The 63,474-nt window shown below is 46.5% G+C and overlaps 3 protein-coding genes and 1 long non-coding RNA gene across 4 annotated transcripts; 2 read left to right on the forward strand and 2 right to left on the reverse strand.

The window, feature by feature from the left end:
• Positions 1 to 8,801: 8,801 nt before the first annotated feature.
• Positions 8,802 to 14,125, reverse strand: LOC133900482 (uncharacterized). Its single transcript, XM_062341642.1, has 5 exons — positions 13,684 to 14,125; positions 11,390 to 12,583; positions 11,080 to 11,229; positions 10,780 to 10,960; positions 8,802 to 9,304 (listed from the first exon to the last, which is right to left on the reverse strand). The coding sequence occupies exons 1-5, from the start codon at positions 13,918 to 13,920 to the stop codon at positions 9,099 to 9,101; spliced, it is 1,968 nt and encodes a 655-aa protein (XP_062197626.1). The 5' UTR covers positions 13,921 to 14,125; the 3' UTR covers positions 8,802 to 9,098.
• A 7,078-nt stretch (positions 14,126 to 21,203) lies between these two features.
• Positions 21,204 to 25,096, forward strand: LOC133900064 (uncharacterized). The gene is made up of 5 exons (XR_009906496.1): positions 21,204 to 21,262; positions 21,355 to 21,409; positions 21,542 to 21,620; positions 21,975 to 22,054; positions 24,382 to 25,096. It is a non-coding gene; the product is annotated as an uncharacterized LOC133900064 (long non-coding RNA).
• Positions 25,097 to 31,496: 6,400 nt separating this feature from the next.
• On the reverse strand, positions 31,497 to 33,412 carry LOC133899881 (two pore potassium channel b-like). Its single transcript, XM_062340913.1, has one exon. The coding sequence runs from the start codon at positions 33,006 to 33,008 to the stop codon at positions 31,923 to 31,925; it is 1,086 nt and encodes a 361-aa protein (XP_062196897.1). The 5' UTR covers positions 33,009 to 33,412; the 3' UTR covers positions 31,497 to 31,922.
• A 7,445-nt stretch (positions 33,413 to 40,857) lies between these two features.
• LOC133900181 (uncharacterized) lies at positions 40,858 to 41,454 on the forward strand. Its single transcript, XM_062341309.1, has one exon. It carries the CDS (start codon positions 40,858 to 40,860, stop codon positions 41,452 to 41,454), a length of 597 nt encoding a protein of 198 aa, XP_062197293.1.
• Positions 41,455 to 63,474: the final 22,020 nt, after the last annotated feature.

Below are 63,474 nucleotides of genomic sequence, written 5' to 3' on the forward strand. Positions count from 1 at the left end.
CGTGGATATTGGTAGCCTTGGAGCAGTCATCGCGGCCCCTGGCTTCGGGAAGTAGCAATCCCGTGCGAAATGCCCGACTCGCCCACAATTGTAGCAAGGGCCATTGGGGCCACCTGTCACACTTGCTTGAGATCCTGCAGGTCGTGGAGGCTGTCCTTGCAAAGAGGAAAAAGATGGATGTCGCACCACCCACATTGATTGTGGGGCAGCCAAAGTCGCCGCATGAGATGGAGGAGATTGGCTCCCCGTGTGTATGTTGAGAACTCCCACCCACGGAAGGTGACGGAGCCCTCTTGCGCTTCTTCTCCTCCTGGTGATTCTTCATCTTGAACTCAACCGTGAGGGAGGTGCTCACCAACTTGTTGAAGTCGGTGAACTTGTGCGTCGACAACCGATCTTGCATCTTGGCGGAGAGGCCATTCACAAACCGATATTACTTCTTCTCGTCGATGTTGACCTCATCCGACTCATACTGTGCAAGGTGGTTGAACACCTGCACGTACTCCATTACAGGCTTGCCTCCCTATTTGAGGTGTAGGAACTCCCACCTTTTGATCTCCATTAGCCCCTTGGGAATATGGAAGTCACGGAAGGCTTGGCGGAACTCCGCCCAAGTGACGCGGTGATTAGCGGTGTGCATGGCCAAGTAGTTGGTCCACCATGCACCAACTGCGCCTTGGGGTTGATGGGCAGCGAAGAGGGCCTTCTCATGATCCTCACACCAAATGAGAGCAAGCTTTTGCTTGATGGTGCGAAGCCAATGATCCATATAGAGCAAGTCCTCAACATGCGTGAACGTGGGTGGCTGAGTCCGAAGAAAATCAGCAAAATTGTCTCGGTACACAGCCCCACCTCCTCCATGAGGGGCCGTGTTGTGCACGAGGGCCTTAAGGAGAGTTGTCTGCGCTTGACGGTTTTGCTCAATCTGCAGGAGCACATCTACCATACTCAGCAGTGGAGGCAGCACAGGGTTATTTTCATTGGACCCCTCAGGAAGATTACTACCGTGAGTCCTCATCCTATGGTGACGATAAGATGAAAAGAGGTACAAGTCAAACTCCAACATAGGTGAAAGATCGAACTCCAACTAATGCTACTTTGCTATGTCGGACATCTCCTGCTTGAATCCATATACTATATATTGATGAAAATGCATGTTCGAAGGCATGGTGCAGAATGAGCAACGGAAAATGAAAGTTTGTTCAATCCTCATTTACTCGTTTCTTTCTCGAGTGCATCTCTCCCCAACAAGCATCACAATCACATTCATCACCCTACGCACAAAAAGAAAAGGTATTCGCGCGAATGGTGTGAGTTGCACAAACACCATTTCATACGTTGTTGCCAACGTATTCACTTCCCGTACCATCGCCTTACGGGACACCCCATCTAATCGCCAAATAGGTAGACGACTATAACTACCATCGTATGATGGATGTTCATACGTTGTTGCCAACGTATTCACTTCCCGTACCATCGCCTTACGGGACACCCCATGTAATCGCCAAATAGGTAGACGACCATAACTACCATCGTATGATGGATGTTCATACGTTATTGCTAACATATTTACTTTTCATACCGTCGCCGTACGGAACATATCAGGCCCCTACCTTGCACTGATTGAGCCCCCGATATTTGCCGCTATCGGGATGCACCGATGCAACATGATTAACAAATGCATCATGATGAGGTACAACCCAATGCAGAAATAAACTACTTAAACACAACAACCAAGCACACGTTACACTTAGAGGCATAGTATAGCAAGTTCATACATATTAGCAAGAGGAGGTACTTTCGCGAGTTGCTTTAGTGAGTTTGACAAACTTTGCTAACCTACGTCCTAATCATATTTAGGTTACTTCATTAAACCAACCTCTGATGCCATGCTGTGAGGAACCATCCAAATAATATTATAATTAATCATTAAGTTGATCATTTACATAATCACGACTTCAACAATTAACCAGAATATCATCCCGGTAATCCCGGCACGTGTTTTGTGCCCAAGATTTGAACGCATGTCTTACCAACATTTAACATCACAATACAGCTTAATAAAGAGCGAGTAATTAAGCTTATATTATAAGTTCTTAAGTATTTACAAATTCTCACAATTTACAGCAAAAGAGCTAGGAGGATACTAAAACTATTCAACCCCTAGACAAATAGAAACTATGCAGTAGAAGCTAAAGCTATAAACAACAAAAGGAGGATGGAGCCATATACCATTAGGCTCCATCACAAAAGCATGATCTCCGAGTAGTTGCCTACTCATGCCCGCCACCCATATCGGCGGGCGTGAAATAGCCAAAGACCAACTCCTCTACGCCGGTAGCACCTAAAAGAGCAGCGTGTGTACGAAGGTACTCGCAAGACTTAATCCATAATGGGTACTTATAGATAACCCAACTCCAAGGATTATGCATTTGGATGTTAGCAAAAAATGGCCACATGATTAAGTAGATTCATATGCAAAATCAGTTTGACATAAACATGTGAGCAACTATACTATACTATACTATACTAAAAGTACCATTCTACCATGTAACCAACATCATAAACATATAAGTAATTTGAACCATATTAGAATAACTGAACAAAACCACCTCAACCACACCAACCCACAATCGTGACTCTACGACTGATGCGGATGGACAAAAGCATGCTCATGACCGAGAGCGCGGCAATTTGAATTGATTTTTTTCACCGTACAGGGGGATACTCCTTTATCCACATGCCCCGGGTCCATCCTCTTGGCCTCCGAGGCAACCTTTATCATACCCAGAACTACCCACTCGCATATGCCTCTATGGCACCGGGGTTACCGCGAGCGTGTCCCGGACACCTCCGGCTCCCCGCCACCTTGCTTCTCCTCATTCTTTTTCATACGTGTCATAGGGCCATAAGGCGAGTGTCAGCACAGCGTATGGTACTAGGCTTACCTTACCATTAGATCAGCATGTGGTGAGTACGGGAAGTGCTAAAGCCAACGGCACCGACAGACGGTGTTTAACCGATGTAAGCGGTCTATGGCGTACGGGTTCCTTTCCCGACCTACCCCTAGCACCGCCTACATCTCGCCTGGTCCTCACACTCAAACATCCCAGCATCTTAGTCATATCCTTTGTGAACAAGTAAGTAAGCCCTAAGCTCGCGAACGGGGATTGAACCACTACTCGACTTCTTCTGAAAGATCTATGCATTTTTAAGCATTTCGAGCCACTCTTAAATTAGACACCAACAATATTATCAAGGTTACAAGGTATAGGTTACCAACAATACAAGGGAAAGATAATGCATCAACATAGGTTCTACCCATCAACCCAACACTCGACTCATTCCCATGCAAACATACATAAAGCATAGTTTATCATAATAGACACATATTGATCCAAAGTACTGGGAAGAGTATGCTTAGATGCTTGCCTTGCTGCTCTAGTGACTGCCTAATGCTACCCACACAACACTCGTAGAATTCTGGTAGATTGGCGTCGCCTTCACCCACGCTCGCGTCACGCTCCAGTTCTTCGTTCACTAAAGAAGAACGCATGCAATGATGAGAATGATTGAGGTGCAACAATGTATGCTACAATATGCATAACAATAAGATAAGAGTGCAAGATATGCGAAAGAATAACAAACTTTGCGATCTAAACAATGCTGGAAAACTAACAGGAGGCCAGAGATTCCAGGTTGAACTCAGAACATCTGGGTTCTGGAACCTCCGGGGTGTACTCCGGACAAGGGTTCTTAGTTAGCCATTTTGGGATTAACTCGGAAGTTCTGGGCTGAGTCCGGAACCTCCGGGTTAGGCTGGAATGTCCGGGTGAGGCTTCGAGCGAGGGTTCTCTTCTAAATCTAAATTGAATTAACCCGGAACCTCCAGGCTATACCTAGAATCTCCAGGCTGGGCGGATTATCTGGGTGAGGCTCCGAGAGAGGGTGCTCAGTTAAAATCTCTTGATTTAACTCAGAACCTCCGGGTTCCAGCCGAGTTGAGCTCTAGTGTGTTTTCCTTGGCCGATTCAACTTGCATACCAAATCCATCCCACCTAAACATGGATAAGCACTAAGGGTTCTAGACTCAAATTGCACCCTAAACCATCATGGTTTTTAAAAACAATTCAATGGGGTTTTTCCCCGTGCTACCCGGAACCTCCGGGTGAAATCTGGATTATCTGGGTTGCTGCAGAGAGTAATTTCTACAGGGAGGATTTGACCGATTTGATTTGCGAGCCTCTCCAATTAAAAAGGAAACATGTTTGAGATAGTTAATATAGCCTAGACCTCAGTTACCAACCTAGCAACACGATTCCTAACTCAAATCCCACCTAAATCCTCCAAATCACTCCCGAGCTCAAGAACTTGAGACATTTTCAACCGTAGCTCCAAATTCGAAATCGACTAACCAATTCATGCATTCTTGCTGAGGGAAGCCTAAGGGACTTACCCACGGTGCTTGTGGAGATTGGTGACCGTTGGGTGATGATGGGAATAGAGGAATCGCTCGGGAAGAGGAAGAACTCCGCAGCTTCTCGCGCTTCAATCAATAACACCAAGAAACATCTAGTACGGCTCGAATCCTTCAGAAAAACAAAAATAAATTGGATGGATGAGGAACTTAGGAGCTAAGGAACACGTGAGTACCACATGCATACCTTGATTTGGCTTCTTGAAGGTGGATTCGAGGAAGAGAGAGAGAGAGAGTGCTTGACGGGAGGGAGAGGGGAGCTGCTCCCTTGCCTTGGCCAGTTGGAGAGAGCGTGGGGGAGTGAGGGAGAGAGAGGGAGCAGGTGGGGCTGCTGCCCAAGGGAGAGAGGGAGTGGTTGGCCACCCATATGGGCCCCACATGCTAGAGAAAGAAGCTCATTTTAACTGCGAATTCTATTCTTTTCTCTCCCGGATTACTTTTTCTCAATCGATTGACTCTAAACGAAATGCTCTAGCGTTCCAAAACAAAAATTACACAAAATTAAACATAATTCTTATGAAGCATGATTATGCTTAATTACGTGATTACATTTTTGGGATGTGACAAAAGGATCTTCAACATGCACGTCCCATCGTTTGTGGGAGGGAGATCGAGGGTTACAACCTTTGAGACAAGCTATATCATAGTATTCGATCAGCGTGATGACTTTGTGACTGTGATCATGAACTCGTTGATAGGGAGACCTTCGAGCTATCGTGACTCCAAGAGTGGGCCCGAAGCAAACTCCCGAAGGGTTTCTTCGTGCGCCCAAAAATAGAGGCTGAAGCAGGCACCTTCATCGTCATCTATGCAAAGTGGGACTGCTACCTCAAGAAGGGAGAATGCTTCATGGAGGCATCGTGGTGGCGCATTGGCAGCACAAACGACTGGGTTTCGGGACCGACAAAAGATTTCTGGGTGAAGGTATGGCCCGAAGGCGGAGAGGACATGTCTGTCATTCAGGCTAGGGGCCATGTGCTTCTCCTTCGCGCTGATAAGCTATGGATTCCCTGTCCTGAGATCACCCGATGGGTCCCGCCTCCACAAGCACCATACAATTGCGCGAATTGTTTTTTTCTTAACAACTTTGTAGCGTTCGAAGGTTGGAACCAGGACTGCGAGCTTCATGTCAAGATCATCATGTAGAGTTGGGACAACACTTGGTATGTGCTCCCCGGAGATAAAGACTTCACAGACCATCGCAAGGACTGCATTCACTTCCTCAGCTGGCATGGTTGCCACGATGGGCCCGAGTACTACATGTGGTGATGGGACATCATGGCAAATGCTCCGACCATCATCAAGAGTGTTCCTGTAACATCCCAGTGGGTACCGGGCACTTGGTTTGTGCCAACAGTCAAGTAGTTCACCTCGCAACAGGGTGACATAACTTGGTATAGAAGTCGCGAATAGCTATTTTGTATAGGTCACACAAAGAGCCTGTTTTGCGCCACCTAGTGATAACCGCGTAGGTAGCTTTATCATGCGAAGGGTGTATTTTGTTCTCACCATATGATAAACGGAAGAGGATATTCTGATTTAATGTGTATACATTTTTTCTTTTGAATCACAAATTCATTACTTTGGGGGTTGACTTTGGCTAGCCGAACCGGGGGGGGGGGACTAGGAGAAGGGTACCATCCCATTGTTTACAGATTCTTAGCTTTGGCCCCCCCAAGTCAGGACCAAAACCACGAAAGGGCCACTATTGAGTGAGTGATACCATGTTGGCCCCACTAGTTGACTTTGGCCATATCAGCCAATGCCAAAAGGCAAAGTAGCAAGGCTAACATCAAGATAAACGTTTTCCATATGCTTTGCAGAGATTACGGTGAAGGGCATACAACGAAGGACTGGAGGTCTGAGGATGCAAGTGATAATACCGAAGGGCGCGCATGAAGAAGGGAATGCCAAAGGGTGGAAGTGCAGCAAACCCGGATGCGAGGACCAAAAGAGGAAGGGATGAGACGAAGCCCCACCCATCGCGACCTTGAATTCTGTAAGTAGGTGCGCACGTAGGACCACCCCCTTGTGGCAACCGTCCTCCTCCCCACCTCTACCCTCCCCCACCACCTCCGTGTAGGACGGTGGAGGTGGAATGGGAGCAGGTGGTGGCACTGGTAGGGCTAGGTCGGCACCGTAAGGGTTAGGTGGGTTCGAAGCCAGCGCCAGGGCCGTCCACAACGGGCTGTTGAGCCACTCTGGCACTGCTCGCGCCTTCTTCCACAACCCCTCTCCTTTCCTCCCTAATGGATCCGTAGAAGCCGTCTCGCCTCGCGCACGTGGAGATGGCTCCACTGGCCGTGTGGGCGAAAGGGCCTGGAAGAATAGGTGGGGAGGGGAACTGCATAAAGGGGACATGGGTGTAGATCTCGAACTTGCAAGTGGCGAGTAGCAACGCTTCTGCTGTTAATGTAGAGAGAGATAAAGGGGGGGAGCACTGGTGGGGTCGAGTGGTCAGGGACCATGTTAACATGGGAGGGTGGCATGGCAGGCGCCTCTCTCTGCTCTTGGATGTAGGTCAAATGTCACCTGCGTGAGGGGAGGACATGCCTTATGCTCCACTTGGCTGGTGGTCTTAGATGGCTCAGATGCTATTGAAGAAGCTGATACGCGCGCCACAGCACCCGAGGCATGACAGGGAATGACCGGATATGTACGGGAACAAGGGGTTTGTTGGGGAGTGGTACATGTTGGCCCCCGCTCGTTGACTTCAGCCAACATCAAAGGCAAAGTAGCAAGACTAACGTCGAGACATGTTTTCTCTATGCTCTGCAGAGATTAGGCCGAAGGGCGTACATTGAAGGACTGGAGGTTCGAGGATGCAAGTGATGATTCCAAAGGAAGCACATGAAGATGGGAATGCTGAAGGGCGGAAGCGGGGTGAAGCTCGGACGTGAGGACCGAAGGACGAAGGGATGCAACGAAGCCCGGATGACAAAGGGTACAACAAAACCCTGAGGATGAAGGGGTGTGACGCAAGAACCTTCAACAAGAGAACAAAATCCTACCCTAAGAGGAACATGCGGGCTAACAAGAATCTGCCAACAGTATACCTGTTCAAAGGTCGGGCCAGGTCGGGCTTCAGGCCGGGCTTTGAAAAGCCCGATAGGAAAATTGTAAGCCCGAGCTCAACCCAAGCCCAACCCTACAACGGGTTTTTGGGGACAGGCTCGGGTTTTTTGGGGTTTTCTTGGGCTTTTTCGGGTTTCAAATCTATTTTTGAAGCTTGAGCCTGGCCCGAAAAAATCTACGGGCTAGGAAGTTAAGCCCGAGCCCGGCCCTGTGCACTGGTCGGGCCAGGCTGGGTCGGGCCAAGCTATCCATGAGCAGGCCTAGCCAGTAGCCCCGAAGGGGGACCTGATGCGAGCCCCTTGGGACACGTGTCGGGTCCAGTTAGGGTAAAGCTCTGTAAATGTACATTGACAAGAATATTTTCTAGTGTTAAAAGAAATATTTCTATAGATAAAGGATACAAATATAATAATGATTAGGGTGGTTGAGGTATGGCTATAAATACCCTCATCTGGCCGCTGTAATAACGAGAAAAAATAATTATTACACTCACTGTTACGAGTCCACTATTCATTGTATTGCGATCAAGATCCCAACAGGGCTCTGTTTGGCTGCAGGCTATTGGTCATGGCCAAAATCGGAGCAATATTAAAATTTGGTCAAAAAAAGTCATTTAATTTGTGATCAAGCCAAAAGTTGGTAGCCCGGTTAAAACGCGAGCGTCCAATCGGCCGCTCAAAACTCACTCCCGCTGCTCAGACAACCAAATTTTAGCTTCCAACCAAACACTAGCCAAATCAATACTACCCAAAATTTGGTCAGCCTTGCTGGTATCGCAATCCAAACAGGCCCCAAAGGCCACTGTGGTGTAGAGCGTGGGACTGGGGGTAACGGTGTCGCTGCCTAGGAAGGCGCGGGGAGCAAGTGAGAGGAGGCGGCGCCCCCGTTTTGCATTGATGGGCAGCGATGAGCCGACTAAAAGAAACAGAGCACGCCGTGAAACAGAGGTGCAGGGGGGTTTCTAAAAAAACAAGCCACCCGTGCAACCTTAGTCCATGTCATCAGGTGACAAGGTGCCACCGTGCGCAGATTTGAACCTAAGTTTTTAAGTTCTTGGACAAATCCGCACCCACCTCTCAAGTTGTTGGACCTCTCATGCAGTTAACTCTTGTTACCACTGTTACAACATTATGCGTTTCAGAACCTCAAGCGCAGATGCCGCAGTACGAGGTAGTCAGCACAACTTCAGAAATGCGTACTGGAACCCTAAAAACTGTTGCAAATAGAATTTGGATATAAGACAATAGAGTAGAGAGTGAATTCGTTGTCCACTTCATTGATCCGGTGTTTGATTTATACATAATGAAGAGTCGCTTGCTGTTGGGAAGACACCCCTTCCTAACGGACAAGCAACCTCCGACGGTTAGAATTGATCCTGGTTCGTAAAAAAACAAAAACATGTACCTTGTGCAATCAGGGGGCAGCTTCTTTCAAGAATCCAGGATGGCACAAGAACACCTGGATGCAACCAAATTTACAGGCACTAAATACGCTCATATGCTACAAAAAGATGGTACATTCTACCACTGTGGCTCCAAAGTAGAAACTAGCCCAAAATTCTTGACAGCAATGTTAGTTCTGAACTGTTGTTTGACAAATAGTGAAACACAACAGCCGCTACTGCAACAAATACAACCTTGAGTAGCAGCTTCTTCGACCCGGGTGGTTCAGGTGAAGACCCTGACTCTGATGGATCGATCTTCTGCCCCCTTAGCTTAGCTAGCAACAGAGAAATGAGCCCACGCCTTGTGGCTGTGATAGAATTGAGACCAGTTAGAAGCTGGTTACTTTTTTCTTAAAAATAATAATCCTGACCACAATATTGGTGAAACAAAAATTCAGAAGGCAACACAATCACAATAATGGTGAAATAAGAAGTGAACAACAATACGAAATGTGTGATGTAGTTTGCAGACAAATATGCAATGGTCAGTTCACAAACTACAAGAGATTCGACACTGAAGCTAATGGTGCGGCATGTAACCTTCTCATGCCAGTACTAGAAGCAACTATCGGATGGTTTGATGACAAAATATAAATACAGAAAATCATAAAATTGGTTAAGGAAACTATCATTAGAACTATGTTCATGTTTTGGTGGTACATGAGGTAACAAGGCAGTTAACTCTACAGACCAACAGAGCCTAAAGTAAACAAGCAAATTAAGATTAAACCTACATTGTCTACAGTTTATTTTAAAAAAGTTCTGCTCCTAACAACCAAATCTAAAAAAATTAAACCGAGCTTATTTTCTCTTCACATAGAGCAAGGCAACCCTGAGTCCATATGTAGCACCCCAGAGGAAACAAAATGTTTAACATCCAACTATATAACAAAATATAAATTCGATTCATTTCTATGTTATCATTCACCCTTGCTGCGGGAGGTAAAAAAATGTCATTTATAGTCTTTAGTAGCATACTGTAATAACGATCAAACAGTCAAACTTCTATCTTAGAGACCTTGTAATAATATCCAAAACAGCACATTTATAAACAGACTGTACAGGCCCCAAACAACAAAATGTTATCTTCAAACTAGGTATTGTCCACTTTTGGTTACATCTTTTTTTAGAATAATTCATCAAGAAATTCCTATTATGGATGCTTGCTAAGCAGTCACCAATTTTTTAGTATAACTATGCTGTAGCATAACAGAACAGCCTGAATCCATTATTCAGCTAAATCTACAGTAAGAAAAGGGCACAATGTGTTCTCGTAATGTGGTTAGGGTTGTAAATTTTTGTTTGGAGGTTGGGCTATCCATTTGACATCTCAAAGCCACATTCCATTTTTCATTAAATTTTGAAGAATTCTTTTTTTTATTTTCTCTTGAAGAGCAGGCATGGATGACAGCATAAGGAAAATAAAGTTTCCCCTATATTGCTAGCACTGAATGTAGTTGTTATATGACTATGATTCTTTTCCCTACAGTTTAGGGCACAAGCTGTGTAGTACCACACACAACAACCAATACTAACTCATACAAATTTAATATTTTAATGGCCCTAGTAGAAAACTAATTCTAAATTTTAGATTCAAAAGAAAGCATAACATCAACCATCCCCTGATGTTTACTTTAATTTGTTCTGGAGTGCTAACTTTACATTTCAGGTCAAAGGAACGAATATATTGGCCAAATCATCATCTGAAGACTGAAGGAATCACTATTCTGTAACACAAGGCATCAGAAAACAGAAACCATGTAACATAAATATTTGTGCTTACCTGATTTCTTCAATTCCCTCTCTTCCTCGCCAATCCTTCGTCTCAAAGCATTCAATAACGAGCCAAAATAAAGAGCTAAGACTGTGCAAGTGAAGGTAATAACATTGTATGGCATGCTAAAATCAGGAGTTGTCAAGGGAACGAGCAATACTTCTGTATATGACTTCACAACACTATCTTCCTGCAGCACACAATGATATTGCAATGATAATAAAGCAAAAATATCTCATATTCACATATCACAAGGCAACCAAGTAGTAAAAGGGCTACTGATCAGTTCATGATATCTGACAGATTTACCTGGAAATTTTCTAGCAAAGCTGATCCAAGTGATGAACCGATTTCTAGGTAACTTCGAGCAGAATTGAACTCAGGAAATCTAACCAAAGCTGATGGAATGTCAAATCCTTGATTGGCATCAGGAGGATATTCATCTATATGCAGGAATCCCTGAAAGTTCACGTTCATGTTACATTGTAATAAACTGAAGGAAATGTTTTGAAGGAGTAAACAACAAATGAAGGCTTGGGCAGAAGTAACAAGTGAGGAAAATGTGAATTTTCCATCCAATAGGGAGGTATATTAAAGTAGTTTAAGCAGCAGAACATACCTTGTCAAAGTCCAGTGTCAGAGTAGCCGATTGCATACTGCAAGGGAAGCTTAGCAGCATCTCCAGAGTACCAGGCAAAAGCTTGTCTTCTGAAGGAGTGACATGAATCTTGTCAACTACTTCTGATATAGTCTTCCTGTTCCCATCTATAAAAATTTCTAGGCTGTGGTAATAGACCTTAACATACCACGGAACAACCTGGAAAACAACTGCCTTTATTGAACAATCATTTGAGCTGCCAAATATCTGCTTATGAAGATTAGTAGACAGAAATGACAGAGCAATCGACCCTCTTTCATTTCCGCTGCCCATAAGAAATCTGCTTGTATGAAAAGGTGAAGGGGTGCAAGACCATATCAGGGGAAGCTTCCAAGTTATGCCCACATCAAAAGGCTTATCCTCACTGTAGTTACTAACATCATATTCATATAAAGAAGAAGATTGGACTTTCAAGTTATTTAACTCTTTGATCACCTTGTCTGGGACATTGGACAGTACAAAGAATTCATTATTCCAGGAAACATCAGTTCCAGATTTGTTAACTTTGTCAACTATGCCTTTATCAATCTCTATGAATATTCTGCTGGATTTAGATACAAGACATTTCCCTGACAACTTTCTGTTAAAAAGATGTCTTATGGACCAGCTGGGCTGAAGTTGTCCATCATTAGAATGTAGCTGTTTACCACTAACAGAATTTGGTTGCAGCACAACTGTTAGTGTTTGATCAAGAACAATACCAAGTGATTGTGATGATCTCAATTTCAGTTTTTGGGAATGGTAATATCCTTTATAAATTGAAGGCCTGTACAGCAAAGAAGCTATCCCAGCTTTGTCGCGACATGGAAGAAGTTTCAGCCAAGGTGTCAGATTCTCAGTGCATACTGCTTCACGAGGCAATGCACCGTATCGCAGATTGCCTTCATTCAATTTAAATCCCCAATGAGGAGCAGAAAATGCAGTGGAAGACTCTAAAAAGTTAATGGATGCACAAAACAGGCCAGAGAGTGTATGGGTCAGGTTCTTCCATGTGGCATCAATCTCTGACAAAGGAAGGTCAAAAACTGCCCACAGCTCAACACCAGGAGGCTTCGCATTACTTGTTGACATTGGATCAAATCCACCCCACTGCTCATAGTTCCATCGTCCCTGTGTGAAAGATAGCTCCAATTCGCTAATATGAAATTTTTGGACCTGGTCTTGACAACACAGATCGGTGTTAATAGTAATTCCAGAACATTCTTAAAGTGCAATACGAAACCGTGAAAAACATATAGGCAATGGGGACCTCTTTCTTTTGATGTGACTAAAAGGCACAAAACAGGCATGGGTTTACTAAATAAACCCAACAGTAAATAGCGACCATATAAAGAGATGTTTAGGTTGGTTATTTAGAAATACTGGGTGCGTGCATGAAAGTTAACTAGTCCGAACAACATCATATCTCAGAATTTTGACAGAAAGCACAAATGGAGAATGATTGTATGCTATACAGATCTCCGTAGTTTAGTATCATCTAGCACATCTCAGAAGTATGCCCTTCTTCTCAATGCCTTAGTTCAGGTTTAAAAGTGAAGGTTTGAGAATTGGATGGTATATATTACAACATTTGTATTATAGATATTAGAGATTATTACACACATACAAGTTAGAAAACAAAAGTTTTCTGTGCACTAGTTTATGATTCTGGATTATTGCCAACACTTCCACGAACTTTAATCAGAACGCTACAATTGTGATAGCATACATTTTACAGATTAACCATGGAGAACATAATAATATGATCTATACTTAAGCAGCAGAGCAAAGCCATGGCCTTGACGTCCAGACAGCAGCACAGGCCTAGTCAATTGCAATACACAATACTAAGACCTAAAATTTACAGAGATTCTGGAGTACCCCGGTAAAAAAAATTAGCACAAAAAAATCCATACTTGGGTTGCAATATTTGATTAATATCAACAACTTAGTGCACATGATAGTGTGCAAAAATGAAAAAGATAACTAAAACAGTGAATACAAATGTGAACAACCCCATCTAATCGCAACTACAATGTTTCAGCTCCAAAGGCATTGCAGCAGTTGATAGACTCGGCATAGTCTCAGCAGAGAACCCACAAATTGATTTAGTGAGCTAATTGCTCAAAAGCCATAATAGCAAATCTAATCTGCGCTAGTCTCGGTTAATTTCATCACTCCGCCCGGCCAATTAACACAAGCCGTGAGCAACTGGAACACAAACCCTATGGGACCAGTAGCGAGAGATCTACGTTTGAGGGAGGGGATGCACGCACCAGCTGGGAGATGGCCTTGGGGAAGAGGTGGTGGTGCCGGCCGGCGGCGGCGGAGGTGTGCGGCGCTGAGGAGTGGAAGTGGAAGTGAGCGAGCGCCTTGCGGTCGGGGAGCGGCCGCAGGAGCAGCTCCTCCGTGAACTCCTCCTCCCCCGCCGCCGCCGCCCCAGATGCCGCGGCGGCGGCAAGGAGGAGGGAGAGGAAGAGGATCCGGCCGGCGGGCGTCGCCATCATCACCATAACTTGTTTAAGTTTTGGTGGATAAAAATGGAACCACAACTTTATGTCTCTACGACTCGTGGGATCCGACTAAAAATGGTTTGGCACATCCAAGTTATGGTTAGAAACCAAACATCTGTTTAATCTGGTGAAACTTGTTTAAGAAAGTGTGGCAATTGCTGGCAAAGTTTAGCTTTGAATTGAATGGGTCCTTAGCTTCAACTCTTATCTTGTTGTTTGTTGGTGACCGTTCCTTAGGGCTGTAATTCTCGTCTGGTATGCTTCGCCGAGGAGCTTTGGCATCATTCTTGTGCACTTTTTTTGTTAACTTTTTTCTACTTTTAATGAATGACAAAGCTCTTACTATTATTTCTTAGAGGATAAGATTGAATGGTCACCTTGTCTTTCTTGTCGGATTGTGCAATGCCACTTCTCCCGACCCATGGATTTGTCGCTGCGCATGATTTGGCTAGACCAATGCTTGTCTAACTGAGATGATGTGGTGTGTAACTCCTTGTTTGGCACATGACAATACAACTGAAGCTCATATATGAAGCATATAATTGATACGGCCACATAGACAGTACATGATTTCCATTCAACAACTGAAATTTAATTGACCTCTTTCACACATAAGAGGGGTGATGGAGTTTATCCTACTGTTACTAGCGAATATAGACAGCTTCACAACCATCCCACACTACCGAAAGATAGGATAAAGTTTAACTTTGCCATCTACTAACAAAAGTATCTTATCCAAAAGGTACATCTCTTGCTCATCAATAGGCTACTGATGACGCTTATTATATACACCTTTTAGCATCATATTCTTTTAATATATTACTGATTATTTATTATTATTATTGATAATTAATGCTAACCTTAACAATATTTATGTATAGTGTCATTTGGTTATGACATGTAGAAATCAATATAAAAGACGATGACATTAGACATAAATAGACCCTATAGGAAAACATGCATTTCGAAGCCCACCTCGGCCCATCCAAGGCCGAAGGTAACTTCCCCTCGCACAAGCCTTCCAGAAACTAACACCACCATCGCTGAGAATATTCTAAAAGTATCCAATATGAAAACTAAATCATCAAAGATTTCAACTTATCTTTTATAAGTCCATCTCATGAAATCTACGTGCATTGGAGCCACATGGAAGCCCTTAGACATCTTCTAGAAGAAGGACGAACCAACCTCTGACTTGGCCGTGGTCGACACAACAAAGGAGTCCAGGTGCCGTGTGGCACCCTTACCTTGTGCCCCGCGGAAACCTTGGGAACGGCATTGTTTTGTAGTCACCAACTATCAACACTATATATAGATGACCCTCTCAACGTTTTCGACATGGAAGATCCAAGTCCAGAGCCACTTTCAGCGAAACACCTTCAACTTTAGCTTTAGCTATCTAGACTAGGTTAGGCTAGTTTAGATGATCTAATTAGACCACGAGACTCTAATTAGATCAGGGTTCAGAGCTGGAACTGTCGCCATCAAAGTATGTTACAATGATGATTGTATCTTATGCTTTATAAAGTATCATTAGCTTTTATATTAAAGATCTACAACCATGTATTCCTTTTTGTCCTGATTACCGTGCGTGTTCTTTATCCTTCATCTAGTTCACGATTAGATAACTAGCTGGTATATATAATCATGGTGATTAGATCTATTAGTCAAAATTAGCATGGTAGTTAAGATATTAGCTAAGTTATGTAAATTGGTCACACACTGATTATTCTCAAGCTCATATTCGATGATCAACTGAGGGTGTGCATATCCTTCCTACGTGACACCCTGGGGAGGCGAACCACGAGGGTTTAATAGGTGATAATTTAAGGGAATTGACAGGTTTAAAGAAGCTGATCGTATATTATGCATTAATATCTTTATGCTATGAACCATAACTATTTACTATTTAGATAATAAACATTGTATATCTAGCTAAGGCTTGGAGATCTATCTGTTCTTTAATCATATCTTATACCATCATAACCATCAACAACCTTAGCCTTCTATGCAATTGCTTTTATGAATAGAATTAATTTGTTATTTTAAAGTAAACCCCTACCCTAGTTTGGTTGCTGATCTTTGTTGATGATAACCTTGAAATACTTCGTGTGAAAGTGCTACAATTGATCCGTGCACTTACAGTATTTTTATTGTGTGCATAACTAGGGTCAATGACTACTTAGTAAGAAGCTCCCTTGGTTTGGGGTTGGGGTTAATTTGGACTTGTTTCCTTAGATAAAATTTAAACATGGCTTCTGTTCGCTCTCATTTGTTTCTCATAATTATTCATTTTTTGGTGGCATTCGATACTATCTATCTTTTGTTGATGGTTCTCATGCTTTCTAATTATTACTGTAGGTTGTTTTTCACTTCTCCTAGTTCCACCTATGGTTTAAGGCATTCAACCAACTGTTTCGGAGATCTATCTTTGTTTCTAGTACCTGGTACAAAGCACTTGGTTCAATAGAAGTGAAGCTACTTCGGGAACCGTCTTTGTTATGTTGTGTCAGGTTATGCATGATGAACTTTTAGTTATTTGTACCTTGGGCTAGTTCATTCCTGCATAAACCAGGAGCTAAATCAGCTTGTACTCTATGGGATTGTTGCTTGTTTTTGAGTAACGATCCTGCACTTCTTGTCCACACTTTGTCTCATGACTAGATTCATCTTCTATTGTATGTTGATGATATGATCATTATAGGGGATGATTATGAGTATATTGCCTTTGTGAAGGCTCTTCTTAATGAGCAATTTCTTATGTCTGATCTGTGTCCTCTTCGTTACTTTCTTGGGATTGGAATTTCTTCAACATCTGATGGTTTCTTTCTATCTCACTACTACATAAATGATTTAGTGAGACACCTCTGTTAGAAACATACCCCAAAGCACGCACGTGCTTAAGCCCCAACCGAACTGTGAATTCTGTGACGCGAAGAAGTTCGAGTGTGAGCCTAAGGGGTTCTGCTGCCGTAACGAAAAGATCTGTCTATCCAATCCAAATACGCTACCCGAACTTATGAGACTATGGTCAAGCGTAGATTTGGACACCAAGTATTTTTGAGACAGCATCAGGTTCTTCAATAGCCATTTCTCATTCACTTCTCTTTACTGTCGCCTTGACAACGAGATTGCCAAGATGGCAAGCGGTGGTATCTACACGTTTCAAACCCACGGTCAAATGTACCACAACATACATTCATTTGGAACTAATGGCTTGGACCCCCAGCATCTAGAGATGTACTTTTATGATGACGACCCAAGTCTAGAGCACCGGTATTGGCGATGCCGCGAGAAGCAATATCGGTAAGACCAAGAAGTCATCGCGAGGCTGGTTGGCATACTTTGTAACAACCCATACTCTCAACATTTTAGGAGTATGGGACAGGTCAAAGACCTTGAGGATTATCGTGTGACACTAAATCTTGATAATAGGCTCGACCAAAGGACGTATAACGTACCACTCACTTCAGAGGTGGTAGCTGTGTGGGTTGAGGGCAGCGAGCAACGAAAAAACTTTGACTGTAGCGTTATCCTGCATGGGAACAACAATGAGATGTATGGCATCCGGCTGTATCATGCGTGCTATGACCCCTTGTCATACCCTCTTTTCTTCCTAAGAGGCGAAATTGGCTGGCATCTCGATATCCCAAAGGTTGGTGTATCCATGGATGCAGTTAGGGCGACTCGTGGTAATAATAACGAGGATCCAGATTGATATTCTTGTACAATTAATGTTTTCACCATGGGTTTTTCCTTTGCATTCATTTATATCTCGCACTAACATCTATCATCCTACGCTCCGCGCAAATTCAAATAGTAGGCTGTGTGTCTCTGTGAGGGACTACTATTGCTACAAATTCTAGATGAGGCCAGGGATATTCAACCCGACACTGTTCGGCAAGCGTCTTTTCTAGCCGTTCGCGGTCAATACTTACATCAAGATCGAGAATTTGTAACATGAGGGCTCAGAGGTAGGTGGTGGAGGCCCTGGAAAACAGCATACACAACATAATGGGTCGACCAGATGCCTCGTTCGACAGGAAGACGGTTGTGCTTGGTGGTGGCTTTAGACAGGTCCTCCCTGTTGTCCGAAAAGGGTCAAGGTCCCATATTGTTGATTCGACGCTACGCAGGTCCTACCTGTGGTAGCGCATGTGACACCTAAGGCTCATGCGTAACATGAGGGCTCAGAGCGACCCATGGTTTGCAGAATACCTGCTACGCATCGGTAATAGCACCAAGGAGACTGATGGTGATAGCAACATGCGTCTTCCTGATGATATATGTGTGCCATATACAAGAAAGGATGCAGACCTCAATAAACTTATAGATAGAATGTTCCCAATGCTCGACGCTAACCTGGCTGACCCAAACTACATCACGTCAAGAGCCATCCTGTCCATATGAAACGAGTGCGTGGATACGATTAACATGAAGATGATTGGTCGTTTCTGGGGGGACGAGATGGTGTGCCATAGCTTTGATCACGCTGAAGATGACCGCCACAACTACCACCCTTCGTAATTCCTTAACTCTCTGACCCCAAATGGGTTGCCTTCACATATGCTGAAGCTCAAGGTTTACTGTCATGTTATACTGCTCAGACATATTGACCCCGCCAATGGACTTTGCAAAGGGACAAGGCTTGTGGTCTGGGGCTTCCAAAGAAATGCTATTGACGCAGAGATCGTGCTCGAGCAGCATGCTGGGAAGAGGATTTTCTTGCCTCGTATGCCCCTATATCCATCTGATGATGAGATGTTTCCTTTCCGGTTCAAGTGGAAGTAGTTTCCTGTCAGGCTCAGCTTCGCTATGACAATCAACAAGACATAGGGACAGACCATCCCAAATGTCAGTGTATACCTTCCCCAGCCAGTGTTCTCTCATAGCCAACTATACATCACGCTATCTAGAGCCACTGCCTGAAGGAACATCAAGATCCTCGCCACCTCGGATGAAGGTAAGAAAAAGGAGAAGCGCTCAAAGCATAGTGGGACATGCACTAAGAACATCATCTACAAAGAGGTCCTCACACCATAGTCAAGGTATCTTATTGCTTATTTATTGATTTGTGGCTACTGGCTATACTTCGCTTATCTTTGATGTGATACATCTAATAATTTTTTTCGTTTGCGTAGGCTCAATGTAGGAGGTACCCAATTGATATGATGTAGAGGGTAAGGGTAAGGGCAAGAGTAACAACCCATGATGTAGGTCGAGGTGATGAGAGCTTCAGAATACACAAAAGGTTTCATGTGGATGATGACAAAAATACATGTTTGCGATGAGGTCCAGTGCGCACTGCTTATTAGGAACCATGTTTTCTCTTCTTCGCCGGTGGGCACGAGCTTGATTCTTGCGTATTGGCGAAGCTCAAAGTATAAACATGGTCCAACATTGCATCTTGTTGGTAGTTTAGTTGATCAATGCATTCCTTATGTTTGAATTGGTTCAACGAGGACGGTGCAGCAGCCATTTCCCAAATTGTTTGTATTTTTATTTTTGTTTGTGTTCTATGATAACTTTCTGAGTATATACTTTGTTATGTTCGACACCAATGCTTAGTCTGAAACTCCTTTCCTTATATTTTTTATGAGTGTTCAGTGTATGCTCAAATAAGGATGTAAACTTGATTGTACGGCAGTGTGTTGCCTAGTGTTTAGAATAGTGCCTTTAGTGTTTGCAGTGCTTCAACAATGTTAACATGTTATTACTTGAAAGATACTTCGATGATGATGGCTAGTTTTAGAGGAGTCACAATGTTATTATGTGCAAATTTGTGGCTCCCGTTGCAACGTACAGGCATTCAACTATACAGCCTAATTTGTACATGTATGCAGGGCAAAACCATCTTTTATCCCCAGATAGGCTAGAAATAAAAATAGTTACAAATGAGCAGCAGATCTACCATGTGGCAGCACAAGGAATCACTCCTTAGATCCATTGATGTAAGTAATATCTATACATATGCTTGATGTCATATTGTGCAAAATTTGTTTTCATTGCAATGCACGGACACTCAACTAATTTTGAGTAAATTGATCTGTGTGCATAAACTAATGTAAACATAAAAAAAACAATTGCTTTTAGATTTTTTTTGGGCAAATTTTTTTATGCCACAAGAAACTTGCACATATGCCACTGAAAATGACCATATTCATTCAGTGCCATACCTCTTAAATTTTATCGTGATCCATACCATTGTTGACTACTTTCCAGTAGTCAAGCCGTGATAAACATGTGAAATGACTATTCTGCCCTTGCACTCATGACAGATTGCCATACGTGGCCCACAAGTTAGCTACTTATTCCTCTATTCCCCTTTTCTCCACCTAGAAATTTAGAACAATACATCCAAGTAGGATGCCCGCACTTCATTGGTGAGTGGGTCGAGGCAAAGCTCGCAAGCAACTCGGGTCTGTTTGGTTTACTACCTGGGTGAGCCAAACTAAAATTTGGCAATCTTAAAACCTAGGCAATCTAGGGCCTGTTTGGTTTACTACCCGGGTGAGCCAAACCAAAATTTGGCAATGTCAAAACCGGGCAAAGCCAAAATGTGGGCAAAAGTTTGGTATTTGCTTTGCAACTATACCAATTTGTGGGCAATGCCAATACATGGGAGGAAAAGGCGGTATTTTGATTGTAGCCTTACCGATGCTTATCGATTTTGTGAGTATGACATGTAGGGTCTATAGTTTAATTAAAAATTATTTTTGCTAAAAGCTAAGAGGGATCCTATTTTGTATATGAATTTTGCTATTTATCTGTCGACATATTTCTTCATCCAAAATCTCTCTAATTTATGGCCCTCTGATCTGTATTGAGAATTGTTCTAACTTGATTTAAGATCTAATGGACTTTTTACATTATCGAGCAACAGGTGCCCAGATCCACGCCCGCAACCCATTCTCTCTCTCAGTTTTCATTTCTCTCCCCACTCTCTCTGTCACATTTATCTCCTCTCTCATATTCCTCGTCTCTACCCCTTCAGTTCACACTCCCCATCTCTCCCATCACGCTCTGATCCCCTTCGACGATTTGATCTATAGCTTTCTTCGGCGATTGAAGGTTCGTTTAACTCGATTTGTGTTGTTCTGCACTATTATGTGGAACCAAGGCATCCATTTCTGATGTCCATTTTTGGTGTTCCTCTGTGTTAGGGTTTGAACTGCGATTGGGGATCAAGGACTTGAGGAGAAGGATCTAGGTTGGTTTTTTCGCTGTCCGATGTGTTCAAATGCTTCATTCACGTGATCTATTGATGATTTTTGCTGCGTTTTGTTGATTTAGGCAGATTGATGAAGGAATGAGAAGTATTCAAATCCAGCATTTTTGTGTGGTGAGTATGCTTCTCTTTGCATGTGTTTTTGTTTGAATTCTGCGAGGGGGGTCACTATTCTAGTGTTGTTTTGATTTTTTTTTTTGGTGCAGGGAGTTTTGGTGAAGGAATCGAGCTGTATTCAGATCCTGAGTTTTTGTGTGACGAGTATGCTCTCTAGATTTTTTTTCCCGTGCTTCATTCATTGAATTCGTGCTCGCTCCCTTGACTTTTTTCTCTGGCGACTCTCTCTAACAGCACAACCATTTTCTCTCTTATTCTTTTTCGAACGGGACGAAGGTGTTTCCAGAGCAACGAGGTGGTGACATAGCTCTTCTCTCTGCTTCACACCCCCACGTCTCCTTCTCCTGCCTAGAAGGTAAGTAGATCCGTAGAAATCTTAGGTTATTGAAGGTCCGTTGAGCCAATTTTTGTAGGTTGAGTCCTGATCTGTCTTATTTTCATCTATTTCTACGGGTTATTTAATTCTGGTTAGGGTTCGATTGGAATTTGTTCATATTTCAGGTCCTTTCAGGAGTTTTGTTGTTGATATTTTTTTTTGCTGTGATTATAGGGGTTAGGGGTTTGGGGAAGTGTTGGTTCAAGGAGCCCTTCAGTGGAATCGAATCTGCATTTTTTTCCCAATTTTTTTGTTCAGGATGTTTTGCATATCAAACAATCGACCATCCTTTTTGACTAATGAACCACCCATTCTCTGTGTGTTTGTGAGTAGGTTTATGTGTTTTGAACTGATCATCCTTGGTTCATGACACGGCGACACAAATCTAGAGTTTTACATTGGGACCATTTCAGGTGAGTGTTAACATCTGGAACATTTATGTGTTGTCCATTTTTGTTCAAAATCAATCGCATGTATCTTTATGGTCTAATGAGTTTTTCTTTTTCCGTTTGAGACGAACCATGTTGTGATTTTTTTAGCTGAATTGCTATGATCTGGGTGTTGCATTGGTTGGATATTACATTGCTCTGAATTATACACATATTAGTATATGTACTTGTAATTGCACATTTGTGCTTTGAAATTTTTTCATGCGTGATTATGACCTCTGCTGTTAGATTTTTTTTAGCTAGCATAGATATGTTCTATGTGTTACATGTGTGTGGGATAATACATTGTTTTAAATTATTCATATGTTACTTTATGAGTACTTTGTGTATGCTCATTTCTGCTCTGAAAAGGTTAATGTGTGATTTTTATGATCTCTGTTGTTAGATTTTTTTTTTTTACTAAAGTTTGTTTGTAGGAATAGAAGATGTTTTCTTTTTCACGTTGAACTAGCAGTTAAGAAGTTCACCAGATTCTCCTCTCTTTCACAATCTTGTTGTGTTACATTCAATAGGATCACCCAAAAGTTAAAAAGTTCCGCAAAAAAGCTATTTTCCTTTTTGTTTAACAGCTTGGCATAATTCTATGATGGTAAATTTTGGCCTCCTGCTATTGCTGTTTTTCATGTTAAGGGCACTTCCTGAGTATGGACTGATGTCAAGTGTTTTTTTGCTTTTTCTTTTTTCTACTTCCCTTATCTGTTCTGTAGTGCCAAATTATCCTCCTGCAACACCCTCTTCTTTATGCTAGGAGAGATAGTAGGACCTTGAAAATGGGTGCCCCTATGACTATGTTTTCTGTTGTTATAAGTTTTATTATGAATATTTTGATTATGCTGTTATTTCAATTTCATATTTTCTAGAAAATGGATTTCAATGGGGCACACTATTATCCTTGTATCTATCTCTCTCTTACTCTATCACTCTCTCTTTCTGTATTTCTATCTGCGATCTTTTTTTTCTATTTTTCTATCTCTATCTTACTCTATCTCTCTATCTCGTTATGTATTTCTATATCTATCTCGTTATGTATTTCACTATATCTATCTTTCTCTTTGTATCTCTTTCTCTCTCCATCTCTCTCTCTATTTATGTCTCTCTATTTATCTGTTTGTATTTCTCTTTATCTCTCTATCTCTTTGTATGTAGGTATTTCTCTCTGTATGTCTCCCTATCTCTCTCTCTCTACTTCTCTCTCTATTTTTCTATATTACTCTATCTCTTTCTCTTTCTGCCTGTCTTTCTCTATTTGTTTATGCTTGTATATATGTTTATGCTTGTTTGTATACCTATTTATATCTGTATATATCTATATCTGCCTATATGTATGTATATCTATATTTGTATGTAGGTATATATCTCTCTCCTCTATATTTGGCTCTCTCTCTTTATCTCTTTGTTTCTCTCTTATTCTTACTTGTATTTCTGTAGTTATTTCTGTATCATATATATATTTATGTATTTATCTATCTATTATATCTATATTTCATTGTTGATTTCTGCATTTGTTTCTCTCTTTCTCTTTCTCCTCCTTCTTTATGTTTTTCTGAGATATCTCTGTTTTGAATCACTGTCTTTGTTTTTTATATTGGTTGTATGTTTCTATCTATTTCTCTATATGTATATTTATGTATGTAGCTATTTCTCTATATGTATATTTATGTATGTTGGAATTTGTCTATGTATCCCTCTTTCTCTCCTTCTCTATTTCTTTCTTTATCTCTCTCTTTCTCTGTCTATTTTTCTGATGTTTAAAACCTTTCTTTCTGTATCTCTCTCCCTCTCTCTCTTTCTATCTGTATGTAGGTATTTTTCTGTATATCTCTCTCTATCTCTGTGTATAATTGCTATTTATTTCTCTAACTCTATCTATGTTTCTATCTCTCTATTTATTTATAGCACTCTCTCTATGTGTATCTCTCTCTTTTTCTGTGTATCTCTCTCTCCCTCCCTCTCTATGTGTGTAGGTGTCTATCTATCTCTACCTCTATTTATCTCTTTTCTCTCTTGTCTTTTTATCTCTCTTTTTTATTTCTATTTATTTCTCTCTCTTGTCTTTTCTCTGTGTGTGTGTGTCTTTCTCTCTTTTTTTTAAACATACTATGCATGTATTTCATTAAGGCGAAATAGGAACTCTTTCTCTCTTTCTCTCGTTTTAGTATCTCTCTTTATCTCTCTATAAGTATCTTTGTCTTTCTTTATCTTTCTTTCTCAGTATCTCTATAAGTATCTGCTTGTGTAGCTATTTTTATTCATGTAATATGTTGATCTTATGTTTGTTTGTGTTTTTGGAGGTGTCGCATTATTCCACATGGGATGTCCTTGTTGCTTTTGAGATGCCTTTTCACAGGTTCAAGATTTCTTTCTATCTATTATTGCTTTTTTGTCTCTTCCTCTCCATTTTTTGTTTCTCACTCTTTTTTTTTCTCTCTTTTACAGTTGTATATGTTTGTTTATATATCATAAAATTTATAAACTTTGAATATAGGTGTCATGTTTCAGGTTTGCGTGGGATGTCCTTGTCTATGCTGAGATGCCTTTTCATAGGTTCAATATTAGTTATCCATATGTTCCTAAATGAAAAAATACGTAAGTTCACTGAATTGTGTGTCATTACTATGTTTCTATCATCATTTTATTCTCATGATTTGTTTATGTTGTGTTGATTGTGGTGTTATTCTAATCAACTACATGAAACTACGGAATGTCCATGCTAAATTGGTGAATGAGTTATCTCAAGATGATATTAAGAACATTCGAGTTCAAGATGACATTAAGAACATTTGAGTTATCATTTTGTTTGCGTTGTCTTTTTGAATTGCAACACTGGTTTTTAACTTCCATCATTTTACTGAACAAGGGGTTATGTGTTTATGGAACAATTGTTTGATTAGTTGTGGCACATGAAGTTTCTAGTAAGGATGGTACCTGGCTCAGTATTTTTGTGGACTGTTCTCTTTTTATTTGTATATGTGATATGTTAGGTAAGGTTTAGTGTTTATGTTTTATTTTTTATGAAATTGACCAAAAAAATTTGTGTTGTTGATATGTATTGGTAGAGTTATGTTCATAACGGGGAATCATTGAGGGTGGTCTAGAATAAAGGGGCGGGAGGGGGTAGGCTTCCTCTATGCTTCATCCATTGTGCATTATTTTTGTTGTTGAATTTTGGTGTCACTCTTATGATCTATGAAGTGTACATCATTTTTTACCCGTACTATGTTGTCAGTATTTGTTCTTAGGATTTTTCATTTTTAATGTAGATTTTGTTTATGATATAAGTTAAAATGCATGATGGTGCAAGCATGTGACATGTAGTGACTTTTCTTTGTGTGTATTTATCAATGATTGTTGTTTGTTTAGTTGATATAGAGAACTATTGGAGTCATATGTTATTTCTGCTTTTAAGTTATTCAACTATCCTGTTATTTCCTGGTATACTTTTCTGAATTTGAGATATTTTGTTTGCTCTTATGTCTTCTGAAGGTATAGCCATGGTTATTTGCATGGTTCAGTAGATTTTGACATACATATGCGCACGAAATGTGAATAAAAAGTCATTCAAGAGTGTTACCAATTAATTTTGCGGATACAGCTTTTAGTTTGTTGCCTCGTTTCTTTGTCATAATGAATATCATTGTCTTTTCATGATGAATGTCTTGTTTGATACATATATCTCTATTTCTCTCTCTAGTTCTCTATTGCTCTCTCTCTCTCTGTGTTATCTTTTTGTATCTCTGTCTTTTTCTTCACTTATGCATGTTTCTCCGTATGTTTTTTCCAATCACATGACTTTTATTTATTTATCTGAACAAGTCGATATTTCAGTGTTTTTCTTCTTCTTGTGATGGTTCTGCTTCTGCTATTTAATTCTACGCATATAATGTTGATGAAGAGTGCTGTATGATGAAGAGTGCTGATCATGGAGTACTTGTGTACAAGCTCACAAGTGTAGTGTAGGAACATAAAGGTGCTCAAAATAAAGTGATCAGTAAAGCAGATCAAATGTGTAGCAAACAGCGGGTGAACGGTTAGTTGTCTGCTACATTTGTGATGGTGTGGTTTCTAATCTCATTGTTATTGGATTTCCAGTTTTTTTTAACCCGCTAAGCTAATAGTCAGAATGTTTTAGAAATCGGATAGATTTTTGCTTTTGTTGTCTGTTAGATTTCTCTTACCACGTGGTAGCTTTCTATTGGTTGAAATTTTGACAGATTTTGCCTTTGTATATTTAATCTGTCAACATACACATAGACAATTCCTTTGTATATTTAATCTCACGAAATATTATGGTGCAAACGGATTTCAAATCCGTTACTCGGTTCAGGAGATATTTTCAATTGAAATGTGGTAATCAAAAAAATACATGGTAAGGTTTTTGTTGACCAGGATCCAAACAGCCAATCGATCGAACAAAAAAAGAGAAAAAGTTCGCCGCGTGCTGCACTGCTATTGCTTCTCATCCTCGTGGGTGTGGTCCGCCGCCCATCGTCGCTGCCGCTTCTCCGCGAGAGGCTCCCCCGCAGCCTTGCTCGCCCTCCGGCGGCCAAGCTCCTGCCGAAGACCCGAACGCAGCTACCGCCTGCTGGCGACGAAGCAGCCCCGTCTCCTTCTACGTCACGTGCCCACTCCCCTGCCTCTTCTCCTTTCCTCAAATCCTCATAAAAATCCAAGCAGGCGCCCATCTCCGTAGTGCACAGCACAACCACCATCCCCAAGCCTAGTACCAAATCCCACCTGTCTCCCAGACTTCTCTCCCTAGTTCCCTTCATCTTTCCTGCTCCAATCCCACCAAGAGGACCACCTAGCTCGCAGTCCACCTCCCCCTGGAGTTGTCTTCTTGCTACTGCTGCACGCCTGCACATCTGAGAAGAGGAAGAAGAAAGAGGAGTGGCGCTGGGACCCGCGGCAAAGGGGAGGAGGAAGCTGGCGAGGGCGGTGGATGCCGTGGGCGAGCTGCTCTCATCGCCGTTGGCGTGGCTGCCGCGCCGTTCTATTTGATTTTTACTAGGATCAAACGGCAGAGGAGAACAGGGGCGAAGGAGAAGAAAGCCAGGGGTAGTGAAAGAGCTTTGGAATGGAACTCACGATTGTATTCAGAGTGATTCAGTCTTATATCCACGAGTACATGAGCACGTTTGTGCTAGTCTGGAGACCGGGCGTGCAGATAGCTCCTCCACGTCCTGAAGAATAGGTCGATGGCAGCTGAGAGTTGAGCGAATGAATCGCTCTAAAACCCCGCCACAGTTGAAGCATCATCCGCGCTGATGCACAAAATGGAACGAATTTCTCTGAACGCCGTTGAAGGAAGTCCCTTTGTCATCACATCTGCGAGCTGCTAGCTTGTTGGCACGTGAAGAATCCTGAGCGCGCCCGTGGCGACCTTCTCGCGAACGAAGCCAATGTCCAACTCAACATGTTTTGTTTGCTTGTGATGAACTGGATTAGAAGCCATGTAGACGGATGAAATGTTATCACAATATAGTATAGTGGCCGACGTGATGTTGCAATGCAGCTCGCCAAGAAGTTGTCGAAACCTTATACATTCTGCAACAGCGTTTGCCACACAGCTCGGTACTCGGAGTCTGCTGAGCATCAGGAAATTGTTGTCTGATGCTTAGAGGACCAGGATACCAGATTACCGGCGAGATAAATGCAGTAGCTTGAAGTAGAACGCCGTATATTTGGACATCCAGCCCAATCGGTATCTGAGTATACTGTGAGATCGAGTGAGTTGGAAACAAAGATGGTGAGGCCGAGTGAAGAGGTCCCGTGAATGTAATGGAGAATTCCCTTGACCAGAGCCATGTGATAGGCTCGTGCATATGCAGACAAGCCTGCTGGACGACGTATGCAATGTCAGGACAAGTCATCGTCAAGTATTGAAGGGCACTAGTCATGCTTCAGTAAGAGTGTGTTTGGTTGCCTTATGAGGTCTCGTATAGCTGCATCGTATATCCTGAATGAGGGAAAGCAGGATGGGGGAGCTGTATTTTAGAAAAGAAGAGTGTTTGGTTGGTTGGATGAGCGGATGCATGTTGAATTTGAGTTTGTGTTTGGTATATTGAATCTGAGGTTGCATGAGGGGGTCATTGCCGCTAACAAGTGGGCCCAGCGCTACAGTACCTGCATCCAGCGAGCTTGCATGCCAGTGAAGCTCGAATCAGTCGCACGAGCGGATGCAGCATCTGGGCGTATATTTGCACGAGCGGATGCAACGCTGCATGGGTCCTGCATCCAACCAAACGCAGCTCTCCGGCGATTTGTACGCACGAGCTGATGCTGCACGGGCGGAGCACCCCATCCAAACACACCCTAATATGACAGATCACGGAAATGTGCACCATCAGAACTGGAGAGCTTGGACTTGATGTCAATATGTGTCGAAATTGGTTTGCAATTGAGCATACCAGTGCGTTCCAGCAAGTCCTCGGCATATTTTGCTTGGGATAGAAAGAAACTGGCAGAGGATCGAGTGACATGTATGCCGAGGAAATAATGGAGGGGACCCAAATCTTTAACATCAAATTCGAACTGAAGATGCGTCATGACATGGGATAGCAAGGTGCGAGAGCTGGCAGTGAAGATCATATCATCCATGTATAGGAGAAGAAAGACCATGTCGGCACCCCGTCGAAGTACAAAGAGGGATGAATCAAAGTGATGTGGTGATGAACGATGTGAACCTCATGAACCATGCACGAGGCACCTGTTTGAGGCTATAAAGGGATTTGGACAAAAGGCATACATCGTTCGGCTGAGCTTGATCAATGAATCCAATGGGTTGCTAATAATATACTCGCTCATTGAGCGTCCCATAAAGAAAGGAATTGGAAACATCCAATTGATGGCATGGCCAACGACGAGAAGCAACTATGGCGAGGACAGTGAGAATTGTCACTGGTTTTACCACAGGGCTGAAGGTATCACCGAAATCCACACTGGGTGTTGTGTGAATCCATGGACTACCCATCAAGCTTTGTAGTGCTCCAAGCTCCCATCCGAACGAAGTTTATGATGAAACATCCATTTGCCGGTCACAACATTGGCATTGGCTGGACATGGAACTAGCTTCCAAGTGCGGTTGTCCTGAAGGGCATCAAACTCCATCTGCATAGCGGCGTGCCAGTTGGGATCGCGGAGAGCAGAGCGAGCCAAAGAAGGTAGTGGCGAGATGTTATTACTAGTGGTCATAAGTCATGCATATTTAGGATTGGGCTTTTGAATTCTAGCACGACCGCGAGTAACCATGTGGTGGCTAGGTGCTGGTGCAGATGCAGAGGCGAAGGAGGAAGGCGGCGTTGTGGAGGGAGCACCGGAAACCGAAGTGGCAGAATGGGAGGGAAAATCTTGTTCAGATGTCAATATAGGGGAGGATGATATGTGTGGGGATGGTGGGTGAGCAGCTGCGCAGTTGGGGAAGGATCCATGTGAGTCTGATGACCAGTTGGCTGCTGATTTGCTATTGTCAGATGAGCTACAATGAATGGGAAGCGTTGCAGCTGGAGGGCCTGATCATCTTATGGCGAGAACTGGCGCAACTACTGCAACTCAGAAGCTCGGCGAATTTGTTCAAAAGGGATGTAGGTTTAATGAAACAGAACATGCTGAGTTGTGATCACCCATCGTGTGACCGGATTATAGCAACGATACCCTCGATGTTCTGCCAGATAGCCCAAAAAGATGCACACTGCAGAGCGGGGAGCCAATTTGTGCAGAGAGACAGAGGAGAGATTGGGAAAGCAGAGACAACCAAACACCCGCAAATGATCGTATGTGGGAGGATGGCCAAACATGAGCTCATAAGGGTTTTTGGAACCAGTGGCTGCGCAAGAACCTTGATTGAGGAGATATGTGGATGTAGCAAGAGCCTCAACCTAGAAACCCAGAGGCAAATGGGAATGGAATTATAATGCATGAATGCTGTCATTGATCACGCGAATAATGTGTTTGGCCTTCCTATTTTGTTGTGAAGTGTATCGGCATGAAAGGTGCAAGGAATGATGTGTGTGGAGAAAAAAGAGCGCAGCGCGTGGTTATCAAATTCACGACCATTGTCAGTTTGCAGGGACAAAATATAGCTGAGAAATTGAGTGTGGACATAAGCATGAAAATGCAGTAAAGTAGACAGAACATTAGACTTTTAGCACAGTGGAAAAGTCCAAACATAATGTGAGTAATTATCCAAAAGAACCAAGTAATATTTGAAGCCGGAAACGCTAACAGAAGGAGAGGTCCAAACATCAGCATGGATAACTTGGAAAGGAAAGAAACTTGTAGAAGTGGAAGAAGAAAACGACAACCGTACATGTTTACCCAATTGGTAAGCATGACAAGTATGTAAAGAGGATTTATTACATGAAAAATTGAAGGAACAAAGGGTGCTATCTAGAATCTTGAAACCGGGATGCCTGAGCCGCTGGTGCCAAAGATCAGTGGACGAAGCATTGGCATAGAGGTTGATTGTTGTTGTCGAAGGAAGAGGATAAAGCTCGCCAGTGCTGTTACATCGGAGGATCACCTTCCGTGTTTGAAGATCCTTGATGGAAAACCCAAAAGAGTCAAACTCGATAGTAATAGGATTGTCGCGAATAAGGGCTCAAACAGAAACAAGATTTTTGATCAGATGAGGCGAAAACATAATGTTGTTGAGTTGTAAGGAGCCGAACTGTGTGGAAATAATAGACTTGCGGGTGTGAGTAACAGGGATAGTGTAACCATTTCCGACAATAATGTGAGGTGAAGAGTGGGATGGGAGGAGAGAATAAAGAATACCCGGATTAGATGCAAGGTGGGGAGGTGGCGCTGGTGTTGAAATACCGATCTGATGTACTGATTGGTGCAGATGTAGAGACGCCGGCACTTTGGAGAGCGTGAGGAGGAGGTGTTGATGTGGACACCGAGGGCAAACTTTCCGAAAACAGTGTTGAAAAATACTCATCACTAATTGTAGTTTGATTCCGAGAGGTCAAGTGTGATGGGGACATGGGATTGAATGTTAACCATTTGGATTGTGAAGGAGGGAGCACACTGAGGAATGGGTGGTGTGAAGTGACCGCCATTGTTGTGCTCGAGGGAGGAGGGAGGGGAAGATGAAGCTGAGGTCGCAAAGGTGGTCATGGCAGCGGAAGAGGAGGGCGCGAGCATACTATCGATTGCAGATTGAGCCCGCTCGGACACCATGAAAGAGCTTTGGAATGGAACTCACGATTGTATTGAGAGTGATTTATAGTCTTATATAATATAGACAAGTGCATGAGCATGTTTGTGCTAGTCAACCTAACTAATTCCTAGCTGAACGCTAACAGAAAAACAGACGCTCTGAAGGAGTCTGGAGGCCAGGCGTGCACATAACTCCTCCACGTCCTTTGAGCGAATGAATCGCTCTAACAGGTAGGATGGGCATTTTAAAGGTAGACTCACAGTCAGACCTCACGGAATCGAAGGCGGTGGCATTTTGGGGGCATAGAATTTAAACACTAATGGGAAACGTGTGGTTGCATTGGTAATTACGGGATCGGGTAAGTTTACAATGACATTTAAGGTTTTTTTTTTGAAACAATTGGCTTTAGATGATTGGGCAGACTTCATCAACATGATTTACTGCGCATTTTTATGTCGAAAATGGGCCCAAAATATGTCAGAATTCTGATGATATCTTCTTTTCAATGGCCCGGAAATAATAACAAACCAACTGTGTGACAGTCCATCAGAAAATTACTACTAGGCCAAAGCCCAAGAATTCTGCGTGTATGGCCACGTCGCTCTGCTGTGCGTTTCGAGAGAGCTCCAGACACTCCCCCGGCCGTCTAGCTGTCCGCCAATGATTGCCCAGCTAACCGGGCTGCGCCACGATGAGGTCATGCGGCGAGAGGGTGCCGGAGCTGTCGGCGTCGAGCTTGTCGAACTCCTCCAGGAACTCGGTGATCTCCTCCTGGCTGATCTTCCCCAGCTCCTTGAGCTTGTACAGCACGAATTCCGCTGCCCCAACCCGGCTATCGCCGTCGAGGTCCGCCGCCTCGAGGTCCGTGTTGGTGATCCGCCGCGTGAGGACCCATCGCGCCAGCGCTCTCTGCCGCCGCTCCGTGCACAGCTCCGCAGCGTACAGGGAGAAGAGAGCCACCACCACCGTGCTCACCGTGATCCACGCCGCCGCGAACGCGCGCCCGCCCGCCGAGGTGAAGCTCCGGTCGCCGTACCCGAGCGTCGTCACCGTCGCGCACACGCAGTAGAAGGCGTCCACGGGGCGCATCCCTTCCGCCTTCACCAGGAACGTCGTCCCGGCAGCGAGCGACACGGCCAGAAGCGCGGCGGAGGTGTAGAGCTTGTACTGGATCTTGTTCGCCTCCATGGCGCGCAGCGTCTTGGCCTGGTCCGCGTCGTGGAGGTGGATCGCGCGGAAAAGGAGCGCCTCCTGCTTCTCGACGAGGTAGTCGGCAGCCTTGCTGAGGAAGGTGCCGAAGAGGGCCACGCCGGCGAAGGCGAAGGCGCAGGCGAGCAGCTTAGCGGCGTCGCTGGCCGGGACGAGGTCGCCGTACCCGACAGTCGTCATGGTGACCACGCAGAAGTAGAGCGCGTCCAGGGTGCGGCTCGCGGTGCGGTCGCCGGACATCTGGTCCATCGCGAGGTAGAAGGCGGTGGTCCCGGCGAGGAGGTAGGCGAGCAGGAGGATGCCGACGAGCCGGAAGCTCGGGCGCGCGCCCCTGAACAGCTCCCCGGGAGGCACCGTCGACGAGGCGGCGCCCGCGGCTTGCGGTCGCACGTCCTGGCTCCGTGGAGGGGCTTCTTGCGCGGCGTCAGAGGAAGGCGCCGTCCTGCAGCGCCTGAATCTCCTCGCCCCTCTCGGCGGCGGCTTCTTTTGCGGGGCGTTAGGAGGGTCGCCGTCCTGTAAAAGAGGTTGCTTGACGCTGTTCTGCGCCATTTTTTTTTTCCGGAATTCAGTGTTGGAAAGAAGTGGAACGGCGAGGAGAAGACAGGAGATGAAGAATTTTCATGAATTTTCGGAGTTTCAGCTGCAACGGATCATCTCTCTGTCTGTCCTCTCTCTCTCTCTCTCTGAAGGTGGACAGGGGAGGGAGGTGGTTCGTTGTAGCTGGTGTGTTTGGGTCCCTCTGGATGCCTCCACCTGTCTGTCACCACAAATGGATTGCTGGCCCCTCATCACCAGAAACGTGATGTGCCAATTGCGTTGCGCGTGGTTCTAATCAGCATATGAGTTTTAGTCAATGTTCAAGTCAATGTTCTGTTTTTGAACCTAAAATCCTACAGTACTATTTTTGGACCCATATGGGTTTTCTAATTGTTTGACTTTGGACTGCACTCTGCAAGTCCTAACCTGGATTCATAATTAGTGCATGTTTACAGGACATGAGATCATCTTCAACAGCTACCTCAAATTTTCATCCTCAAAATACTATTACAGCATCTCCTACCACTATTACAGCATCCCCTATCATTAACACTGTAGCAGTACTGTATCACTGGATAAAGGCTCTGTTAGAGACGAATTTCTAGTGCTACAGTACCCGCAAAGTACTGTAGCACTAGAATCCTCAAATTTGCAGATCCTGTTGGAGAGGGCCTGACCGAAGGTTCCCCTTTTGTTTCATTTTGGTAACCATCTGGCCTATCAAATTTTTAGGTAGAAATATCAAAGCTTCCACTTCACAGTTTGAACCAGGTGAATGGACGAAAATAGCTATAATCGTTCAGGCCATCTCCAACAGATATTCTAAAAATTTATCATCTATAACACTGTTATAGCATCCTTTAATACTATTACAATACTCTTTATTTTTTCTATCTTCAGCAGCTACCTTATTTCCTATCTTCTATTACTTTTCTCATCCCTCCGGACCCACAGTCGATCTCTATGAACAGTGTTTGGTAAATTTAGAGTACCAGATTCTCTCTTCTCAACACTGTAGCACTGGATACAACAGCTGTTAGGGGAGAAAATCCGAGTGCTATAGTGTTTTGGGTACTGTAGCAGTGGAAAACCTCCTCTGTTGGAGATGGCCTCAGCAGGGGAACATGTCCAAACCGAACCATATTAGCTGGTCAGGTCTGGTCTCCTGGGCAAGTCCACTCCCACTCCCCATCGCCGACTCTACCTCCATCAGTGAAGCCCTATCTCAAGGGAAGGCCGTGACCCAAGGTCGTAGTAGAGACAACACGGCTACGGTGATGTCAACAGGATCCTCTTCGAGCGTGGGACCACGCCTAAGGAGATCTGCTGCTAATCAAGTGCCCGCATTGTAGCAAGATAACCACCAAAATGTCCACGAAGAAATAACCACCAATATGTACTGTTCGCTAGTAAAACTATGTTTCTGTTATGTCCTACAGCTATAACAAACATCAAGGCGTGTCTCAAATTAAAATTTGTCTTTTCCTTTTCTTTTTTATAAGGAAACTCTATTTTATATTAATAACTAATAACATGCCCGTCCGTTGCATCAGTTTCTAAATTGTACACCCAATTATTTCTTGGATGAAACGACCAATTAATCAAAATATGATGATGCATAAATACATAATCTTTTTTTTCTGTTGGAATAGGGTTATGTTCTTTGCATCCAACCGAAAAATAAACACCTACTACTTTGCATATCATTAATTATCAAAACATCTAGCAAGAAATATGCATTCAACACTTGATATCGGAGACAACACTTTACGTTCATAAACCAAAATATCATACAAGCCCTACAAATATTACCACAATATGTCGCTGCAGTTGAAGTTCTAAGCCTAATTAAGCCACAGTTCACCATTAACTCCTCCATGCACTACACCCAGGCCTGTTAATGTAACACCCTATTATGCCTGAGATGCCACTAAATGTCACTACAAACAGGCCGTACAAAAAAAAAAATCGACAACATCTCCTCCAAAAACATGGTATAGCGGAAGCAATACAAAAAACATAAAGGATGCATAAAAAATAGCACACTAACATATAAGCATCCTAGCAATTTAACCAACATATTAAAGCTTTAAACTTCCACTTATAACATAGCAAACCAAAACATAAGTTTTGCAACGCTAAGTAACAAGAACTCTAAACTAGCATTACTATTACATCACCACTACTTATTAATTAAGTGTGATCATAATGTATGAGAAGTGTTGCTACTCCCATCCCTCCAAGCAAAACAATCATCAAGCACCTGAAATGATTGTAAATGGAGGTGAGAATAAATCTTAGCAAACAAACTGCTTTAACAAGCTATTTAACGTACAAATTCATTGAGCATTATTTTAATAATGAGAGCATCAATATTATGTAGACAACAAGTTTAACTTCAATATGTCATAACTTCAAGTATGCTAGAATAACCACAACTTTGTATCCATAAGAGAAACATATATTTTTCAATAACTTCAGTTATATGTAATACTTCAATTTAATAACTGCAAGGTGCAAATGCAATGAAAATGAGTATCCACTGCCTTTATACCCAACAAAGTGTAAAGCTACACCGTACCGCTCCTAAAGCAACGTATGGTGCGTACCGGTATAATTCACAGCCAGCAAACAACGGCATTTTCTTCATATGCAAACAATGCAGATAAGTGCCTATGAATAAATGCAAATACCACATTACCTCAATACCTCAGTCATCCACATATACCATAATAAATCAAATTTTCATGAATATCAATAACATAAAGCAAGATAACCACATATACATGAATAAACAAGCTTTACTTCATCAAATTCATCAATTATTCATGTCTTAATTAGTGAATCATGGTTCTGAACTTTTATTAAGGTGGAGGTAGAATAAATAACAGGTTAAAGCGAGTAGCAAAATCACCGCTACGTTTACTTGCCTCCAACAAAAACGATGAAAGCTCTAGGTGTGATCCGATGCACTACCACCTGTTACCACATCATACACTCAGCATACATACTCATCTGAACACATACAAACAGTAGGTAAAGCATTCCTACACCCCAAACCGACATACATACAAAAACAACAAAGATCACATTCGTTCAATTGCAGTAGCGCCGCTCGCCTTTTTCTTATGTTTTTTTCCTACAACAGCTATGACAACAAATAAGTATATATTCGGAAACTACAGAAAAATATCTATAACTTTCATGGAGAAATCATATATTTATGAGGTTATTAGAGTGGCCCAATTCGCCGTTGAAAATAGCACACCAAAACTATCCAAAAAGGCTGATAGTCCTCTTCACACTTTTATAGCAATTAATCTACTTATCCAAAAATTCTCGAATTTCTCCAGAAGCTAGAAAAATACAATTATCTACAACTTTTCTTCACATTTTTCCTTACAATTCTGCCATCTAGCTGACCCAAAACAAGTTCAATCTACTACTGTCCATCGTCAGAAAATTTCAGTCAACATGTAAATTCGTTACCTCCCAAACTACAGGGGCTAAAATCATTATTCTTGCACCAAAAGAAAGACATTGTAGTCCTATATTTTCCAGAAGAATTTGACAATTAACTTGCCCTAATTTCACGTTGAACAGACGCTGCAGAACCTGTAAAAAAAAATTCAGCACACGCGCAAAACTGGAATTCGACAATTCCCCCAACTGAGACTCCCTAAAAACATGATCTAAACCACAATTCACATCCAAACGGAGAGGATTAGGGTTTGGCATCTTACCTAGCACAACCACAGCGAGGGCATATCGAATTCCCATGACAAACCCTTCTCTTTTTCCTTCTTCTTCTTCTCTCCTCTTTTCCTCTTATTTCTACTGTTTGGCACTGTAGCACATAGTGTTGTACTAGGGTGACTGCTAGGGTTGGTGAAAGGGGTGGCTAGCCAAGGAGGGGAGGAAAAGGTCAGATGGGCTCTGACCCAAGTTGGCTTGGTCTACGCTGGTCCACTCTATTTTATTTATGTTATTTTAATGAAATAGCCGTTGCATTTTAATTCATTTACTCTGATCCGCCGGGAATCGGAAAACTGAACGTCTAACCCGAAAAACGACGTTTCGACTTTTAGGGCGTTACAATTAATGCCTTCGATAATCAGAATTGGGATCTCTAGGAACCTTGTACAATACTCAAAACTGCAAAATCAAAATACAAACCGAATAGTTGAATGCATACTTTGATTAAAAATGTGGGCTTTCACGCAACTCAGTAGAAAAAAAAACCTCGATCTGAAGGTGGTGCAGTAAAGCAAAAGAAGTAACGAGCATATTGTAAAATATCTGCAAAGAGAAGAAGCCAAAGTATTGAAACTGTACAGAAATTATCAGAGTAATACTTGCATGGCATTTCGTCCAAGTGAAATAAACCAAAGCAGTATTCTATAATTAAAATTATAGATCACTGTCACCCTCAAAAACTGTATCATGGCAAGATTCATTAGCTGAGTGATCCATAGAAGATAAAAAATATAAGCCCATTAGATATGGCATGCACCATTCAGATCAGCACAGGCAAGGAACACAAGATAGGATGGTGAAACATCAACATTATCAAAAGTATCCTTTATTCATTTTATATAGGAAACAAAGATGATGCGGACTGCTATATAGGGAATTAGATTCTATTAGGCTGCATTTAACAAAAAAGAACCTGCGCTGTGAGCACTGTAAGATTATGAGAACAACGATCAAAAACCTACCTTCCTGATGAGCTCACGGTAGGGCCTGATGGCAGCCACTCCCTTAAGATTTCACCACACTCGCATTCTATCGAACAGGATGAAGGTGTCAACAAGAAGTCCTTGGGCGCACATGGCGAGGTTGCTGATGTCCCGGCGTACGGGTATCATCTCTACCACGACAACGTGCCAGAACTGGCCAAACAACTGCGCCATCCTGCATATCTGTTGCGAGAAATAAATTCTATACAGTCACTAGGCGAAAAAAAAGCTTAAAGTGACGGGTCATAATTATTATACATGACGAATGCTGTATCCGTCACTAAATGCATCACTGATCACTTGATCCGTCACTTATTAAGGTTATATAAGTGACGGGTCATAACTGTGACCTGTCACTTATTGACCCGTCATTTATGACTGATTTACGTTTTTTTTTATTTTTTGATAGAAAAAAGTTAAAAAAAAAATTCACCTGAGTCATCCCAGCGCATGCCTATCATCACTGGCCACCGGTCACTTTTATTTTTTCAACACTATTTTCAGTCTTTGCGTCAAGCGGGAATCGAACCTGCCACCTCCCCTCGCGCGCACGTTACCACTCAGTTATCGCGTGTTTGTGATAGACATCAGATATTTTATCCTTTTACCTTCTTTGTCGAAGGTCATAAGTGACAGATCACTATTATGACCTATCACTTATGAAGGTTATAGGTGACGGGTTGTAATCTTGACCCGTCACTTATGACTGATTTTTTTATTTTATATATAAAATTTGTATTAATACTTACATATAAAATATGTATTAATATTTACATATAAAATTTGGTAGGTGACTGGTTATAATTTACCTATAAAATTGTATTTAATATTTTATGAATTTCTGAATATCTCATGCAAACGATCGCAATCTGATAGGTGCCCCAGAGTACCTCTGGTAAAATGGGTATAACTTTTGCATACAAACTCCGATTTCAGATTGTTTTGACTCTACGGATATCTACAGAAAAAAGTTACTTCCGTTTCTCCCTCACTTCGTCGTTTGGTGAATTTTTTAAGGCAAAAAATAGCTTGAAAGATTGAGTTCTCGCCCCCTTAAAGTTTCTCCACCGTTTTCGGAACGTATGTTTGTGTCCATAGCCGCCACCTCTTACATCAAACTTGAACATAAATTATATATATTTCTTATTCTAATGCTGCTTAGGTGATAAAAAATAAGAAAAAATTAAAAAAATATTAGTGAACTAAGTATCTATGACTATTATAATTAGTGACGGGTCAAACATGACCCGTCACTGATGTCAGATCATAAGTGACGGGTTAAGTTGTGTGCCAAGGTGACCCATCACTTATTACTTATCATAGTTGACGGGTCACCTTGCACCACTCATAAGTAACGGGTCAAGTTGTGATCCGTCACTTATGATTTGACATAAGTGATGGGTCATGTTACGACCTGTCACTATTATCATAAGTGATGGGCTATGTTACGACCCATCACTAATTTCGTGTCTCATTTGTCTGTTTTTCACATAGTGAGTGGTGATACAGATGCATCCTCGTACAACGCCACCTGGATGGTCGCCACTTATCTTAACGTGGATCTCAAAGCGGTTATGAGATCCACTCAACGCTAAGCATGCAGGATAATTTCTCATTTGGGTGAGATCTACTGCTTTGAGATCGACGTTGAGGACAAGTGGCAGTCATTTAGATGGTGTTCCACGAGAATGCATCTGCAGCACCACTGCATAGGATTTATTTCTAGCCGTGCATGATCCAAGCCTCACATCACCTGTAGAATTGTATATAGAACCTGCACACAGATTATTCTATAAGCTAGTTTTGGCTTAGAAAATCAATTTGCATGACATATTGTCTCCAGCTAGTACCAAATAGTATTAAACAAGGAGTAACACTACTTGTTGGGGGGGGGGGTGGTACCGCGTGAGCTCCCGTTCGTTGACTTCGGCTACAACAATCACTCCCAAAGGCAAAGTAACGAGGCTAGTATCAAGGCAGAGATGTTTTCTCTTATGATCTGTAGGAGTTAGGCTTGAGAAGGTATAATGAAGCCCAAGGGACAAAGTTTGGAGGCAAGGATTAAAGGATGAAGGGACGCGACGAGGCTCGAAGGACGAAGGGTACAACAAAGCTCTGAGGCTGAAGGGGGGCGGCGCAAGGACCTTCGGCGGTAAAGCGAAGGCTCATCTGGGAAGGAGCTAGCAGGTCAACCAAAACCCGACCAAGAGATAGTCGGAGGGAGACCGCTAGCAACCCCAACAGAGGGCTCGATGCGGGCCCCTTTAGGACACGTGTCGAGATTAGGTGGCATAGGGCACAGTAGGTGGGAAATGATTGTAATACCCCAAGAATATTCTAGGATATTCCTTAGTGCTAAAAGGAATATTCTTGTAGATAATGGGTACAAATGTAATGATGATAGGAGTGGTTGAGGTACGTATATAAATACCCCACTTACTTGATGTCATATTGAAGGAGGAACATTTATTATGCTTACGGTTATGAGTACTGTTCACTGTGTTGCGATCACGATCCCAACATTTGGCTCCATCCATGGGGATCAAACCCACGACCATGTGGTGACCTCATACAACCAAAGACTAGGAAAAAAAAGGCACAAGGATCTACAGATGTCGAGGGAGCTTCGAGGGCACCCTCAAAGCAAGGAGGAGCCATAGCGACCGAGGGGGGCGGGGCTTTGGTCGGCACCCAAGAGGGTCAGACAACCGCGCTAGATGTCCCGGAGCATCACCTGGTCCCCCTGCACGCCCCAGGGGATAGTAGATCAAGAACTCATGAAGGCAACGCCACGCAATATAGACATCAGGTGGAGGAGGCCAACAAGTAGATTCAAGAGCTACGTGAAGAACTCATGTCCCTCCGCCAGTCCATCTCCTCTTAGCAGGGGCCTTTGGGGTGGGGGGCTCAGCGACAGCAGGGACCCAAAGCTAACCCATCACCAAGGGTTGGAGGAACCTCACCGGCTCCCGAAGCTTCTCCGATGTCTACAAGCTTGTAGATGCGATAGTGGCCCCCGAGGTTCAGGATGCCTCGGTTGCACTTATACAACGACAAGACTGATCCAAAGGAGTTCATGATGAGCTTTGAGAGTGGTGTCCGTGGGGGCAGATGAGGCCACCATGGCTAAGGCTTTCGTCCTGGCCATTAAGGGAATCGCACTCATGTGGTACACCTCTGTCCCAAAGAGGACGATATTCTCATTGGAGCAGCTTCGGGAGGTACTTTTCTCACACTTCCAGGGCAACTACACATCCCTGGTCACCATCAGAGATCTGTTCACAGTAAAACAAAAGGAGGGCGAGAGCTTGAAGGAGTTCACCCAGCGTTTCGTGTGGGTGAAGTGCCAGGTGAAGGGCCTCAGCGATGACACAGTGATAGACTCTACACGACAAGGTCTCCGGTCAGGGGCCTTGGCATCACGCCTGGTGCGGAAGCCGGCCAAGGACGTGGACGAGTTGTTCACCAAGATGGAGGAATATTCAAGGGCTGAAGAGGATGAGCTTCTCAGGCACGCTGATAGGTCGGCCTCCGAGACCCAAAGCTACAGGAGAGGTGAGGAGAAAGCATCCCACGGGAAGGAGAAGGAAGAATGTCCAAGGGAAACCTACCAATCCATTTCACCCGGAGTGGTTTTTCTCAATGGTTTTGATGATGTGATGACGGTTTCGCCACGTGGCAGTCCTAGTCAGCGTGCTGACATCAGCGTTACGCAGTAATTCAATTTTTCTTTAGAAAAATAATTCATGAGAATAATCTATTTTCATGAATTATTTCTCTAAAGAAAAATCGAATTACTGCATGTTGAAACCTAAGTCCCCAAACAAAGAAGGCCTTCGCCTACAGGGGAAGCCTTCTGAAGGCTTCCGGGTGTGACACGTGTTTAGAGGGTGAAATAATCTTCTTCTGTCACCTCAGTTACAGTATGACCCTATTTATAGTCCGTACTCAACCACTCCATGCTAGGATTACAGTTTCACCCCCTCAACTGCCACATTCTTAGCATATTTGGGGGCATTATGGTACTATAAAGTATATTTGCATAATTACAACTGTACCCTAAGCGACTATGTGGGCTTCGACGTCCAATGGGCGCCTTCGGCCAGTCCCGTGACTGCACCGTGTGTCACCCTTCAGCCTCCAGCCGAAGGTTCGCCAGGATCTTCGCCCATCCTGATCCCCGGCACCGCGGGTCAACCTTCGGCCTTCACCTGAAGGCACGCCAGAACCTTCGCCTACACGGGCGAGTGAAGTCGCAGATTGACCCGCGGCCTCCGACCGAAGGCCGACCAGAGCCTTCGCCTATACGGGCAAGTGAAGTCGCGGATCAACCTTCGACCTCCAACCGAAGGCCCACCATAGCCTTCGCCTACATTTCTTGAAACACAACTGCAACATTCATCAGTGCTCAGCTACCGGCGGACTTCGACTTGCCATCTGAAGGGGTACGGGAGATCATCCCCCAACAATAGCCCCCTACAGGTAAGGTTCTTCTTCGAGGGGCTGAGCTTGTAATCGGATGATATATCTCAACACCGTCCCCTTCAGCCCGTTGAAAGCTCGCGGGGGCTAGGTTAACTTTTTACAGATTGCCCTCTCATGCTGTTCATTTTGACTAATGCTATTTTTATTTTTTGTTTGTATTTGTGTTGGTATGACCATCCTGTCCCTGCACAACCGTCGTATCAAGGATGTTAAATGTCTTCACTGCATACTGAAACGTCTTTTAAGGCTACGGTTCAACTTCCGACGTGTCTCATTTTAACCGCCTTTGCCCCCTTTTCATTGCTATAAATATGCTCCCCATGGTAGTTTAATTTTATCGCATGAACTCGCTGAAGCCGGTCTTCGCCCAGAGCGTGCAGAGTGAAGCCCATTATGGATGCTTAAACTTTACTTACCGCGCTAGTCTGACCACGCCAGCTATTGTATATAAAAATAAGTGGCCGAAGGATTGGACATAGTGGTGGTTCTACCACAAAGTGGACCAGGAAGATTTCTTGTTTCCAAATGTGAAGAAGTGAAGGGGAACTGCGCCCCGGATGTGTAGTTGAAGGCCTATCAATGGCCAGCACTTGAGGCCTTCGCCAGGTGTGCGAAGTATCTGTCAACTCAGGATCTTGTAGATTAGTTCATGGTAGCCGGAGTATGGCCCCTTAGCCGGGACTAGAGCATCCCGGAGTTCGGAGACAAGGGGCCAGAGGGGCTCTGCCGTCCCCATCCTGCTCTGCAAGGTTTCAAAGGTATTGTCTTTTTTCACGTTCCTAAGTGCATCTTCGTTGTCATTTGCTTACACTTCTTGCTCTGTGTCAGACCTAACGGTGGCCAAAGTTGAGGCCAAGGCCATGATGCTGCTCGGGAAGTTCACCCAAGGCGAAGCCCAACTATGCGCTGAGCAGAGTCTCAGCCGACAGCTCAAACGGAATTTTGAGTTTCGAAGTCTTGCCTACAAGGACGAACCGAAAGCGAGCGCACCCTTACAGGGTCAAGGCGGAGAGGGCTCCCCGACCGCCGACATCAGCAGAGAACCTTCCACTGGCAGCTAAAGGAAGTGAAGAAATGCGAACCCTTCACCGCAAGGAGGCAAAAAGAAAAAAGAACTCGCCCTAAGGAAGAGACCTCGCCAAGTGGCATTCAACGACCTTCACGAGGAATTGACTACCGAGGGTTCACTGGTCCTCTGAGCTGTACCCCTCCGACAGGAGCCACCGGAGGCACATAAGGCCCTCGCTCCTCCTCGCCAAAGTCGTCCTTTTGCACACACGTGGACCTTCCCACACTAATCCTTAGAGACAATGAGGAGGAGCCTTCAGATCCGCATAGAACCGCTGAGGTTGAAGGGGCCGAGAATATTGAGGCGGTAGCCGACTCATCATCCTCCTCTTCGTCCTCGAGTTCGTCCTTTGACAAGTCATCCGGTGGCCACTGAGCCACAGAGATGGAAGAGGAGTCTTCACCACCCATGCCCCGCCGTGGCGGGAAGGGGCTTATTAGTCATGGCGGTTTAATCGAAGTGAAGGCTATTGAAGCTGAAGCGTTCAAGATTTCATCATTTGAGCTAAGCTCGGGGGAGGTTAGTGATGCGAAGAAGATTTTTAGCACCTTCGTCCTACCCGAGCTTGAGATTCTCCCGTGCGTAGCCTGCTGTCGAGCTCATCGACGCTTCGGACGTGGCCATTGCGAAGGTATTTATATATATTTTATTATGTTTATTTATTTATTACTGTGCTGCATTGTTTCCTTTGTTACTCGTTCTCACCCGCTCGTTGTCGCAGGCCATGCTTATTTCGCGCGCTTAGCGCAAACATACGGAGAATTTTGAAGCTCGTGCAAGGAATGCAGAGGCGCAGAGGGACATGTTCCAGGCCTTGGCGGAAGAAGCTGAAGCCCAAAAATGCGAATTTGCACGCTGAGTGAGGGAAGCAGAGATGCGCTTGCAACGGCTTGAAAAGGAATGAGCTCCCTTCGCTCAGGCAAACAGAGCACTGAGGAAGAGGTCACATGCCTCCGGCAAAATCTAATGGCATCTGAAGCGCATGTTTCAGAGTTGCAAGCACTCTGCACCACCGAAACAGCTAAAGCACAGCGGCTGTGCGAAGAGCTGGGCGAGGCGAAGGCGCTATCCAAAGATGCCCTCAATGTGCTTGCAGAGCTGGAGTCGAAGGCCGTTGCAGCCTGCGAAGCCATTAGCAATACCTTTGATGGGATTGGTGCTTCAGCCGTGCCTCCAACACTTGATATTGTCAGGGAGGGTGGACTTATAGGATGAATCAACGAAACCAGCAGAAACATTTTGCCCGCGGTTCAGTTATACAGCGACTTCTGCGCCGTGGTCTCAGCCCGGAGTTTAGTGCAGTCAATTGAAATGACCGGCTGTGACCATCATATTGCACTTCAAAAACACACCTTTCGCTACCCGACGGACATGTCCACTTCGGCTGTGTCGAGGGCATCGAAGGCCACCGCGCAGTCATTTACAACTAATTATTGGTGTAGATATGGCCGCGACCTCGCCCTCTGGGAAGCGGAAATCAACTGCCAGCAAGTACATTTTTTGTATGTATGTATATATATATATATATATATATAGCTGTCTGCACATTAATCGAACCTTTCTGCTGCAGGCGAAGGTGAAGGATGACCCTTCGGCTAAGGCGATGATCGTGGCCGCCGAAGAAACCGGGAAGGTGTGACGAAAAAGCGCGAAGCATCGTATTAGGTCTTGACATTTTTTTATTGACTGAGGCATTCTATAATAAATATATATATATATAATTTTTGTTTGTTGTTAAATGTTTTGACTATCTTCGCTCCCTGTGCAGGTCCTCCCCTCGGACACTGCGTAGATAGTTGAAGACATTGTTCCCATCACTATGATGCGGGACAATTTTTTTGTGTCTTGGTCTTGCTGGGACTCCTTCCACTGCCGCCATATAGATATCGATTTCGAGAGGTATTGGAGGGCGAAGTGTAGGGCCTATGACGTGATGAATGCTAGATCCAAAGCATTTTGGAAGTCTTTTAGCCCTTCGGTTTTAGATACCCGTAGGGCTGAGTGCGAGTGCCGCCGGATTGCGCGCGGAGACGTCGAAACTCTACATATTCTCATCGACCCGAAGCCCGAGTTGGAGGACGACAATGGCGGGCTCCTGTCCCGCCAGTTTCAATTTCGTTACCGCCGGGGGCCCTCTACGCAAATAGTGCGACATACCGAAGGCGGGAGCACTCCGCATGTATCTTTGTCAACCAGTTCGCCTTTTCATGCTAGTCAAGGCATAGCCTTTCAATTTGGCTTTAGCCGATGGTATAAGGATTTTGTTGATCCTGATATTGATGATTTTGCGGAATAAAAGATGTTGAGACAATTACTATGTTTTGTTATTATACTTGTGCTTATCGAGTTGTGTCTTTGGCGGCACCGCGCGCGAAGTGTTATCTCGACAACGCCGCCCCGCCCTACTCTAAAGCCCTATGGACTTTTGGCAACAACGCAAGTGAAGCATCATTCTGAATGCCGTCCCCCCTGACCTTAGAGTCATAGGGACCCTCGGAAGCAATGCAAGTAAAGAATCATTCTGAAAATGTCGTCCCCCCCCCCCGCCCCTGACTTTGAAGCCGTGGGGACCTTCGGCAGAGGGGACTTTGCTCTTAACGGCCCGGTAGTGCATAACTTGATTTCGTGCTGTAATTGTTATTTTTTCCTTCGAATGTTTGTTTCTCCTGTGGTACGGGAGCAGGCACTCAGCCCCTGACTTAGCCGAGGTGCGTGGCCTTCTTTTAGGTCTAGCAGCACTTATGCTTCTCTTTTTTTGTCGAAGGTTTGTTTATCCTTTGGTGGGGGGGGTAGGCACTCTTAGCCCCCAACTTAGCCGACAGGTGCGCCGCCAGCTTTTAGGTCGAGCACCACTTCGGCTTTTTTTCTTCGAAGGTTTATTTTCTCCTTCGGTGTGGGGGCAGGCACTCTTAGCCCCCGACTTACCTGAGAGGTGTGTTGCCTACTTTTAGGTCGAGCAGCACTTCAGCTTCTTTTTTTTTTTCGAAGGTTTGTTTCTCCTTCGATGCGGGGGCATGCACTCTTAGCACCTGACTTAGCTGAGAGGTGCACCGCCTGCTTTTAGGTCGAGCAGCACTTCAGCTTCTTTTTTTCTTCGAAGGTTTGTTTCTCCTTCGATGCGAGGGTAGGCACTCTTAGCCCCCGACTTAGCCGAGAGGAGGGCCGCCTGCTTTTAGGTTGAGCAGCACTTCAGCTTCTTTATTTTTTTTTATGGTTTGTTTCTCCTTCGGTGTGGGGGCAGGCACTCTTAGCCACCGACTTATTCGAGAGGTGCGCCGCCTGCTTTTAGGTCAAGCAGCACTTCGGCTTCTTTTTAGATCGAAGGGTAAGGTGTCTTTCTTTGACACTTTGCACCTCGAGTTTTATAGCGAGTTCTTGGCGCGCTTCTCGTCGATTGGTGTGCTTCCTTGTTTCGAAGGCCTGCAACACTTAGACGATGAGTTATGCATACTCAACCAAAGTACATGCTTTCTTGGGGTTATTTCCACATATATTAATGTTTATAAAGGTCGCTGCCTCGTTAAAAACCTCAAGCCCTAATGAAGGTTCCCCTTGTGAGGAAAAGAGTACAGCTCCCATACACTGCTTTGATTCCATGAAAGGAAAACAAAATTACATAAGTGTTGCATTGGTTCATGTGCTTTGCCCAGTGATGCGAAGACTTCCTCTGTTACTACACATAGAATTTGCGAAGGTTGACAGCATTCCAAGTATGCGGGAGCTCATCACCCTCTACAGTAGCCATGTGATTAGAATCGGACCTTAACAACCTCTTCACCAAAAAGGGGTTGTCCCACTTGCTTTGCAGTTTTTCCATGGCTAAAGCATTGTTGAGTCTTCGTAGTACCAAATCCCCAGAGGCGAAGTCCTTTAGGGACACTTTGTTGTCCCTCCACCTTCTAGTCTCCTCCTGGTATTTGGTCAAGTTTTCAGTGGCCTGTATTCTCATTTCCTCAAGCACATCTTTTCATGTCAATTCTTTGCTTTGTGCCGATTCATTTGCTACCCGAAATGATCTATTTCTACACTCTTCTAGAGTCATTGCCTGTTCACCGAAGAGCAGACAAAATGGTGTGAAACCGGTCGGGTTGGTCTTGTTACCATTGTTCTTACAGACCATAAGACCTTCGGCAACTCTTCCACCCACCTTCCTTTCGGCAGGCCTTGCAGACGTCTTGCGAAACCAACAAAAACGATGCCGTTTGCCCTTTCCACGGCTCCATTTGACTGTGGGTGATACACATATGCGAAGTGGACTTTGATTCCTAGGTCTTCGCAGAATTGCTTGAATCCTTCACTATCAATTGCATGCCGTTATCAATGGTCACTTCGCGTGGGACTCCAAAGCGGCAGATGATGTTCTGCCACAAAATTTTTGGATATTTCTTAACGTTATATTCACCAACGGCATTGCCTCCACCCACTTGGAGAAGTACTCTACTGTGACGACAGTGTAACGCAAGTTTCCCAGGGTGGCTGGTAACTGGCCAATAATGTCAATTCCCCACCGCATTAATGGCTAGATTGGTGGTATGAGCTGTGTCTTTATCGAAGGCATGTTTGCTCCCTTCACCAAGTACTGGCACTGCGTACAACTTTAGACTATATACTCCACATTGCTGACCGCCTTCGGCCAAAAAAATCCTTGCCTGGATGCTTTTCCAACGAGAGCTCAAATGCCTACTTGAGAGCCACACAGTCCTCCATGTATTTCTCTCAGCAAGTTTTTCCCTTCTGCCTGGGATATACATCGCAGCATAGGTGCACAGACTCCAATCTTGTACAAGTCATCCCCCACAATTTTGTAGTTCCTGGCTCTCTAGGCCATGCGCTTCGCCTCAACAATATCTTCGGGCTCATAGTAGCCGCGAAGATAAGCCATGATGGGAGAGTTCCAATCTTTGCTCTCAATTATAGCAATCGAGCGTGCCTTCTGCATAGGGACCTCTACAGCTGGCACCCTCAACTTCTGGTAGAACACATCTGGCGGTATTGGCAGATTTTGTGCCGTGGACTTTGTGAGGTCATCTGCCTCGAAGTTGTCATTTCTTGATATACTCTTGATTGTGAATCCTAGGAAGTGCTTTTCCATGCTACGAACCGCTGCCATGTATCTAACAAGCTCTGGCTCTTTTGTCTGAAATGTCTTGTCAATTTGGCTTGCTATTACTTTAGAGTTCGTCTTTATCAATACCCTTCGGGCGTCGAAAGCTCGCGCCTTGTGAAGGCAAAGGAGGACTGCTTTGTACTCTGTGATGTTGTTGGTTGATCAAAATTTGAGTCTGGCAGCGTATCTTAACTTTACTCCCGTGTATTCAGGACTCCTCGTCTGAATATTGGATTATAGAGGTAGTTGATATCGACCACATCAAAGGTAATGTCCTCCGTCCGAAAGATTGACCCTTCACCAAATAACACCGGGATTGCTATCTTCCCCAAAGCATTGATTGTGTTTCCCCTGAAGCCTAGTAGTCGGGACCTAGCCTAGTGAAGGTCACTTCACCGCAAACCCATTCTACCGAAAGCATCGGCAAAGAGGATATCCGGCGAGCTTCCGCCATCTATCAGAATTCCGTGCACTTCATTTCCTGAAATGTTTGTCGTAACCATGAAGGTATCTGTGTGTGGGTAATCTAGAACCCTCATGTCCTCCTGTGAGAAGGTAATGGGCACATTGGACCATCTTGAGTGAACATAAGTTGGCCCTACACCAACGTGGTTAACCCTTCGCACATATTCTTTTCGCTGCCTCTTCGATTCTATTTCCTGATTGGATCCTCCGGGGATTGCCAACAGAATGTTGTATCCACGATTTACTGTGCTCATCGATCTGCTAGTCTCCGGGGGGGGGGGGGGGCTTCAATCTCTGGTCTTGGTGGAGGGGGAGGTAGCTCTCCTTGGAAAGCCAACTGGCCAGCTGTTTGGTCTGGCTGGGCCGAAGTTACGGGAATATATTGTTGTGCCGGCATAACCATTGGTTGCCATTGGTTAACGAACATTGTGCCTGGGTTGCGGCTCTAATTGTTTTCCCACACTTCGCATGCCTGAACTGTGTGGCATGATGCATGATTTTTGCATGATCGAAGGATTGGTTTGCTAAGCTTTCTTTCATGGCCATGACCTGTGGGCACTGCTTAGTCCTATGACCAGCACCGTCACCATGTAACTCACACTAGAATGTGGCTGGGTCCTGCAGAGCCCGTCCACCTCAGCCTCCTCGGCCTCAGCCTCTGACACTCCGGCCTCCTCGAGTAGCCCCACCTTGCCCTTCGCTTACTGCCAGGGCGACTTCGACTGGTCCGGAGTCTATCTGGTTGACTTCTTTTTGCTTCGTTGTCTACTAGAATGCTTCGGCTTTTCTGACATGCTTCGATCGGTCTCTGGAGTGTCCAGTACTTGCTTCCGTGGCTGACAAATTTGTCTTTAGCGCTTTTGAAGCTACCATTTCATTCTTCCTCCGAAGGTGATCTAGCTCGGACCTCGTGTACTCTTCCATCTTATTGAGGAGCTCTTATACGCTCCCTGGCCTCTTTCGTGTAAGCTTTCTTGCCAGAAGCCCTCCTCTGGTGCCCTGTATGGTGGCATCAATGATGGTGTCTTCGCTCAGGCCTTTCGCTTGACAACGAATGTGTACGAAGTGACGCATATAGCTCTGTAATGTCTCTGTTGGCTGTTGCTTCAGTGCGAAGAGGTCGTTGGTGGTAACCTTGTCCGCTCGAATTCCTTGGAAATTGCTATATAGGGTGTTGCGCAGTTCCTCCCATGAAGAAATGGATCCTGGAGGCAACACGGAGTACCACGACCTTGCTATCCCTTTTACGGCCAATACAAAGGCCTTCGCCAGTGTCGCGTCGTCTCCTCCAACGGATTCGACTGCCGCCTCAAAACTCATTATAAACTCTCTCGGATCTGACTCTCCATCAAACATTACCACTCTAGGCATCTTGAAGCCAGAAGGCCATGGCTGGTTCTGCAAGCCAATGGAGAGCGGAGACTCTGGATCACCTGCGCACGACTGTCGCCGAAGGTCCTGCATCGGTCGTGTTATGATTTCTGATGGAGTCATGTAGCAAACTGTTTCATCTGCACGATGCAACATATCAATCTCTTATTACATTTTCTCCAGTGTTTTTTTGGCTTCTTCTACTCGCCGGCGATATTCCGTGGCCTTCCGACTTGCTGCCAAGCTATCCAGCATGCGCTTTTTCTGCTCAATCTACCTCTCCAATTCTTCAGTTTCTAGCCTAGTTGTTCTTTCCTCCTCTGTCTCATCTTCGTCTTCATATTCTCCGAAGTTACCTAGGTCATCCCACTCTTCTTCAACGTGTGCCTTTCTTCGCTCTTCAGCCGAAGCCTCGAAGCGGGCGCGAACATTAGCTTCTACGCCCCGCACTGCTGCTGCGTCTTCCTGGATGGCCGCTTCATGGTTGTCTCTGTTATCGCCCGGGGCACCACATCGACACCATCGGGGATTGTTGGCGATCGCCGAAAGCTCCTCTGGTCAAAGCGTTGCTCGGGCCCGGCACCGCCAAAGGGGGCGTTTCGGCCGAAGCCCCGACTACAGTCGGGCGTTCCAGCAATGTCTCCGATGGACCGAGTGGCTTTGTCTTCTTTTTAGGTGGCATAGCTTCGGTCTTTTCGATCCCCACGGATGGCGCCAACTGTTGGAACCTAAATCCCCAAATAAGGAAGGCCTTCACCTGGAGGGGAAGCCGAAGGCTTCCGGGTGTGACACGTGTTTAGAGGGTGAAATAATCTTAATTCCTCTGTCACCTCAGTTACAGTATGACCCTATTTACATTCCGTACTCAACCACTCCATGCTAGGATTTACAGTTTTGCTCCCTCAATTGCCACATTTTCTCAGCATATTCGGGGGCATTATAGTACTATCAAGTACATTTGCATAATTACAACTGTACCCTGAGCGACTATGCGGGCTTCGACGTCCACGGGGTGCCTTCGGCCAGTCCCGTGACTACACCACGAGTCACCCTTCAGCCTCCACCCAAAGGTTCGCCAGGATCTTTGCCCATCCTAACCCCCAGCGCCACGGGTCAACCTTCGGCCTCTGGCCGAAGGCACGCTAGAGCCTTCGCCTACACGGGCGGGTGAAGTCGCAGATCGACCCGCGGCCTTCGACCGAAGGCCCACCAGAGCCTTCGCCTATACGGGCAGATGAAGTCGCGTATCAACCTTTGGCCTCCGACCGAAGGCCTACCATAGCCTTCGCCTGCATTTCCTGAAACACAACTGCAACATTCATCAGTGCTCAGCTACTGGTAGACTTCGACTTGCCATCTGAAGGGGTACGGGAGATCATCCCCCAACACTACGCAACGTTGATGTTAGCATGCTGACTCGGACTGCCACATGGCGAAACCGCCACCACGTCATCAAAACCACCGAGAAAACCACTCGGGGGGGGGGGTAAAATGGATGGTATTGATAGTTTGTGGGAGTAAATGGACTGTTTAAAAGTTCAGGGGTTATCCGGACAAACTTGATAGTTTGAGGGAGGGAGTAAAATGAACTTATTCCTTTTCTTTATTCCTACTATTCACATTCGCGGTTGACGCTACTGCCACCGCTAGGTGTATCCAACGAACACTTTGGTTCCTTTTGTGCTCTAGGTTGGTGGCGTTTGGATTTTGTGGTAGGGTCTAGAAGATTTTCTATTTTTATATTTTTAAAATTCAAATTTAGCAATTTAGATGTCCATTTCAAAAAAAATTGCACTAATACCCTTCTATCACCCATTGAAAGGGCGAGCGCTACATGTCGCCCATCGGTGGTGGGGCCCACAACGGCCAAAAATTAAATATGTGTGGCGACGTGGTTGCCAAAAAAATATGTTTGTGTGCATATGCAGTACAAGTGCAATAGCTCCCGTATATAGATCAACACTCCTCCTCCATTGTCTTCCCTATCATATTTTGTTGTATTTCCCCATCCTACATACACACCACACAGCTCAATTATCATCTAATTAGGAATAAATATGAAAAACAATGAAAGAAAAGGTTAAATAGACATAAATATGCAAGAAAAACTAGGGGTATTATAAACATTACACAACCAAAGAAAACATCCAACCCACTCTAGAATTCAGATGCCAAATAATGCTTAGCTTTTCACAATCTAACTTTTAAAAATATACAATTTAGAAGATGTATTTTAGAATCTCAAGCTAAAACAAACAACTTTTAGATTGCGACTATTTGTTTTTGCTTTTACTTTTGGAGCTATAATCCATAAGAAAATAAATAGGGCATGGTTTGCTTGATTTTAATTTTTTAATAAAAAATTACAAATATAGGCGTCTATTCTGAAAAATTACAAATATAAGCTCATGTCGCCTGTAGGAAGGGTGACAACACCTGTCGCCCTTTCAACAGGCGTGTCAAGGGCCTTCCAATGGTAGACGAGTCCACGATGACATCCACGTCGGATGCCACCGACTTGTCGCCCGTTAGAAAAGCAACATCCCTTCCAACAGGTGACAAGTTGTGCAATAAAGTGGCACGGTCGGCCTCCCCATAGGGTACTGTTCTCATTTTCTCACTTTCACCAGTGCCCACAAAGAGAAAAGAGGAGAGAGGATAGGAGGGGAGGGAGAGGACTTAGGATAGTTGTAACGGTTGGACTTAGGATTTTAGAGATACTTGTACTGTTATTCGATGTGTTGCACCCTGGGGAAGACTTATAGACTGCTGTGGGAGCTCAACAATGATCATAAACAAGTGTGAATGACGAGCTCGTGAGGTTGGATGAGCGTTGGATCCCTAGGTTTGCATTTTTATTCTCGTCATGTGCTTCTGGTGTTTGTGAGGTACTCCGACTTACCTTATATTTTGTTTGCAGTTTACACGGGGCTGGGCTTCTCCTGCTCTGCAGGCTTATCTAGGTGGATGCGGGGCTCGGGCAAGTGGAGTTCACATGGCGATGAGCGATCTGTGGAAGAAGCTGAAGGATCTGAGGTGGCAAGTGCAGCAGATCGGTGTTGGAGTGAAAGGAGGAGTGGCGATCGACCATCGTCCACCGCCACTGCCAGTTCCCCCAACTTTGAAGCACTTGGATGCTCTCAATCACATGAGCGAGACATCAATTGCGGGCCAGGGAGCCACGACGTCGATATGCATCACCAGGGGAAGGAATTTGAGGAAAAAAATTCCCCGAAGCTACCTCCTGTCACACGTACGCCCAGTCCTTTGATTCATTCCAAGTTTCTCACCATGATTCATTGTCACGGGGTGGGTTGGGGACATCCGCATAACTATCTTCCTCGCATGGATTTTCCCACATTCTAAGGCAATAGTCCAAATCCTAGAAAATGAAGTCTGAAGCGTATTTTTGCATGTTTCATGTTCCACCAGATTTATGGGTGTATAGACATGATGCATTTCACGAGTAGTGCCGCACTTCGGTTGCAATCCACTATATTCCATCACGAGGATTCTGTTTGGGGATCAGTTTACTTGGGCTGTCATTGAGAAATTCGGCAGGGATGAGTTTCAAAAATCTTTATGCCAATTTTCTCACCTTCGACAGACAACAACTGTCACTGGATATGCTGAGCGTTTTGACACTTTAGATGCATAATTTGCTGGCTCATCATGCATCCTGGGATCCTATGTTTTTTATCACTCAATTTTTTGATGGATTGAGGGATGACATTCGAGCAGCTGTTACTTTGCATAGACCACAAACACTCGATACTACTGTTTCCTTGGCATGTATGCAGGAAGAAGTCTTGGAGGTCAGTCGCCATCGTGACCGTCGCACGGAGTCGACCACTGGCTCTTGTGGGCTATCGCGACCAGTTTTGCGATTACTGCTACCACCGGTGGGTAAGCCGCAGAGTGTGTAGCAAGAACGCCCAGATGACAAGCGAGGCATGGAAGCAGTACGGACTGAAGGAATTGATGATCACCTAGCTTCACTGCATGCTTACTACAGAGCTCGTGGACTGCGTTATCGTTGCCAAGAGAAATGGTCCCTAAAACATAAGTGTTGTGCCATGGTGTGCATGTTGTTGAGGAGCTCTTAGAGTATCTGACACCGACCAATCAAGTGAGTCATCTCAAGGAAGGTTTTGAACAAGGAGATGATACTAGTTTTGAAGTTTCACTGACAATGTCAAAAGAAGATGAAACTGGTCTAGAGGCGCCCAAGACAAGCATGTTGTAGGGTCAGATTCAAAAACGAACAGTATCCATGTTGGTAGATTCTGGTAGCTTTACTGTTTTATCAGTGATGAATTGGCTGCTCAGTTGTCAGGTGTGGTAAGCTCAGCACATCCAGCTAGAGTGAAGATTGTTGATGGAGCCATTTTGATGTGTGACAGAGAAATACCAGATTGCCAATGGTGGATTCAAGGGTATTCTTTCTGTGGCACTATGAAGATCTTGTCTCTGGGATGCCATGAGGTAATTCTGGGAATGATGGACTCGGCACTTCTGCGTCAATTAATGACATCTAAATGCAATTATGATGAAGAATCACTATCCTCTACCCATAATCGATGAACTGCTCGATTATGAGGAATCATCTAGATAATATTCTAATTAATCACCAGGGGATCATATTCATAATCACAACCTCGATGATTAATCAAAATATCATCCCGATAGTCCCGACACGTGTTTTGTGTCTAAGATCGGAACACATACCTTTCAAACATATACATCACAAAAAAAGCTTAAGAAATAGCGGGTAATTAACATTATATTACAAGTTTTTAAGCATACAATAAGTTATTCTAATTTACAGCAAAAGAAAGCTAGGAGGAGACTAAGACCAGCTCAACTCCTAACCAACAAAACAAACTAGGCAGTGGAAGACTAAAAATCATACAACAAAAAGAGGATGGAGCCATATGCCCTTAGGCCCCATCACAAAAGCACGCTAATAGAGTAGGATGCACTACTCATGCCTGTCACCACCCTCGACAGGCATCAAGTAGGCAAAGACCAACTCCTCACCTGCAAAACATGTAGAGCAGCTGAGTACAAAGGTACTCGCAAGATTTAATCCATAGTGGGCACTTATAAATAGCCCGACTCCAAGTATTATGCATTTGGATATTATTAAGGAAACGACCACATGGTTAAGTAAATTTATATGCGAAAACAAAATTTGACATAAACATGTGTGAGCATCTATAGTAGACCAAAGTAACAATCTAGCCCATAAACATCAACTGAACATGACGTAAACGGAACCATAGTAGTAACATCTATAAAGGAACCATCTCATCACCTCAACCATACCAGTCCACATTTGTAACTCTACGACTGTTCCAAATGGACAGAAGCATGCTTGTCGGAGAGTGAACTCCTGTCGCAGGGATCCCGAGAGACCCCTTTTTAGAGATTCGGCCGGGGGGATGATCCTGGAAAAGCTTGTGTGGGAAATAAGCGGGAACGGAAATAAATGCGATGGCTAGTGGGAGACGATCACCCTAATGCAAGGAAAAGTGGGTACGCCGGGTTTTAGACAGGTTCGGGCCGCACGGAGGCGTAACACCCTACTCCTGTATGAGCGCTATATTTATCCTTGAAGGGGATTCTTCAAGGAGGTATCTGGTTCTAAGGGGAGAACTGTTTACAAAGAGCTTGAGGCTCTTATGTTCTAGCTTAACTTGAGCTGGTTCGAGTGTCTGTCGATCTATCTTTGGCCTGGTTCGCCGGAGATTGTTGGTTGTCTGGTCTCTTGGTCGTCTTGTGGTCGGGGGTTGTCGCTCTCTCTTTTAGTGTTCTCCATCCTTTCCTTTTATAGGCGCGCCGACCTCAACATATCCTGAATGGGAAAGAGGGGACGGGAATGCCAAAGTGCCACGGAGAAAAAGGCGTAATCATTTCCTCTTGGCGAAGTGACAGGGGCGGTGGAGAAATGCGGCGCGCATTCGACCACCAGCCGCTGTGGAAGCCTCTGGGCGCCATAAAAGGGGCCCACCGGGCAGCCTCAGAGGTGCCCGGTGCGCCCACCCCGTCTTGTCCTTTCTGACAGGGCGGGGTGGCCGACGGAGCGCTTTGATCCTGGCAACGTTATCCTGAGGCACCCGGATGAAACGGGACGGGACCCGTGCATTTAATGGACCCACACCCCCCCTGCCAGTGCATGGCAGGGTCTGACACTGGGGCGTGGGCAGCTGAGAATGTCAGGACGTCAGGATGTCAGGCCGCGCGTGCCTATTAAATGCGGCATTGGACTTTTGACTGGATGACATCCTGACGACGGGACCCTTCGGGTCGTCGAATGATCTTGCGCAAACCTTCGGGGCACCGAATCCTCGGGGGCTGCCACGTGCAGCCCCGAGCACTCTCTCCCGAGCACTTGAGTGAGACCTTCGGGGAACCGAGTCCTCGGGGGCTGCCACGTGCAGCCCCGAGCACTCTCTCCCGAGCACTCCGGTGGGACCTTCGGGGAACCGAGTCCTCGGGGGCTGCCACGTGCAGCCCCGAGCACTCTCTCCTGAGCACTTCGGTGGGACCTTCGGGGCACCGAGTCCTCGGGGCGCTGCCACGTGCAGCCCCGGGCACTCTCTCCCGAGCACTTCGGTGGGACCTTCGGGGCACCGAGTCCTCGGGGGCTGCCACGTGCAGCCCCGAGCACTTCGGTGGGACCTTCGGGGCACCGAGTCCTCGGGGGCTACCACGTGCAGCCTCGAGCACTCTCTCCCGAGCACTTCGGTGGGACCTTCGGGGAACCGAGTCCTCGGGGGCTGTCACGTGCAGCCCCGAGCACTCTCTCCTGAGCACTTCTTTCTTGGCATCGGGCTCTGCGGATCATCGGAGAACTAGGGCGCTCGGGAACCAGAGGCGGGGGCCCCGAACACCTTCTCCCGGGACTTAGCTTCTTCCTACCTTGCGGGGTGGTGACACGTGGCGGATGGCCGGCCTGGTTTCGGGACTTAGGGACCCCTGGTTCTGAATACACCGACAGTTAGCCCCCGGGCCCGTTGGTAGCCGATGGGATGGAGACTGCAAATGGGCCCTTTGTCGCGATCGAGGCCAAGGCTGGCGCGGACGCCATGTGGCAAACTTTCGAGAGGTGGCCCTTGCGGACCTAGACCTCAAGCACGCCCGAACGGGAAAATGAGTGGACGCGTGTCCACACAACTTCCGAAGGGTATGATGACCATACGGGCGGTACGCGCGGTCGCTGCGCAGATCGAGGAAAATACGCCTGGCAACCGCTGACATCGCGCGATCGGCGGGAGATTCGCCTGGCAGGGGCATCAATCGAGGCGACGCTTCGCCGAGCGAACCGTTTGGGCGGCAGTTTTTGAATTTTGAGATATAAAAAGGGGGAATGGACCGGCCCGTTCCCCTTTTTACGCTCTCTTGCACTTGTGCTCTTGCCTTCTTCGCGCCCCGAAGCCCTTAGGGAATTCTCAGGCGACCGGAGCGTTCTTCCCTCTCTCTTTCCTCTCCACCAAAAAAACACCTTCCACCCTGTTGAGATGACGAGGGTTGGAGGAGGACGCCGGGATAGGACTTCGGACAGCATCTTGCCGGAGTCTCGTCTGAGGAACGAGGAGGCGGCGGATAAGATTAGGAAGCTGCTGGTGCCGGAGGGTCAGGAGGGTGCTGTGGCGGTGAGGCCGGTGACTCTGACGTCGACGACGACCGTCCCTGGGCGGACCGTCCTCTTCACCTCCTTCGTGGCGGCGGGGCTAGTGCCGCCATTCTCCGCCTTCTTTCTGCAAGTTTTGGAGACGTACGGCATTCAAATGGTGCACCTAAGCCCCAATTCCGTCGTGGCGTTGGCGGTCTTCACGCATCTCTGCGAAATGTTCGTGGGGGTGATGCCGTCGGCGACGCTGCTTCGCCATTTTTTCGTTCTCCGGCCGGTGGGGAAGAAGAGGGGGCACTCCACGGCGGACGTCGCGGGGTGCTGCAACCTTCGGCTCCGGGAAAGCCTGGGGGATCATTACATTCCCCAGGTGCTGCGCAGCAAGTGGGAGGAGTGGCAGCGGGACTGGTTCTTCATCGACATCGACCCCCACGAGCGCCTCGAATTGCCAGAGAGGGCGGCGGAACCTCGGCGATCGACGTGGGAGGCGCCGCCGTCAGAAGACGCGAGGCTGAAGCCGGTGTTGGAGCGCATCTTGGAGCTGCGCGAGTCCGGGCTGACCTCCGTCATGGTGGTCGTGGATTTTCTGCGCCGTCGGTTGGCGCCCTTGCGAGAGCGGGCCCGACCAAGCTGGTTCTACACCGGGCCGGAGGACATCACCAGGACCCAGATTGGCGCGAGCTGGGATCTGGGGCAGGCGGAGCTGCGAGGGATGACCCGAGTGATCACCGGGACGGAGGACATGAGCCGGGCGGAGCTCCCGTGGCAGGAGATGGCGCTCTGCGCCAATCCCAACCGGGTGGCCATCATGAGGCGGCTGCCGGAGTTTGACGCCCAAGGGCCCGTGGACCGGCCAAGAAGCCGGAGTCCCGAGGCCTCCGAACTCCCCGGGCTGGAGGAACTGCTTGGCGAGGAGGTCGCTGGTGGCTCGGTACGGGCTAGTGAAGGGGTCGCCGCTGGCGGCAGCCGCCGTGCCAGAGAGGAGGGCGCCACTGAAGTCGTAGAGGAGGTGGCACCGGGAGACCGGGGAAAGCGTCCCAAGGCCCTAATTCTAGTGCCGGACTCTCCGCCGTCGCCGACGGCAGCGGCGGCGTTTCCGGTGCTGGAGCCGCGCCTGGTGCGGATGGGGCCTGCATCGGCGCCCGCGACCCGCACGGCGGAGACCGAGACCCGTGCGGCGATACCCGAGGCCCGCACGACGGCGCCCGTACCCCACGCAGCGGCTCAGCCGAGCCCCCAACGGAAGAGGCGGCGGGAGGAGTCCGGACCAACAGCGCCGGATCCGGACATCAGGCTCCTAGCGGCCAAATGGCGGTATCGGTGAGTCTTCTTGCTTGCTTTTCCATGGGCATTTCCGGCCCGAACTGAGTTTTGACAACTTTCACTTGTCTCCCGTAGGCCGGCTGCAGGCGCTGCTGCGACGGAGAGAGAGAAGGCACCGGGGCCAGAGCCGAGCCCGCCCGCCGCGACGACGGAGGCTGGCATAGGAACGGCGGAGGCGCCAATTGACGTGGCGCCCCCTGGGAGAGAGGCGGAGGCGGCGGCCAAGAGAAGGGCGTCGGCGGAACCTGCCCCGGGCGCGGAGAGCCCGGGGCGGATAATGGTGGAGGTGGATGTGCTGCCGGGGCCAGTGGACAGGGCGGCCGAGGCGGGAATGCAGCCGCCGCCCGAGTCTTTGGAGCCATCGGAGCCTACCCCGGGCAGGCAGAGCCCGGGGCGGATGGCGGTGCAAGGCCCTGCGGGGAGTTCGGCCCCTCCTGCGCCTGGCCAGCCCGGCGATCCTTTCCTGGCCGCCATCGAAGGCGTCCAAGTAGCGGTTGGGCGGCTAGGCGCAGTGGTGAATGCCAAGGAGGGGGAGCTCGAGGCCGAGCGCGCCCGCCTGGCAATGGAGAAGGCGCAGCTGGCGGGCGCCCAGGAGGAGGCCCGTGCGGCAGCCGCGCGGGAGCAGAAGCTCCTAGAAGACATCCGCGCGGAAGCCGCGCGGGAACGAGAAACTCTGAAGACCGCGCGGGCAGAAGCCGCGCGGGAACGAGAAGACGCCGCCCGCTTGGCTGAGGCGTCGAGGCAGCAAGCTGCCGAGGCCCTTGCCAGGATGGGGCAGGCGCAGGAGAGGGAGGTAGCAGTCGCAGCCCGGGAGCAGGCTGCGGAGGAGCGGCAAGCCGAGCTGGCCCGCCGGGAGGGCGCGGACGAGAAGACGCGCGCCGACCTCCAGCGCTGGGAAGACGACCTCCGGAAGATCAGAGAAGAAATCAAGCGCTGGGAAGAGGACGTCTCCATCCGGGAAGTGGACAACGAGCTATCGGCGTCGGATCTCGGTGCCCGGGAGGATTCGGTGGTCCAGCAGGAGGATGTGCTGGCCCGGCGGGAGAATGAGCTGAGTCACCGAGAAGGCGAACTGAGTCGCCGAGAGGGCGAAGCTGCTGCTGCGGCGGCCGCCGCGGCCTCCAGGGCGGAGGAGAATGCGAGGCACGAGGCGGAACTGGCCGCCCGTGAACGCGCCTTGTCCGAGATGGTGGCCAAGGCGAAGCAGGTTGCCGCCCTTGCCGCAGCTGGCGGTTCTTCCGGTCCGGCCGGGGACCAGGGACTCGAGGCACAGCTGCGGGCCGCCAAGGAGAAAATCGAGACTGCCTTTGTCTCGCGGGTCAACCTTGAGCATATGCTGGAGGACATACTCCGGCGGATGCGGCGGGCCGTAGAGAAGGGTGGCCTCGGGCGGCTCGTTGAAGGCGAGAAGGGCGACGGCCCCGCACGACAAGTGTTGGGGCTGCAGCGGGTCTGCGAGCGCCTTGAGGCCCTGCCTTGGGCGGTCCAGGAACTAGCTGCCCGAGAGGGACGTGGCTTGGCGCACGCAGTGGCCGAGCACGTCCTGGCCTGCTACCGAAGTAGGGACCCAAACTTCCCGCTGGAGCCGGCGCGGGAGGGAGTGGTCGAGGCTGAGGAGGAGGCCGCCCGGGCAGCGGTCCGGAGTACCGCCTCCGTGGTGGCGGCCGGCTTCAGGCGAGAGGTGCCGCCGCCGCCAGCCCCCGGGGACGACTCGGAGGATTCAGCCGACGCCTCTGCCGCCCTCTTTTCTTTTGCCGTCTCAATGGATGTAAATATTAGGAGTGAACCCTTAGAAAACGCCTTGTATATGTCTTGTGAATATAATGGCAGCTTTTCCTTGGGCTCGCAACTCCAATTTCTCTGTGTGTTTGATGTTTCTTCTGGTGCTCTGCCTGGAAGTCCCGGGGAGTACTCAGTCGGGCCGTTCCCGACCTTCCCATCCCCGAGAAATGAAGTTGTTCCGATCGCTGACGTTGGCGCAGCCAGCCCTCAAGCTCTCGCGAGTCCGCACTGCCTAGGTTAAGAAACGAAGACACATACTCCCTTGCCCGGGAGATAGATCGATCCTGCTCGGAACACGCCGTGCCTAATGAACACTTTTTCACTTTGCGACCACTCAGTTAGTAGAAGGGAGACGTGTGCGGGCAAGAATGTGACCAAGAGTCCTCGCGGTCCGGTGGTGCCCGGGCTTGAAACGGGCCGGACCGAGCACTGACAGCCTGCCCCCGAGACCTGAGCTCCGGACTACCCGAGTGGCTCGAGCGATAGGATTACCCAGGGTACCCGAGGACTCGGTAGTGCTCGGGGTCCTTAAAAGCGGACCGAACACCACGACCACCACGAAGGGCTTCGGTCAGACATTATCGCAAGCACGCTACTCTTTTCTGCAAACCGCTCTGTCGTTCTGGGAAAAAGTAGACACGCATTAGGGTTTTTTGCGTGCGAGGAGACCACCTCACCGGACAGATTAAGGCACGAGAGCCCCCGAGAATGACTCGGGAAAATAAATTTACTGAAAGTAGATTTGTCTGAATATAACCACTCACCGGACAGCTGTCGGCCTTTCGGCCCGTCGACCCAGGAGGGATGTGCTTCCGAGTTCAGGTGTCGGGAACTCAGGTGTCGGGAGAGAGTGCTCGGGGCGCCCGACGCCTAGAGGTGCACGGGGCTCCTAGGGTCGGGTGATCTCGACCACCCAAGCCTAAGTGGTAGGACCACCCGAGGACCCTTGGGGCCGACCAAAGACCGGGGCATTGAAGCCCTCGTGGCCGAGCTGCTTGTGATCGCCAGCCTGTGACTTTAAAGGAGAAAATAGGATTTCTTTGTCTGGCGCGCTCTGCCAGTGCGGTACTTGTTATAGACTACTCTTGCTTTCGACCCGAGACCTCTCGAACACCCAAATCGGCTGACAAGAGCGGGCAGAGGCATAACCCAGAGGTCCTATGGTTTGATGGCGCCCGGGTATGACAGACCAGACCGAGCACCGACAGCCCGCCCCGGGGGCCCGAGCTCCGTACTACTCGAGCAGCTCGAGCGATGGGATTACCCGGAGCACCCCGAAACTCGGTAGTGCCCGGGAGCCTGTCATGACACCGAACACCACAGCCTACCATGGCGGACGTAAGTCAGCGGCGACTGCTCGCATGCATACCGATCGGGATTCTTTTGTCAGTGGAGAAAAAGAGAGAGCGAACTTTTTCTCGCACAACCGAGCTCCTCACCAGACAGATTAAACATACGGAATCCAGAAAAAGTATTTTGACATAGCGATTGCTTATTGAAATACTTAATGTGCAATATTTACAAGGTTGGGCGACAGCGACTTACCCCACGGGGCGAAGCCTTCAGACTGCTCGGGCGGGGAGAAGCCCCCGGCCTTGCTAACCTGAACCGCGAGCACGACCATCTACGGTAGAAGCGTCGAAGATGCTCGATGTTCCACGGATTCGGGAGTGGCTGTCCTTCCTCCGTCGCCAACCTGAAAGAACCTGCCCGGGGGACCGCGATCACGGTGAAGGGACCTTCCCACACAGGGACAACTTATTCATTCCTTCGCGCGACTGGATGCGTCGGAGAACTAGGTCCCCCACCTCGAGAGACCGGGCCCGAACATGGCGCAGATGATAACGCCGCAGACTCTGCTGGTACCGAGCCGCCCGGACAGCAGCACGCCGCCGGCGCTCTTCCAGGTAGTCCACATCGTCGCGCCTTTGATGCTCCTGCTCACCCTCAGAGTATGCATGCACTCGAGGGGAGCCCAGAGTGAGCTCGGAGGGGAGGACTGCTTCGGCGCCGTAGACGAGGAAGAAAGGAGTCTCCCCGGTGGCGCAGCTTGGCGTAGTCCGATTGGCCCACAGCACGGCTGGCAGCTCGTCTACCCATCCCTTCCCGTGCTTAGCGAGCACGTTATAGGTCCAGGTTTTGAGGCCCTTCAGAATTTCCGCGTTGGCGCGCTCGACCTGTCCGTTACTCCTAGGATGAGCGACGGACGCGAAGCAAAGCTTGATGCCGAGATCTTCGCAATAGTCCCCGAACAAGGCACTAGTGAACTGGGTACCGTTGTCGGTGATGATCCGATTGGGGACGCCAAAGCGGCTAGTGATGCCGCGGATAAACTGGAGCGCCGTGTTTTTGGTCACCTTGATGACTGGGACCGCCTCCGGCCACTTAGTGAATTTGTCGATAGCGACATATAGGTATGCATAGCCCCCAACTGCTCGGGGGAATGGACCCAGAATGTCCAAACCCCAGACCGCGAAAGGCCATGACAGGGGAATGGTATG

The sequence above is a fragment of the Phragmites australis genome, chromosome 19 (genome assembly GCF_958298935.1).
Source record: "Phragmites australis chromosome 19, lpPhrAust1.1, whole genome shotgun sequence".
Classification (NCBI taxonomy): domain Eukaryota; kingdom Viridiplantae; phylum Streptophyta; class Magnoliopsida; order Poales; family Poaceae; genus Phragmites; species Phragmites australis.

What these genes read in the sequence shown, in the direction of transcription:
- LOC133900482 (XM_062341642.1), bottom strand. Translation starts at nt 13,920, where the DNA reads ATGGTGATGATGGCGACGCCCGCCGGCCGGATCCTCTTCCTCTCCCTC. An exon ending in CTTTGCTAGAAAATTTCCAG is followed by an intron (nt 10,961 to 11,079) that starts GTAAATCTGTCA and finishes TGTGTGCTGCAG; the next exon opens with GAAGATAGTGTTGTGAAGTC. An exon ending in GAGGGAATTGAAGAAATCAG is followed by an intron (nt 9,305 to 10,779) that starts GTAAGCACAAAT and finishes ATTCTATCACAG; the next exon opens with CCACAAGGCGTGGGCTCATT.
- LOC133899881 (XM_062340913.1), bottom strand. Translation starts at nt 33,008, where the DNA reads ATGGCGCAGAACAGCGTCAAGCAACCTCTTTTACAGGACGGCGACCCT.
- LOC133900181 (XM_062341309.1), top strand. Translation starts at nt 40,858, where the DNA reads ATGGCTAAGGCTTTCGTCCTGGCCATTAAGGGAATCGCACTCATGTGG.